This window comes from Pipistrellus kuhlii, unplaced genomic scaffold (genome assembly GCF_014108245.1).
Source record: "Pipistrellus kuhlii isolate mPipKuh1 unplaced genomic scaffold, mPipKuh1.p scaffold_m20_p_29, whole genome shotgun sequence".
Classification (NCBI taxonomy): Eukaryota; Metazoa; Chordata; class Mammalia; order Chiroptera; family Vespertilionidae; genus Pipistrellus; species Pipistrellus kuhlii.
Window position 1 is genome coordinate 3313832 of NW_023425528.1, and position 72089 is coordinate 3385920.

The 72089-nt window shown below is 39.4% G+C and overlaps 1 protein-coding gene and 2 long non-coding RNA genes across 3 annotated transcripts; 1 reads left to right on the forward strand and 2 right to left on the reverse strand.

Annotated features, from left to right (window-relative positions):
* The first annotated feature begins 18995 nt into the window (after window positions 1–18995).
* Window positions 18996–38937, forward strand: LOC118728148. Its single transcript, XR_004990811.2, has 3 exons — window positions 18996–19008; window positions 24854–24857; window positions 38823–38937. It is a non-coding gene; the product is annotated as an uncharacterized LOC118728148 (long non-coding RNA).
* A 2605-nt stretch (window positions 38938–41542) lies between these two features.
* On the reverse strand, window positions 41543–42968 carry LOC118728163 (G-protein coupled receptor 4-like). Its single transcript, XM_036454434.2, has one exon. The coding sequence runs from the start codon at window positions 42194–42196 to the stop codon at window positions 41543–41545; it is 654 nt and encodes a 217-aa protein (XP_036310327.1). The 5' UTR covers window positions 42197–42968.
* Window positions 42969–56042: 13074 nt separating this feature from the next.
* On the reverse strand, window positions 56043–68099 carry LOC118728207. Its single transcript, XR_004990824.1, has 3 exons — window positions 67990–68099; window positions 67250–67255; window positions 56043–56052 (listed from the first exon to the last, which is right to left on the reverse strand). It is a non-coding gene; the product is annotated as an uncharacterized LOC118728207 (long non-coding RNA).
* Between the last annotated feature and the right edge of the window lie 3990 nt (window positions 68100–72089).

Sequence of the window (72089 nt, forward strand, 5' to 3'; positions counted from 1 at the left end):
TAGTATTCCGTTGTGTAAATGATATGTGTGATAAGGGTTAATTTTCAAAATATATAATGAGCTCATACAACTCAATAAAAGAAAGACAAACAATCCAATTAAAATTGGTCAAAGGACTTGAATAAACACTTCACCAAAGAGGACATCAGATAACCAATAGACACTTGAAAAAAATGCTCAACATCACTAATCATCAGAGTTGCAAACTAAAACTACAATGAGGTATCAACTCATATCTGCCAGAATGGCTACCATCAATAAATCAATGAATAAAAAGTGTCGAGGCCATGGTGAAAAGAGAACCCTAGTGCACTGCTACTGAGAATGCATACTAGTGCAACCACTATAGAAAACAGGATTTGAGTCTCTAGAAAAAATTAAAAATGAATCTGCCATTTGACCTAGTGATCCCACTTCTGGAGATATATCCTAAGAAATCTGAAACACCAATCATAAAGAATGTATGCACCTCTATGTTCATAGCCATACAATTTACTATAGCTAAGATCTAGAAATAGCCCAAGTGCCCAATAGTAGATGAGTGGATAAAAACTGTGGTACATTTACACAATGGAATATTACGCAGCTGATAGCTATTATTTTCTTTTTGATTAATTAATTTCCCCCCATGGCATTTTTAAAATTCTGTTTCTCAATTACAGTTTATATTTGTATTATTCTGTATTAGTTTCATGTGTGCAGCATAGTGGTTAGATAATCAAATACTTTCCAAAGTATTCCCAACCTAGTTTTTTTCTCTAATATATATTTTTATTGCTGATAATATTACAGATGTCTGCCATTCTCCCTCTACCTTTTGTTCCCATCCACTTAACCCCTGCTCCCCCACCTCAGGCTTTCACCACACTATTATCTGTGTCCATGCATACATGTTAATAGTATGAGATCTAAGGATGTGGTGATTACGACTCCAGGCACTGGAGTCAGACCTGAGTTATAGCACTAGCTGATAGTATTAGCTCCACATATTAGCCATAAAAACTTGGACAAGTTTTTACCTTCATACACTTTAATTTCCTCACCTATAAAATAACAAATAATAATTATAACTATTTTATAATATCGAGAAGATCAAGTAAGAGTGAATGTGAAAGTTCCAGCTAGTCTTCTCTCCTCTGCGGGCTAATGACTCAGGACTGAAACTTATCTCTTTGGATAAAAAATAAAAGGCCTTTCAAAAAAAAAAGTGGGTCTTCAGCTGCTTGAAATCTGTCTAGAGAAAAAATAAAAGTAAATGGAAGAGTTATAGTTAGAGGAGCAGTAACTCCTATGACATTTGAAGTACAAATATGTCAGGGAAATACAGTAATGATAAGTGACAAGCAAATAGCTCTCTGCTTCATATCCATCACAGGTGGAAAAATGCTGTCACTTTATTTATGGCTATTGTTTACAGAAGACTCAAAATAACCCCTTGCAAAGCCCTTCTCTTTTGAACCCCAGATTTTATCAAGGCCATGTTTACTTCTCTCTTGCTAATAGATCATGTTTCCTATAAGGATTAGCTCTTTTAACCTATTTGTGTTTCTGTGTTCTTGACAACTTTTCTTTTCTGGATGCTGTTGCCATTGGCACTTGGGTAACCAAAGAATAATTGAGGATGCAAATAGACCAGCAGTAACATGATTCTGCAGAAAACTGGCCTTTACCTGGTTTCTAAAAAAATATTTACACTCAATAAAATTCATCAATTAAAAATGTACAGTTAATGAGATTTATTAAATTGAATTTGTTGGGGTGACATTGACTAAAAAGAAACATACAAGTTTTAAGTATACAACTTGATAAAGCATCATCTGCACACTGCATCCTACAACCATAACCCCACCCCAAACAAAGTCTCTTTCTATCCCCGCTTACGCCCACCCCCTTTGCACACCTCCACTTAGGCCCTATCCCTTTTCCCCTCTGGCTATCAACACTGTTGTCTATGTCTATGTGCAACATATATATTTTTGGCTAACCCCTTCACCTTCTTTCATCCAGTCCCCCCAATGCCCTCCCATATGACCTCTATCAGTTTGTTCCATGTATCCATGTATCTGGTTGTATTTTGTTTGTCAGTTTATTTTGTCCATTAAATTACACAGTGAGATCCTATAGTATTTGTCTTGCTCTGGCTGGCTTATTTGACTGATCATAATGCTCTCCAGGTGTGTGTACACTTTTTCAAAGTAGAAAATTTTCTTTGTTTTAACAACTGTGTAGTATTCTATTTTGTAAATGTGCCATAGCTTTTTAAATCCACTCATCTACTGATGGGCACTTGTACTGTTTCCAGATTGGCTATTGTATTAATAAATAACATTTAGATATTCCCAGAAGTGTAATCATTGGGTCAAATGGCAGTTCCATTTTTAATTTTTTTAAGGAAACTCCATACTTTTTTCCACAGTGGCTGCACCAGTCTGCATTCCCACCAGCAGTGTTCTAGGGTTTCCTTTCACCACATCCTCACCAACTGTTGTCATTGTTGATTTTTTTTATAGTATCCATTCTGGCATATATAAGGTGATATCTCATTATGGTTTTGATTTGCATCTCTCTGATTATTAGTGAAGCTGAGCAACTTTTTTATATGTCTATTGGCCTCTTTGAAGAAGTGCCTATTCAGGCCATTGGCCCATTTTCTAATTGGATTGTTAGTCTTCCTTTTGTTGAGTTGTATAAGTTGTTTATAACATTTGAAAATTAACCCCTTATTGGATGTATCATTGGTGATAATGTTCTCCCATTTAGTGGGTTCCCTTTTAATTCTGTTGATGGTTTCTTTTGCTCTGCAAAAGTTTTTAATTTTTCCCCTTTGTTTTCCATGTCTGAGGAGATGTATTAGCAAATATATTTCTATAAGATATGTCTAAGATTTTACTGCCTATGTTTTCTTCTAGGATTTTTATGGTTTTGTAACTTATATTTAAGTGTTTTATCCATTTTGAGTTTATTCTTCTGTATGGTGTAAGTAGGTAGCCTAGCTTCATGTTTTTGCATGTATCTGTCCAATTTTCCCAGGACCATTTATTAAAGAAGCTGTCTTTACTCCACTGTATGCTATTGCCTCCTTTGTCAAATATTAATTGACCATAAAGGTGGGCATATATTTCTGGGTTCTCTGTTCTGTTCCATTAATTTATATTCCTATTCTTATGCCAGTGCCAGGTTACTTGATTACAATGGCTTTGTAGCATAAATTTATATCAGATATTGTTATACCTTACAGTTGATGAGTTTTAACAAATATATATATATATATATATATATATAAGTAAATATAAATATATATATTTGTTAAATAAATATATATATTTATAAATATATATATATATATTTGTTAAATAAATATATATATTTATAAATATATATATATATATTTGAAAATTAACCCCTTATTATATATATATTTGTTAAAACTCATCAACTGTAAGGTATAAATATATATATATATATGTGTGTGTGTGTGTGTGTGTGTGTGTGTGTGTATATATATAAATATATATATATAAAACCAGCAGCATATTCAAGTTATAGAATATTTCCATCATCTCCAAAATTTTGTCATATTCCTTTGCAGTCAGTTGCCTAGGCAACAACTAATTTATTTTCTTAGCCCTAGGCAACAACTAATTTATTTTCTATTGATGTACATTTGCATTTTCTGGACATTTCATATAAATGTAATCATATAATACGATATATGGTATTTTGTGATTGGCTTATTTAACTTAACATAATATGTTGAGGTCCATCCATGTCTAGGTATGTATCAGTACTTCATTCCTTTTTATTGCCAAAAATATTCCATTATATGAATACATCATATCTTTTTTTTACCTTGTTGAAGCACATTTGGGTTGTTTAGCGTTTGTAGTCATTATTATTTTTTTAAAGTTGCTATGAATATTCATGTAAATACCTAGTATTAGGTCATGTGTCTAGACTAAAAACAGTTGCCCTAAGCAACTATACCATATTACATTCATACCAATAGTGTATAATTGTAGCAGTTATATACCCTTTGCCAACACTTGCCATTGTCACTTTTATATTTTATTTGTATCAATGTTTAGAGAAGCTCCTCAATGGGCATGAGTCATTTGCTTTTTCTCCTATTGGCTGCTCACTATCATCTATACTCCTGCAGCCTTCGAAGGATATTGTAAAAAAAAAAATGGGAGAGAGAAGCTTCATTGGTGGTAGAGTATTAGGAAAGCTTCCTTTACATTTCCAGAGAGCCTTCATAGGGACAAAGAGGTCATCTACTTCTGTGAAGAAACATCAATAGTATCTGAGCTTTAAGGATGCAGATTTGGGATTCCTACAGCATAGAACTTTCTAAAATTTAGAACTACCTAACAATAGAGTAAACTTAATGGTGGGAAAATAGCTCCCTATCAAGTAGTAATTGGATGAACACTTTGTGGAAATGTTCTAAAGCAGATTTATGTACCAGGTAAACATTGCACAAATGGGCTCAAATGTTTTTATGAGAATATAAACTAGACAATATTGAAATTTTGTGTCTCTGACCCTTTTTGTTTTCTGCCCTTTCACTTGACGTTTGGCTGACCTCTACCCTTAATGCCCTGGTACCACAAATGGCTATAAATCAATCTTCACTAGAGTATAACGGTTTATCTTTCCTAGAGTGTCTGAGTTGTAGTACATACCTTAAATAAAAAAAACTTTAATTGTAGAATCTCAGGCAAAGAAACAGCTGGGGAGTAAGATGTTTTGGCTAGGATTTCCTGCCTATCAACACTCTCATTAATATTCAGTCTACCTACTGACTAATAATGGAGGACTTGGGGGAAGTCCAAGGGAAAGAAAGCAAAGCTTCCATATATAATTTTCAAAGCAGGGCAATGCATCAGGACTAACAAACTCCTCATCTTGGATTTCACATCCACATAGGCCTATCAAACATTGTCCATCTGCCAACTCCTTTTTGTATCCAATACCCTTTACCACTGATATGGCACTGTATGTTTTTAAAATACTGCTTACACTGACTGACATGTTTTTAAATACACATTCATCAGGAATAATGTATATTTTATTCATCTTTACACCTTAAGTGCCTGTCAGACTGCCAAGTTCTCCTGTCTTCATTAAAGATGTGTCACTACAAAGGAAACTGTTTGTGACCTTCCACCAGGCCTCAGGGATTTATTCTACAGGGAGACACTGAAAACCTGTGCCAGGGTAAAATGTCCCTAAGCCACATTATCTTTTTCTTCATAAAAACTAAACTACAAAAGAAGTAGATAAAATTGCATCAATTAAATATTCATTTAGATTTGGAAATGAACTTGTGTACATGAGTTAGTAAAAAAATAAATCAATATACTCAGAAATGGCTATAGCACCAGCCATGAAATGACTTTGAGTTAACCTGCAGTGAAGGCTATGCACTGGGCTAAGTGGCCTCAAGTGTATTTGTCATAGATAGTGGCAGCTGTATCGAACATACTTGTTTGTGTTCCTCTTCCTTCCTTCCTTTATTCTGCCCAGATGGCTTTTAATCATTCTCATATGCAAATATCATTTATAAATGTACTGGTAGATTTTTCCCCCAAAATCATAAGAGAAGTATCTAGCATATGGGTAGTGTTATCTCAAAACATGAAGTACCCTGTCTAGGTCATTCCAAGAGGTTAATTGAGACCCAGAGAGGAAAAGTAATTGACTCTCAGTAATTCTAGGAGAAAGCATTGGCCCTCTTATCTCTTTATTGCGTCTCAGTTCAGAGAGAAAACTGAGAGCCCAAATATATATATATATAAAAATGGTGGAAACAATGGTTTTGATTAACCAGTTAAGTTTTGCCATCATTCTCTGGATAAAGGAATACTGAAAATTGGCCATTAATATCCCCATGAACATAGAGTGTTGGGAAACCAGACTGCATTCCATTCAAGCTCCCCATAGGCCCTACCTTTGATTTAGTGGTGTATATGAGAGATTAATCCACTGAAAGCCTTCACAATCCTACCTACCAATATTGGATCAAGAATTAGTGTGAGCAATACTATATGTAATACTTAAACAATAAATAAAAAAATAATAACTAGTATTAGCTGAGGCATACTAGTGGGGCCTATAAGGACATGAAGCTATGAAAAATTACAGAAAGCTGATAGTTTTATTTCCTTGGTTCTGCACTTTACATTAACATTGGCTTCTCCAGAGTTTATTATTTTAAAGTTTATTAGCTTCCATTATTTTCAAGAGACTGAACTTTGCTGGGTCCAGGACCCATAGTTTAACAATCTCTCTCATAAGACTTACCACTGAGCAAAGAGCAAAGGGCATGAAACACAATCTCTCAGTTCAGTGTAATTAAATGGCTCCACAGGTTCCATCAGTAGATTATTTAGAAAATAACCTTTGCTCAAAGCTTGAGGTAGTTAGTATGAGAACCAGATAATTATAACTTAAAAGAAATCTATTTATTGAACCCTTGGAAAATCTATAGGATTCAGGGTCATGACCCCAAATCAACTTGTGTTCATAAAGGTGTTCAGTCTGATCAAATAATTGAATCTATACCCTCTTCCCTGGGAACTGACCTTTAGATCACTTCACAGCCAATATTCCCTTTTACTTAGACAGCATTACACTTGCTAAGACCATTATCCTTCCCTTGGGGACCCTCCAAGGATCTGGACCTGCCCAAAGAATTCTCTACCCAGAGAAAGCCCACCTAGAGTTTTTTAAAACTTCTGACTCCCTGTTCTTAGGTGCTGGTGTCATTTTGGGGCTCAGCCCATCTGTTTTCCAGATGATTTAATAAATTCATAATCCCTTACCACTTTTGGACTCATGCTAATGACCTTAACAGTGAGTAGGAGCTTAAAAAAGACAAAAAAATTTATTTGAAAAATGATAAAAATAGGTACTCCACTGCCAAAATCCATGGCATTTTATACCAGCTTAACAATAGACATGATGTTAAAAGAAACAAAACATCTGATGGATGGATGTGGTTTCCAAAGAAAGGAAACAGATAAACCACCCCCCCACCACCACCATCACCATCATTTACAGAATACTTATTTGGGGCCAAACACTGCACTCCCTTTACATCAGTAAATTTTTTAATTGTGAAGGTAAGCCAATGAACGCATTTTTAATCTTATTTTAATGATGAAGAAATTGAACCTAAAAGATTGTGTGGCTTACCCAAGACCCCATAGTAAGTAGCAGAGTCAAGATTCAAACTCAAATCTATTTAACACAGAAGCCTTATATTATTAACTAATTATGATGAACTTCCTAGTAGAGATGATCTGGTAACAAATATGCTGGAGTTGAGGGAAGCATAAATTGTTTTATTGGTGGAAACCTTTGAGTTTCTAACTTATTCCCTCTGTATCCCTCTATCCATTTCCTGCCATTCCATTGTTTCCAGGCTATCACCCACAGGGATAGATATAGAAATCTGGGATGTATAAAATAGGAAAGTTAGTAGAAGCCAATGGAAAATATAAATTTGAAGGATTTTCTGTAGAATTGTTCATCATCTCTATGCATTATAAATAATGTGAAAGATACTGATTGTTCCCACTATAGATGGCAAATCAAAAGGATAGGAGTACCCATTAGGGGTATCAAATATCCTCAACACTAGTCCAATATTTCTTATTTAATCAGCTATCTGTGACTTCCACTGGGGCTCCTGGTTGACTGCTGCCTTTGTCTTAGTGGCGAGGAAATGACCCATGCAGCAGAAATAATGATTGGATCCTGTGTTGCTTCTAGCATTCCAAAAATACAGACTGAATGTTATGCTGAACAACAGAGCTTGAGTTACACTTCTCACATCTAGGGTACTATAGAAGCGAGTGGAAATTTATTCTGGAAGTCTCATAATGAAAAAACAAAAAAACTTCACTTCTTGCAATTAGTGGAAAAGTGGTTTATCAGGGTCTGCCAAGGAATTCTTTGGTTATTCCACATCTTCCGTTAATTTCTACAAATATACATTTAGAGCAGAACACCAAATCATATTTGCTTTCAGAAACACTACACTGTGTTCATGAGAAAACTGGTAGTTTTCTGAGACCTATTGATTTTTCCTAAAATAAAAATATTTAGTCTTGAACTCTTGTGCTCACAATTGAGGAGATGAGGGCCTGGCACTTTCAATTATCAAGAAGTTTTTTGTTTTTTTTTTTCCATTATTAGGTGGAGATTTCATTTTTCTTTTCAAATATGTATGGCTTTTCCCACTCTATCCTACCTCCACATTCCCTCATTAAACATCTTTAGCAAGTCAGCTCTGCTAAAGAGGAAATGAAACTAAGCTAATGTAGAAGAAATTTCTGCCATGGTATCTGTAATAAAATAACATGAAAAGTTTGAACATGACATCTGATAAATATCCTCCTTCAAGAGGTAAAAGAGTAAGGCATGTGTGTTTGAATTTAATAACTAAATAAATTATCATATCTTTAAGAAAAAAGGCTCAAATAATTTTTAAAAGTCTTCGTTTATGTTTTGTCTTTAGTTCTCAAGATAACATTGCTTGGCTCATTTTAGATTTTTGTCTAGCCCTATCTCACTGAGTTTTCCTTAAGCCTTCTCTCTGGCACATTTTGAACCTTCCTCTTCTCTTTCACTTCTATCTGTACTACTGAAAATGAACTTGAATCTAAGGGAAGCCAATTACTGGAGATATGTCATGAGGGCATGGAGGTTTGTCATCAATCACTTCCTTGAAAATTCTTTCTTTTACAAAATATGTTTTTCTAAAATGAAAAAATATTCTCTCAAAAGACAGTAATGTTATTTCATAGGACTTTCAAGGATATAAGAATAATAACTGCACAAAAGTTGTATCATAAATTATAAAGAATCATACTGAGGCTCTAAGCACCTGGAACTGTATCCTTGAGAAAAAACTGAATGGATATATAACTGATATTCAATCTAAGTATGATATGAGTAAGAATTCAAACATGTGCAAGAGATTGTGAGTATTGTAAGATTCTCAGTAATGTTGGTGGTGGGTAAGTATTGATATGCTTTACCTCGGGACTCACTAAGCTAGTGCAGGAGCTCCATGGTGATCTGGAAGGCCTCAAATACAATAATTTTGTACCTAAAATTTCCAACTTTGTTTTTGGTTTTCAGTCTGGCACATAAGGAGCTTATAAGTTGCCACTCCACCCTAACAAGAGATAAAAAAAAGCCGACAGCCACTTGGCATGGCACAGTGGTTGAGCTTCAGCCTATGAACCAGGAGGTCACAGTTTAATTCCAGGTCAGGGCATATGCAGGGGTTGCAGGCTTGATCCCCAGTGTGGGACATGCAGGAGGCAGCCAATCAATAATTTTCTTTCATCATTGATGTTTCTATCTCTCTATCAATCTCCTTTCCTTTCTGAAATCAATAATATATATATAAAAGCTGAACAAATTGAAAAAATCAGTGATTCTACTTAGGTCTAGCAAAGAAGTGTGGTCATAGGGAAAATCACTGTCTTCCCCCTCCCCCAAATTATAGAGATATATAAGGGTTGCATAGAGTCACATTTTACCAGAGGCTAAGTATGAACAGCAAAGAATTTACAACTCCAGTGGGGACCAGTCATAAGGGGCTCCACATATTTGAAATTTTACCTCCAGGAGCTTAAAATTGCTCCTCACAGTCAGTATTAAAGAAAAATCCCCTTCTGTTTCTAGCAGGAGGGGAAAAGAAACAATTATGAAATATGCCAGGCATTTTATCTTTTTTTTTCTTTGTACAATCAACCTAACTTTACACCTTAGAGAACTAGAAGAAAAAGAAGAAACTAAGGCCAACGTTAGAAGGATGATGAAATAATAAAGATTAGAACAAAAATAAATGAAGTGGAGTACAAAACAATAGAAACATTAATAAAACTAAAACTGATCCTTTGAAAGATGTTTAAAATGAAAACTTTTTAGTTAGATGAACCAGGAAAAAAAAGGGAAAACCTAAATAAATAACATTATAAATGAAAGATGAGGCATTACAATTTATGCCACAGAAATACAAAGGATCACAAGAGACTACTATGAACTACAACACATCAACAAAGTGTACAATCTAGAAAGATGTATGAAATCCTAGAAACATACCACCTACCAAAACTGAATCAGTAAAAAATGAGTATATATGTACAAACCAACAATGAGTAAAAAGATTCTATCAGTAATAAAAAATATCTCAAGTCCAGGACCAGATAACTAAACTGACGTATTTTACCAAACATTAAAGAAGAGTTCATGGAAATCTTACTCAAGCTATTTCATAAATTTTTAGAGGAGAAAACACTCTCCAACTTATTGCATGAGTCTAGCATTAATCTGATACCAAAGCCAGACTAGTATCGCTGATGAATCTAGAAGCAACATTTCTCAACAAAACACTCCCTAACTGAATTCAACAGCACATTACAAAGCTTAAACATCACAATTAAGTGGGATTCACCCTGGGATGCAAAGAGGAGACAATATATGCAAATCAATAAATGTAACACAACACATTAATAGAATAGAAGATAAAAATCATATGATCACGCTGAACAGGTGGCTCAATTTGTTGGAGCATTGTCTCATACACCAAAAAGGTGCAGGTTCTATTCAAACCTAGGTTGCTGGTTTTATTCCCTGTTGGAGTGTGGACCAATTGATGTTTCTCTCTCACATCGATGTTTCTCTCTTTCACTCTCTCTCTCTCCTTTCCCCTCTATCTAAAAATCAATAAAAACATATCCCCAGGCAAGGGTTAAAAAATAATATGACCATCTCAATAAATGTAGGAAAAAAATTGACAAAATTTAACATCTATTCATGATAAAACCACTCTATAAATTGGATATAGAAGATAAAATCTAAAAATAATAAAGGCCATATATAACAGCAAACATCATAATTAATGGTGAAAGGTTGAAAGATTTTCACCTATAATCAGGAATCAAACAAGGGGGCCACTCTCACAACACCTATACAACATAGTTATGGAGGTATTCTTACCCAGAACAATTAAACAAGAAAAATACATAAAATTTATCTGAATCACAAAGGAAGAAGTAAAGCTGTCTGTTTGAAGATTACATGATTTTATATGCAGAAAAACTTAAATACCCCACCTAAAATCTGTCAGATCTAATAAAATAATTCAGTAATGTTTCATGATACAAAAAGAATATAAGTCAGTTGCATTTTACCCTGGTCAGTGTGGTTCAGTCGGTTGAATATCATCCTGCACATTAAAAGGTTGTGGTTATATTCCTGGGTACATGTCCAGGTTGTGGGCTTTATCCCTAGTTGGGGCGTGCATAGGCGGTAACCAATTGATCTTTCTCTTTCACATTGATGTTTCTCTTTCTTTCCTCGCTCTCTAAAATAAATAAAAAACATAAAAAGTTAAAAACAAACCAGTTGCATTTCTATACACTATCATTTCATGACAAAAATGGTGGCCCCCATAGCCACAAAATGGTTGCCTCCAGGGGATAGAGAGCTAGAAACATCTATGAGAGAGAAATATCAATCAGCTGCCTTCTGCATACTCCCCACTGGGTATGTGCCCCCAACCAAGGTAGATGGCCTTGATCAGAATCGAACCTGGGACCTTTGAGTTTGCAGGCTGCCTCTCCATCTACTAAGCCAAACCAGTTAAGGCTGTCCAATATGTTAAAGAAAAAACCTTATCTAGCCAAGACCGGTTTAGCTCAATGGATAGAGCATCGGCTTGGGGACTGAAGGGACCCAGGTTCGATTCCGGTCAAGGGCATGTACCTTGGTTGTGGGCATATCCCCAGTAGGGGGTGTGCAAGAGGCAATTGATCGTTGACTCTCTCTCATCGATGTTTCTAACTCTCTATCTCTCTCCCTTCCTCTCTGTACAAAATCAATAAAATATATTTAAAAAAAAAGAAAAAAAAGAAAAATCCTTATCTAATAAAGAGGGAATATGCAGTGGAGGGCATTTGGGGGTGACCAGGCTGTCTGGGGAGGGCAGTTGGGGATGATCAGGCCGACAGGGAAGCAGTTAGGCATTGATTAGGCTGGCAGGGGAGTGGTTAGGGGGTGAACATGCTGGCAGGCAGAAGCAGTTAGGGGCAATCAGGCAGGCAGGCAAGCACTTGGGAACCAGCAGTCCCAGATTGTGAAAGGGATGTCTGACTGCCTGTTTAGGTCTGGCAGTTGGACATCCCCTAAGGGGTCTCAGATTGGAGAGGCTGCAGGTTGGGCTGAGGGCCACACACCCCTGTGCATGAATTTTGTGCACTGGGCCTCTAGTTTACTGTTAAAAGAAGTTAAAAACACAAAAATGGAAATGTAACTCATGTTCATTGATTGGAAAATTAATGTTTTCATATTGTTCATATTAAACAAAGCCATTTCTAAATTCATTGCAATCCCCCCAAAATATTCAATGGCACTTTTTTTAAAATAGAAATAGAAATATACAATAACCTTAGATTGGTTTGGAACCACAAAAGACACTAAAAGCTAAATCAATCAATCAAGAGCCCATAAATAAACCCAAACACATATGGTCAACTAATATTTGACAAGGGAGCAAAGACTACTTTATGAGGAAAGGATAATCTCTTCAATAAGTGATACTGAGATTTTATATCTTACGCAAAAATAAATAAATTGAACCCTTATCTTATACCACTCACAAAAATGAACTTGAAATGGATTAAAGGTTTAAATGTAAGACCTTAAACCATAAAACTCCAAGAAGAAAATAGAGGGAAAAACTTACTAACATTGGTCTTGACAGTGACATTTTAGATATGACACCAAATGCACAAACAATAAAAGCAAAAGTCAACAAGTGGGACTGTATCAAACTAAATAACTCCTGCATAGAAAATATGTTATCAACAAAAAATAAAAAGACAAACTATGGAATAGGAGAAAATATTTGCAAGCCACATATATAACAACTGGTTAATATAAAAAATATGTAAGGAACTCATACAACTCAATACCAAATAACAAGCAATCCAATTTGGGCAAAGAATCTGAATAGATAGCTTCTAAAGAAGATATTAAAATGTCCAAAGAGTACATAAAAAGGTGCTCCACATCACTAATAATCAGGGAATTTCAAATCAAAATCACAATGAGATATCACTTCACACCTGTTAGGATGGCTATCATCAATAAGATAAAAGATAAATGCTGGTGAGAACATGGCTAAAAGGGAATGGTGGAGCACTGTTGGTGAAAATGTAAATTGGTACAGAAACTATGGCAAAGGTTATAGGGGTTACTTGAAAGATTAAAATGAAAACTACCATAGGAACCAATAATCCTACTTCTGGGTATATTTCTAAAGAAAATGAAATCACTATCTTGAAAAAATATCTGCATTCCCAAGTTCCTTGTCACATTTATTCAAAATAATTCAGACATGGAAACAACCTAGATGTTCAAGGATTGATAAATAGATAAATATGTGAGATACATATGAATAATGTAATATCGTTAAGAACTAAAGTAGAAGAAAATCCCTGACATTTATAACAATACTAGAGGCCTGGTGCACAAAATTTGTGCACAGAGGTGGAGTGTCCCTGAGCCCAGCCTGCACTCTCTTCAATCAGGGATCAGGCCTAAACCAGCAGTCAGGCATCCCTCTCACAATCTGGGACCACAAGCTCCTAAACACTCACCTGCCTGCCTGCCAGCCTGATCACTCCCTAATGACTCCCCTGCTGGCTTGATTGATGCCTAACTGTTCCCCTGCTTGCCCAATCACCCTCAACTGCCCTCCCCTGCAGGCCTGGTCACCACCAACTGCTCTCCCCTGCAGGCCTGGTAGCCCCTAACTGCCCTTTCCTAATGGTGGGTTTGCCCCCAACTGCCCTCCCCTGCTGGCCTGATCACCCACAACTGCCCTCCACTGCTGGCCATCTTGTTGCAGCCATCTTGTGATGATATTGCATGAGGGTGTCTTGCCACCTAGGCCTTTATTATGTAGGATGGGTAGACCTTAAGGGAATTTGATAAGTTAAATGTTAGACATAGAAAGGTGAATTTCACTTATATGTAGCATCAAACTCATAGACACAGAGAGTAGAATGGTAGTTTTCAAGGGCTGAGGGGTGGAGGATTGGGAACATGTTGTTTCCAGGGTAAAAATATTCAGTTGTGTGGTGAATGAGTTACAGGGATCAAAGAAATAATATGTTTTGTATAGCTATTAATACTGTAATGTATACTTGAATGTTGCTATGAGAGTAGTTCTATAATATTCTCACTGTAAAAACAACAAAATTCTAATTATGTAATGTGAGGAAGGTATTAACTAACCTTATCGTGGCAAATATATATATTTATCAGAGGCCCCATGCACAAAATTTGTGCATGGGGGGCCATCCCTCAGCCCGACCTGCACCCTCTCCAAACTGGGAGCCCTATGGGATTGGGCCTAAACTGGCAGTTGAATATCCCTCTCGTAATGTGGGACTTCAGGCTCCTAACTGCTCACCTGCCTTTCTGCCCTAACCACTCTGCCTGCCTGCATGATTCCCCTAACTGCCCTCCCCTGCCTGCCTGGTTGCCCTTATTAACTTTTTAAAAAATCTTATCCCTTTCACACACAGCTGTATTTCACTTCCTTATTAGCTTCTCCATCTCACACAATTTCTCTCTCTCCTTTATGTATTTTTTTCCTACTGACTCATCATTCATAAACTTCTTTCTTCCTTATTTCCTACTTATGTTCCATCATCCTTCTTCTCATCTTTTTCCTACCATCCCTCCTTCCCCACATTCCTTCTTTCTTTTATCTTTACTCCTGTCCACTCTTCCCTTTTCCTTCCTTCCCACCCTAATTTTTTCTTCACTTCCTTCCTCAGACCTGCTTTGCTTCCTTCTCCATTTCTTCCTTCTTCCTATTCTCCTTTTAAGCTCTACTATCTCCCCTTGAAAACTTTTCTTCATTCCCTCTTTCTCTCTCATCCATATTCTTCTCTACTTACTTACTATTTTAATATTTATCTACCTGCCTAATTATTCACTATCATTTATCTTTCTTTTTCTTTTCTGACTTCTACTTTTAAAATCTGTCCCCAGTACAGAACTATACTAGGTTTTCTTTATAGCTACTACAGTTCACTCACACATCCTCTTTCCTTCTTTAACTCTTCTCTCTACTGACGCCTTTATAAAGTTCTTCCCTCCCTCTTTCCCTTCTTAAAGCTTCCATTGAGGGGGGGCCATTAACCCCCAACCCAGGGCTCAGCCCCAGCCAGGTGTTTGCTGCCCCCCCTTCCCCGGCCTCCCCACTGCTGTCCTGCTCCTATTCCCTGCCCAGGATTCCCAGCCCAGCAAGGGTGGCCCCCATGGACTGTGCAATGCTGATGCAAAGCAGGAGCTCCTCCACCCAGAAGGCCTCAGACCATCCTCCACTCTGTGCTGGACCAGTGGGCTTCTCCCGACAAATGGCCACCACCAACCTCCTCCCACATCTGGTCAGGGCTCCCTGCTCCAGGTGCTCTTGCTCTACCCCCAACAAGGTTGCCATTCCCTTCTGCATGCAGTTTCCTTCCCTTTTCATTCCTTCGTCTTTTCCTTGTTCCCTTTCTGTATTTCTGTTTCTCCTCTAGGCTTATCTGCCTGCAGGCCTGCCTTTCTTTCCCTCTCCTTTCTTATCCCCTTCTATCGTATCCAATCCTACCTCAGGTCTTGCCTGAGCGGAGGGTGGAGATGCAGCCTGCTGATCTGGTAGTGACATGACACTGTAACAGACAAAGTTGAATATTCCTCTATTATTAGATTAGATGTATTCAATCATCACACTGTACACATTAAACTTACAAAATGTTATGTCAATTATGTCTGAATTAAGTTAGAAGAAAAAAACACATCATTTAACATTAGCACCAAAAATAAAATAGGTATAAATTTTACAAAATGGTACACAAGTTATATGTGAAGAAAACCATAATCTGATAAAAAAAAAAAAAAAGTATCAAAGAAGAAATAAATAAATGGAAAAGATATTCTGTGTCCATGGATTGGAAGACTAAATATTTTCAAGTTGTCAGTTCTTTCCTACTTGATATATAGAACCAATGTAATCCAAATCAAAATCCTAACACATTATTTTGTGGATATTAACAAATTGATTCTAAAGTTTAAATTACTAGGCAAAAGACCCAGCATATCCAACTCATTATTGAAGAACAAAATTGGAGGGCTGACACTACCCTACTACAACATCTGCACTAATAAAAGAGAATTGACAATTGACAGTACCTTCGCTATGCCCACAGCCAATCAGGAGTGATATACAAATTAAGCCAACAAGGATGGAGGGTAATTTGCATATTCAGGAGGGGCAGGCTGTGTCTGACTCTGCTGCAGGGACCAGTCTACCATAGGGAACTGGGCAGGCCAGGCAGGCAGTGCCTGACGCCACTAGCTGGGTTAAGGCCTCCATCGGTAACCAGGCAGGCGAGGTGGGGTTGGGCAGCAGCGCCTGAGCCACCGTTGGGATCCAGGCAACCATTGGTAACCGGGCAGGCCTGGTGGGCAGTGCCTGAAGCCACTGGGGTCCAGGTAGCCATCGGGATCAGGCAGGAATGGCGGCAGCGCCTGATGCCACCTGCGGGGTCCAGGTCATCATCAGAGTGCGGGCAGACCAGGCAGATAGTGCCTGACTCCATCGGAAACCGTAAAGGCATGGCTGGCAACACCTGACGCTACCTGTGGGGTCCAGATCACCGTCCGGGACAGGGATGCAGCATGGACGTTACCTGACACTGTCCGCAGGGTCCAGGCTTCCATCAGGACCTGGCAAATGATATGTACAGCGCCTGACATCACCTGTGGAGTCTAGGCTTCCATAAGGACCTGGCAGTTCCAGTAAGCAGCGCCTCTGCCCAGAAGGCCTGAACTCCGCCTAGCGGGGTCCAGGCAGCGATTGGGACCAGGGAGGCGGCATGGACAGCACCTGATGCTGCCCTCAGGGTCCAGGCAGGTGGTATGGACAGTGCCTGACGTCGCCTGCGAGTCTGTAAGCAGGGGTAGCCAGGGTCTCAGGGATCACTGTCTGAACTTGGGCCGCCTGAGGGCACTGGTGGAGCAGGCCTGGGTTGAACATTTTAATGAAAATGCGATGCCTGTGCCCTACCCCACAGCACCTTGTCCCTGGAAAGGAGAGAGAAATAGGCAGTTAGGAGGCACTAGGGCTTTGAGATGGCTGGGTACAACCTGCAGGGAGCTACCAGGAAGAGGTGCTGAATCATGAGGATGCAGAGGGCTGGCTGATGGAGGTGAGCAAAGGTTCAGATGAGGTGGCTCTTACTAGCGCTGAGCTGGAAAAGTGCATTGAAAGCCTGATGGACAAAATCGCCTTTCTGAAGAAGGTGCATGTCAGTATGCTCAGATCTCCGAGGAGATGGACGTGTTCTCCAAGTCCAACCTCTCCACTATGCTCAAGGACATCGCGCCCAATATGAGAAGCTGGCTGCTAAGAACATGCAGAATGCCAAAGAATGATACAAGAACCACTTCACCATGCTGACCAAGAGCACTGCCAAGAGCACCTACGAGACGTGGGCCAGTGACTGCTCAAGGCCAAGACCCTGGAGACTGAAGCAAGCTGGGGCATGAATGAAATGCTGGGAAAGCAGCTGCAAGAGCTGGAGAATAAGCAGAACTCTGACATTAGTGCTATGCAGGACACAATCAACAAATTAGAAAATGAGTTGAGAACCACAAAGAGTGAAATGGCAAGATATTTAAAAGAATACCAGGAACTCTTCAATGTGAAGATAGTTTTGGACATTGACATTGCAGCTTACAGGAAACTCTTGTGAGGAGATATGGTTCAGTTTCACCAGTGTGGGAAGCATAGCCAGCACCTAATACAGAGTTCCCAGGTCTTTGATAATCTACCTATGGTGGTTTACAGACTAGGTCTGTCTTGATGTCTGCTTGCTCCTTCCTTTCTTAATACACCAGCCACATCCAGGAGGAGCAGATCAAGGTGGAGAAGACCATTGAGGCTGCAAAAGCTGAGAAAGCTAAGGATGAACCCCCTTCTGAAGGAGAAGCTGAAGAGGAGGAGAAGGTAGAGGCTGAGGAAAAGGAAGGAGAGGAAGAGGAAGAAGGTGTCAAGGAAGAATATGAGGACACAAAGGAGGAAAAAGGAGGTGAAGGTGAAGGAGAAGATGCCCAAGAAGCTGAGGATGAGAAGAAAGATGGAAGGTGCTGGGGAGGAGCAAACAACCAAGAAGAAAGATTGAGCTCCCCTTTCCTTAATTACTTCAGAAATAATCCTCCCCAAACCAGGTCAACCCCATCACCAACCAAGCAGTTGAGTTTCTAATACTATATGAATTAAGAAGTCAATATATATAACATTCTGAGGTGACTCTGGTGGGACATTACATTTTATGCTATGACTTTTCTCCTTATGCAGAGTATCTGTTTGCTTGCAGAGTGGCTTCCTGGCTTGTTGCCAGCCTGTGCATGGTCCACGCTTATGAGTTTAGGATCTATGACAATATGAATAATTCAGATCTTTATAATAAAAATACATGAGTACATGAATTCACTAATGTCATTGTTAAACTTCATGGAAAAATAGTCCTTTAAATCTTTGGTGGTTAGAAATTAAAGACCTCAAATCATGTGCAATAAAAAGTAAATAAAGTTACACTGAATGACAAAAAGAAAATACATTAGGGGCCAGGAAACATTCAAAGAACTGGGGAACCATTCCCAGATCAGGAAGGGAAATCACAGGGTGTATATTATTGCTACAAATACAGTATTTCTTACTACTTACAATATATACAATGTAATGTATTAGATGCCTTCCTATCGCAAGAAGTATGTATTCTCATAGAGCAATACTGGTAGATATGTTATAGTTATGGCAGTATGTCGTATCCTATCTATTGTATATTAATAAAAGGGTAATATGCTAATTAGACCATGAGACCTTCCAGATGTCCTTCCGGACAAAGCCATGGTGGCTGGGTTGAGGCAGAAGTGGTTATGGGTGATCAGGCCAGGAGGGGAGGGCAGTTGGGGGTGATCAGGCTGCCGGGGGTTGAAGTTGGGGGCAAGCAGGTCAGCAGTCAGTGTGGTTAGGGGAGATCAAGCAGGCAGGCAGGTGAGTGGTTAGGAGCCTTTAGTCCCACATTGCGAGGGGTTTGTCCAACTGCAGGTTTAGGCCCGGTCCCACAGAGGTCCCAGATTAGAGAGGATGCAGGCTACGCTGAGGAACACACTAGTTTATTATAAAACTACAGTAAATCAAGATAGTGTGGTATCAGTGGAAAAAACAACAACACACAGACAGATCAATAAAACAGAGAGCCAGAAATAGACCCACATACATGCAGTCAGATGATCTTTGAGAATAAGCAAAGACAATTGGGCAAAGTTAATTTTTTCAACAAATGGTGCTGGAACAATTCAACATACATATGTAAAAAAATAATATAGACTTATACTCCTCACAAAAATGAAGTGAAAATTGATCATAGACCTAAATGTAAAACACAAAACTGGAAAATCCCTAGTAAATAACAGGAAAAAACTTAGATTACCTTGGGCATCATGATTTATTTTTAGATATATCAGCAAAGCATTGCCTATTAAAGGAAGAACTGATAAATTGAACCTCATTAAAACTAAAATCTTCTGCTCTTAGAAAGACAATGACAAGAAAAAACTCAAACTGGGAGAAAATATTTGCAATGGCAGGTTTGACAAATTATTATCCAAAATAAAATAAGAACACTTAAATTCAATAATGAGAACACAAATAACCTGATTAAAAAATAACCTGAACACCTGAACATCTAGATATCTTACCAAAGAAGACATACAAATGGTAAGTAAGCATGCATCATTAGGGAATTGCAAATTAAAATAACAATTTGATACCACTAAAAACCTGTTAGAATAGCCCAAAATTTTAACACTGACAACACCAAAACTGGTAAGGATATGGAGCAACAGGAACTTTTATTCATGGATGATGAGAAAGTAAAATGGTACAGACACTTTGGAAAAGAGTATGGTGAGTTCTTATACAACTAACATACTCTTAATATACAATTCAGAAAAGATGTTTCTTGTTAATTATCCAAGTAAATTGAAAACTTATGTCCATAAAAAAACTGTACATGGAAGTTTATAGCAGTTTTATTCATAATTACCAAAATTTGGAAACAACCAAGATGTTCTTTGGTAGAAGAATAGATAAGTAAACTGTGATACACATACAAAATAGATTATCATTCAATGCTAAAAGAAATTTAGCTACAAGCTGTGACAAGATATGGAAAGAACTTAAGTACATATTGATAAGTGAAAAAAGCCAATCTGAAATGCTACACACTATATGATTTCAGCCATATAAAAAAGACAAAATGGAGACAGTAAAAAAATTAGTGGTTTCCAGGGGTTAGGGAGAGGGAGAGATGAATAGACAGAACACATGGATTATCCACTCTAATTGTGGATACATGTCATTATACATTTGTGAAATCATAGAATGTATAATACCATGAATAATCACTGATGATAGTTATGGATTTTAGGTGATAATAATGTGTTAATGTGGGTTCATCAATTGTAGCAAATATATTAATCTGATATGGAATGTTGATAGTGAGGATGGAATGTTGATAGTGAGGATGTTATATGGGGTGAAAGCAGGGAGTACTAGTATATGGGAAATCTCTGTACATTCTGTTCAATTTTGCTGTGAACCTAAAGCTGCTCTTAAAAATAAAGTTTAAGTTAAAAAGACAGTAAAAATTAAAAAAATCAAGCTTTATATTTTGCCTATCTGCCCTTTCCATGGCAGACATGATGACATTAATGCTTTTAATCTGCTTCTTACATGAGGTCATTTTATTAAATTGCTAGCCTACCCTCTTCAGTTTGGTTGCAACCTTTTCAGAGTTGTGCACATCGAAGATCCATGTCCTGGGCACTGATCCAAAAAGGTCATTAATGCTACCCTAGAGGTAGCAGTTGCCAAAAGATTTATTTTCAACCTATTCACACAATGATAATCAATGTTTGTGTTTTCTAAGAGTGTTTTGCAATGCCTATGAAATTTTATATAACTCAAAGTCCAGAAGATAAAGCAATTTGAGTGTAGCTAGACCAAAGAGAATTTCTAAATAGAAATAAGTCTGTCAAAGCCAAGTTTCCCAAGGATATTAATGAAGTCTATATATCTGCTGCCTTGTAAATAGTATATTAAAGATTTCTCATAAACACCCTTCATGGTATGCCCTGAGGTTGTTACAGCTGTACATTAACTAATTTAAATATTTTCATTTATATTAACTCAAGAATTATTAAGTTCTAACTGGAAAGAACTCTCCTTTTGAATTTACATGACTGATTCTGATTAATCCAAGAAGTAACCTAACAAAATAATCCTGGAAATTGCATGCATGAATTACAGACAAGTTACAGAAATGCATACTGAGCATCCCGATTTGGGGAAAAAAAAAAAAAAGAAAAAAAAAAAAGAAAAAAAAAAACTGGGCAGAGAGAGAAAATGGAAAAACCCAAGTAAGTCAAGGTCCAGCTCTGAGTTTCAAGATCTTAATTAATAATAGGCAAACATGTAAATTGATCGTACCTCTGCTATGCCCACAGCCAATTAGAGTGAGTACGCAAATTAGAAGGCCAAAGATGGTGGCCTCCCAGCTGCTCCAGGTGTGGAGTGTCCAGGCAGAGCAGGACGCCTGCTATGAGGTGGGGGGGGGGGCGCGAAGGATCTACAGGAGCAGCACTCCTGCCTCAGGGAAGACAAGACAGCAGACTCTGGAGTGTGCCACAATGACAAAGAAGGCAAAGAAGGGAGACTCTGGTTGGAGCTAAGGCCTGGGTCTCAGATGTCAGAGGAAAACCGGTGCTGGAAGCTAAGGGAATGAAGGCCTATTGCATGAATCTCTTCATGCAATGGGCCTATAGTATTATATAAGAGGGATATTTGATAAGTACAACCTCAAAGCAATGGCAGGATATAAATTAATGCATGTGTTAGTTTGAGTCAAATAGGGATCTGAAGCCAGAGAAGGTAAGTCATGTACTGTATTTTTTTCAAACTTTGTATTCATCCATTCATAGCAAGATTATTTTTTAAATATATATTTTATTGATTTTTTTACAGAGAGGAAGGGAGAGGTACAGAGAGTTAGAAACATCGATGAGAGGGAAACATTGATCAGCTGCTTTCTGCACACCCCCTATTGGGGATGTGCTCACAACCAAGGTACATACCCTTGACTGGAATCAAACCTGGGACCTTTCAATCCACAGGCCGATGCTCTATCCACTGAGCCAAACAGGTTTCAGCAGCAAGATTATTTTAAAAATCATATAAAGAATCCCCTGAGGTTCCCTTGTGGGGCCCTAAGAAACTGAAATTTGTAGTTTTAAAAGTACTGGGCTAGGTGTCCAAGACACTTTGAAGCAGTGGTGTCAACCAGTGGATTCTAAGAACTTCTGCTTCCTTTCTTGTTAAAGATTGACCAGTAGTTTGAGCTAACGGCTTGAGCTAGTCAGTAAGCAAAGCAACTTTGTTTTCATAAGTCTGTCATCCATATCCATTACCAAGTTCTACCCAAATCAGACCCATGGCTGAGAAGCAGGTCAGTTCATTTTCCTCTCATTGATAAAAATGGCAGTTTTTATGACAAAAATCAGAACCTCCCCCAAAAATAAAACAAGGCAAGACAAAAATATGTTTTTAAAGTTACCATCCAGCCTAAATACCCTTTTTAGTCAAACCCAAACTTGCTCAACAATGTGAGGCAAAATATTTGAGGAATAGCAACACAGAATGAAAGAATAAAAAAAGATGAATGCTCTTTTAACTACATCTCCACTCACCCTATACATGAAAGAACTGAAACCAAATGAACATTTTATAAGCAGAATTTAAAATTTTAGGAGTTTGTATTCAATATCATATTCCTAAGGCTTTTGTGGGCTTGGATGGGCAACAAATGGGCAAGATCTTGATCATTAAAGTCCTCCTAAAGGTATCTCATGCCTAGCAAATTATTTCTGTTATCAATAAAACGTGTGTTGCTTGTATGTGAGGGATGACTAGAACAGCAGTGTAAGATGGGAAGAAAGCCTCCACTGCTTAGTAGGATTCAGTTACTATAGGCACCCTCATTATTGGTGTTTGCTGCTATGATGCCAGCTATTTCTCAGTTTGCAAATAATCTGTATATTATGGGACATAGATGGCAGATAGTTTTCATTTTACATGCCAAATACAATTAATCAGTAATGGCCATCTGTAGTGCTCTATCAAGAATGATTCTGAAGTTTATTCCAGACAATAAGAATGCTGTGATTTATTTGCAATGTCTGCCATGGGCACAGGAATGGGGAGGGGCAGCACTTATTCAAGCATCTTCAAGTTTTGAATGAGCATAAGCAGTGCAAAAAGGTCACAGTTTTATAGAAGAGTCAATCCCCTCAGTCCCATTGGACTGGAGTGAAAACAGGGATTCCTTGAGAAAAAAGTTCTAAACTATCATCTTAAAATGGCTCTTTTTCCTGTAGGTAAAGCTCACATTGAAACAAACCACAAGTTTGTGCTGTATAAATCCCATATTGAACATCTCTAGTTACGTTAAATATCATTTTCTTGACTTCTTGTTTGGGCCTTTTTAAAAAAAAAAAAAATCTTGTTTCAGGGGATGAAGGTGTTTCCTACAAATATCTTTTTCAGTTCCACACAAAGACCCATATCTTCTCTGCCTGTCATGCTCAAATGGAAAAAATTATTTAGAGTATAAGCGTATTGCTTTGGATCCCATATGTCATTTAAACTTTGGATTAGTTTTTATTAACCAATATTTCATTCACTATTCTGACTATGCTATTTTGAGTTGGTAATGTATTTTTCTTCTCAAATTGTTTTCAAGATATTAAGCTATAAAGATTATTCTTTTTAAAATATATTTTTATTGTTGACTAGAGGCTCAGTGCATGAAATTCGTGCATGGGGAGGGGATCCCCTCAGCCCAGCCTGGAATATCTCTAATCTGGGACCCCTCAGGGGATGTTTGACTGCTGGTGTCAGCCCAATAGCTTGGTCATCCCTCACTAACACCCCTGCTGGCCTGGTCACACCTAGCACTGGCAGTTGGAGCTCTCACAATCCTGGACCACTGGCTCCTAACTGCTCATCTTCCTGCCTGACTGATTGCCACCAATTGCCCCCCACCCTAGCCAGCCTGGTCACCCCCAACTGCCCCCATCTGCAAGCCTGGTATCCCCTAATTGGCCACCCTGCCTGTCTGGTCACCCTGCAGTGCCCCTCCTGCTGGCCTGGTCGCCCTCAACAGCCTCCCTGCTGGCCTGGTTGCCCCACACTGACCCTCTCTACTGGCCTGGTCTCCCCTTACTTCCCCCCTCTGCTGGCCTGGTTGCCCCTCACTGCTGCCTCTGCTAGCCTGGTTGCCCCATACAGCCTTCTGATCAGTCATTTGGTCGGCCCTCGCTAGCCCCCCTGCCAGTCTGGTTGCCCCATGCAGCCTGCTGTTTGGTCATTACTGTGAGGGCGTTGTAACCAATTTGCTTATTACTCTTTTATTAGTATAGTTAATATTATGGTAAATCTCCCATACCCCCCCCCCCATTTACTCTCTCCTCTCAGTGCTTACCCATTCACCCCCAGGTCTTCATTACCCTATGGCCCGTGTCCATGGACTATGAATAAAGAGTATTCTTAAACATCTCTGTCTAGTTCCTCTTATGATAGAACTTCCCTGAAGGTTTGTTGACTTAGTCTTTTGGTGAAGAGTTATCTTCCATAAATTATTAGCTGTGTGACTTTAGACAAATGAATTCACCTAAGCCTCAGCTTTTTTTACCTATAAAATGAGAAAAAAAATAGCATATAACAGGGTTGTTGAGAGCAAAGCACTTAGGATTATGCCTGTCTTATAGTAGTTTGTCTATAAGTGTTTATTTTTGCTATTCTATTTCCTAGGAATAATATCATTTAGCCTAAATATTTATTTGATAAACACCTGAGTATCTATTTCTATTCAGATTTGCTATTTTGAGACAAAAGGGTATATGAGAGTACTTTCTACATGACAAGTCATTATAAAAATGTCTCCAGTAATAAAATGTTTATATTTTTATCATATTTGATAAACTTGATTCTGAGGTTGATTCATCGATTCTATGTACTTAAGGACGTGGAGAGTATTCTGCTAAGTGAAATAAGCCAGTTAGAGAAAGACAAATACCATGTTATCTCACTAATATGTGGAATCTAATGAACAAAATAAACTGATGAACAAAATGGACCCAGAAGCATAGATACATGGAACAGACTGGTGGGTGCGTGAGGGGAGGAAGGGAGGTGGTGACTGGCTAAAGAACATATATACATATCCAAGAGACACAGACAATAGTGTGTTGAAGGCCAAAAAGGGGAGATATGAGGGTAGATTAAGTTGGGCAAAGTGGGGGTGTCTTCAATAATGTCAACATAAAGAAATTTTAATGAAAAATAAAAATATATAAAATGAAAAATAAAGTAAAATGTATTTTAACTTAAAGACTGCATAAGATCAGTATTATTTTCATTCCACATTGTATTTAGCTCAAAATATAAGTGGCAGAGCAAGGATATAAATCATATTTGCTTGATGCTACAGCCCATGCTCTTAACCACTTTACAACACTGCTTAACATACGTATTTCCTTGCCGGCAGGACAGCCCTCCATTCTTGTCAAGTCTCATGGACACTTCTACCTTTCCCTCCTCTCTCAACTCCCTCCTTTAACTATTTCATATTAAAAAGTATTTATACTAATAAAAGGGTAATATGCTAATTACACCAGACATCTTCCAGACAAAGCCATGGTGGTAGGAACCTAGGCAGAGGCAGTTAGGGGCAATCAGGCTGGCAGGGGAGCAGTTAGGGGCATTAGGCTGGCAGGCAGAGGTGGTTAGGAGAAATCAGGCAGGCAGGCAGGCGAGCGGTTAGGAGCCAGGGGTCCTGGATTGTGAGGGGGCTGTCTGACTGTCATTTCAGGGCCAGTCCCCTGTAGGGTCGGGCCGAAACTGGCAGCTGGAAATCCCCCGAGAGATCCTGAATTGGAGAGTGTGCAGGCCAGGCAGAGGGAAACTCTCCTTCAACCCCGTGCATGAATTTCAAGCACTGGGCCTCTAGTCTTGAAATAAGAAAATGAGTTAGAAGGAGTTGGTGGTGACTATTTTCTTAGTCCATCAGTCCAACTGGAAGAATGTGTGATAGCCTTAGTATTCTCAGACCCTACCTGAACTGAATGTGTCTGCCCTCGGTTCATCAAGGTGACCCACCAATTGTTTCACTGCCATCACTAGCAATGTGCCCCTACTTATACCATATCTACTGGATGAATTATCTGAAGTTATCTGGAGAGCTGTGTGAGTGGTGGAAAGATATAACAGGGTTAATCAATTTCTAAGCATTTCTTATATTTTATGGAGATTCGTATAGAAATTCAGAAGAAAAAATGTCACAGACACCTACCCACTCTCCTAATGACAGTTTAGCTCTTCCCAGAAAAGAAATTTCCCATTTCTGGGTGTGAATGTAATTTTTTCTGTGTTGGAGCCCTACCCTCTAATCTAGGGAAGCTGACATTTCCCTTTCTCTAAGAGGATGAAGACATTGGTTTGACAAATTTTCTTTGCCAGAAGCTCTTTTTCTTCATGGCATATGGTAGCCTGGACTGCATCTGTTCTGATTGCCAAGAGCTTCACAATCCTTTGGAGAATCTTTATAGACAATGGGTCTAAACTGTGAAACTATCCTCAAGGTCTTTTCTTACTACAACAAGAATATTAGGCCCCCACGCCTTCCTACAAGAGTACATTTGTCACCTATTGCAGTCACTGATGTAAATACCCAAAGAGACATAGATGACCCTATATGTAATTTTATACCATTTCAAGTAGCTTCATACTTTATTATTAGGCCACTAAGACAAGAAGGGTAAATATCATTGTGCTTCAATATACAAGGAAATTTGAGTATATAAAAACTATTATTCTTTGAAGAAAGTAGCAATTTCTAGTGGATGCAAAATTAGAATTTAGGTTTCCCTACTCTCAGCATTTTGGAAACTTTACTACATCAATTCCTTGAATAAAGTACAAACAGGCTGTCTTTCCCTATTTCCCTAGACATACCAATACTTATATGCTATGATTTCCTTCATTGCTTAAAAGTCCTGAAGGTTCCTAGAGTTCTGGTTGAGAAACTGTAGCCACCTAGAACCAACTACACATTTGGAGAGGTTCTGGAAAGAGCTGATCCAGGGTTCAGGGTAATGGCTGGGTGCACAACTCAGTGCTGTTTGGTTAAGTGTTGTTAAGTCTCTTCTGTGCCCTAGTGGCCAATTATACCTACCATCTACCCATTGCTTACCATGGACCAGACAGAATGCTATGCACGTCACAGAGATTACCTCATTTGTACTTCCTAACAACCCTATGAAGTAGGTACTACCTTTAATCCTTATTCCATTAATCCTTATTCCATTAAATCCTTTAATCCTTTAATCCAGCTCTCAACACTGCTGCCACCCCAATATTGCAATAATAAATATATTTTAAGTGTTCAATGACAAAAACTAGTAGTTGAGAAGTTGATTTATCATTTGTGTCTTCTCCCTCACTTGCCTGATTTCTTTTTTTCTTTTTTTTATTGAAAATTTATTATTTTTATTTTTATTTATTTTAAAAATATATATATTTTATTGATTTTTTAAATTGATTATGGTCTCACATAATTGTCCTTATTCCCCCATTCCCATCCCAAACCCCTCCCTAGATATGCCCCCCCAAACCCCCATTGTCCATGGCCACTGGCTAGGCCCATATGTATGCACACAACTCCTTTGGTTGATCTCTTCCCCTTCTAGGGGTGTCGAACTCAATCAGAGAAGGGGCCAAAATCTAAAATCCAGCCTAAATCGCGGGCCGAATGGTTTACTGAACAGTCATAAACTGTCATTGTGATGGAAACGCAGCGGAGTGCAGTGATGACAGCGTGGTGCGGGCCACATTGCAAGGCCTGGCGGGACGGATTTGGCCCGCGGGCCTTGTGTTTGACACATGTGCTTTAAAAAGTATGATCACAAATTTTTGCAACCATCACCACAATCAATTTTAGAATATTCCCACCACCTCAGAAAGAACATATCTGTAAATTTTGGTGATGGTTGGTTTTATTTTTATTTAGTGGAGAGTTGAGTAATGCCTGATTCCAAATCTATCCTGGCCAAAGATCTGGTGCAGGAGATGACAAACTCAAAGGCTACAGAGACCAAGCAGATAACATTAAAGTGTGACCCAGCCACAACACTGGGAGGGACCATGGGAAATTAGAAGGAGCATGCCTTCTAAAGGAAACAACTGCAAGTACAGTAAGCCATGTTGGAATGCGGAACCAGTTGTTTTATCCAAAAATAAGCCAGAAATATGGAATTTTAAAATTCCACATTTTTTTTACACGATAGCAACTAAAACACATTTTTAAAAGCCACATATACGGGCAAAACACATACTATCTTTGGGCTGGATTCTAGTCTTGGGTTACTGGTGTGTGATCTCTGTATTTAGGAAACAAGGACACCTTTCAAGTTTCCTTTTTCTTCACACTTTCCTTTTCTTCTACCAAACTGAAATTAGAGTTCTCTGGCTTAAGGACATTGATTTCACCCTAATATTTTTGCCCTAATATAAAGATATATAATAGATAGCTTCTTGGGTAATGTGTTACAATAATCCTTCTTTCATAATGGTCCATCTCAAATCTGTGCCCATCTCTCTGAAAAGATAACTGAATAGTATATCCCTTGTGGTTTTTAAGAGAGACCTTAACAGATTTATCTTATTGGAGATCCAAACCTAATGCCCAGACTCAAAATTTCCTTAGCAGTCATTCTGAAACAAAGTGCTTCTAGCTCTCTCAGCCTCTCATTGTATCCCTAATATCATGGAGTATCCAACATTGACATGTCTCCTCCGCCTCTGAATTACATTGTCCACCAGGTGCTTTCACCAGCCTTTCACCATCACGGCTAATTCTAAGGTATACACTTGTATGAATCCCTACCTTAAAGGTTGTGTTAAGCATTAAAAATAATGTGCACCAAATTCCTAGGATAGATAGTGCGTGGCACTTAGCAGGTGCTCATTAAAAATAAAGTACTTATTATGATTCTGTTAGTGCTTCAGAGAAAACAGATTTCTGGTGAGAGAAAAAAATAGCAGCTTTAGGCCAGCTCACCTTGCCATCAATAGGAATGCAAGGTTTCTGAGATGCTGAGGTCCATCTGCAGAATGAAGTAAGTAGGCATAGCCCTTCCCCAGTCTGCACTCACATGGCCCTTATATCCATTTTTCTTAGTACACATGAGAACACATGGCTTTAATTAGAATACTAGCCAGTGTTATAGATATTTGTGATGCTAAGCTTTCCAGGTGGAATAAATATTAGCCTGGAATAAATATTTATTCCAGGTGGAATAAATAACAGCTCAGCACAGTATTTATCCTCCTGGCAAGTCCTTTGCAAGTGCTGTTCCTATAGGTCCTTATCTCATAGGCATCAGCTCAGCAGGAAAAATAAGCTGCAGTTTTAAAGAACAACATGGTATTTTTATACTCACTACTAGAGGTCTGGTGCATGAAATTCGTGCCTGGGGGGCATAGCCCTTCAGCCCTGCTAACACCCTCTAAAAATCCGGGACTACTGGCTCCTAACTGCTTGCCTGCTTGATTGCCCCTAACCACTCTGCTTGCCTGCCTCATTGCCCCTAACTGCCTCTGCCTGCCCACCTGATCTCCCCTAACCACTCACCTACCTGCATGATCACCCCTAACCCCTCTGCCTGCCTGCCTGATTGCCCCTCATATTACACTTTTATTATTATAGATAGTTTCCTTGCTCTAAGTTATAAGGACCTGCTTGTCATAGAGAAAGAAAAGTTTTAATTTATATTCTTGATTATAGCAATTAACTAACACAGATGGCCACCAAAAAGGTGATTTACCAAAGGGTGTATAGCAAATGGTGCTTTTAAGTCCTCTTCCATGAAAACATGCATGACGTGCATTGTATCTGCTCAGGTATATGAAAGAGTGAAATTTCTGCCTGTCTTTGCAATCATATGAGTGAATTGTGTGAGACCCCAGTCCAGTCTGGTTTGGTGCTCACAAAATAAAAGAACACTTTTTTTTCCCCCTTTGCTCCATTGGTGGAGATTTCCTAGAAGTTTCAAGCTATCTTCCTTTTAATTTTTTCTCAACACTCTGACTTATGTCTCTCACCTTTTTTTCTTCCACCCCCCACCTGCAACAGTAACTTGCTCCAGGCTCACTTTGCTGTAGTATCTAGGAGATTGCCCAATGTGTCCCCCACCAGAAATAGGATTCCCAGCATTCCTGGTGCTCCCCATGCTCTCGGATTATATTTCTAGTCCAGGGGCCACAGAAACTAAAAGGAGGCAAGTGGAAGGGCTCAATGGCTGGGTGACTCGAGCAGGGCTGACAGATTCGAACACTCCAGCTTGAGGCTGAGGGGACTGGGAGCCACCATCTTGTGGCTATGGGCCCTACCATCTTCGTTACAGAGTTATGGTTAATTTGCATATCTCCCTTGTATTAGATAGGATACTCAGTACTAAATGCCTTGAAATAGATGAGTAGGAAGTGTTATGGGATAATTTGTGTCTCCTCAAAAGATATGATGAAGTCCTAACTCCTGTTACCTATGAATGCAACCTTATTTGGAAATGGGGTCTTTGAATCCATAATACAGTTAAAATGAGGTCAGACTGGAGAAGGATGGGCCCTTAATGCAATATGACACACACAGAGGGAAGGCTGCCATGTGACCATGGAGGCAGACATTGTAGTTATGCAACTGTAAAACAACAAACACCAAGGACTGCCAGTAATAACCAAACCAATACCTTGATTTTAGACTTCTAGATTTGAGGATTGTAAGAGAATAAATTTCTGTTTTTTTTTTAAGCCACACAATTTGTGGCACCTTGTTACAACAGCCTTAAGAAACTAATATAGGAGGTATAGTAGGAGGTGCATGCCCCTGGAATTCAAACAAATCTGAGTTCAAATCATGGCTCTGCCATTTTCTAACTGTGTTTTTCAGCAGATTATTTAACATCAATGAAGAAGTACTGATTGAATAAGGCATAAAGGAAGCTTCATGAATACATCCATATAACCAAATATTGTATCTAATTCACTTTGGAAAAATCTGTCAAGCTGTACACTTATATGTGCGTTTTTCTGTCTATATATTATACTTCAATAATAAAAAAAAAACTTTTTAAAAGCCATGCCATTTGACCTAGCAATTCCACATTTAAAAAATATTTACCAAGGGAAAACCAAATATATGTCTGAGAAAAATCAGCATAGTAATATATGTAATAGCACAGAAAAAATATGCATATACCCAACAGGAGATATATGGTCTAATCATGTACACTATGCCCGTAGAGTGAATATTAAGTGACAAAAGGTTTTATATCCAGTTCTTCTACAGAAAATTTTAATTTTTAACAACTCTAATAGGCTATTAATTAAAGGGATCTTAAAAATAGATGGAACAATGAAGGGGGGGGCAAGGGAGGAGTGGGAGGGAGGGAGGATAGGAGGAAGGACAGGAAGGGCGAGTGAGGGGGAGGGTGGAGTGAGGAGGGGAGGGAGGGAGGAGGATGAGGCGGTCTAGGATGAGGAGAGAGGGAGCGGAGAGAGAGGAGTGACGAGGAGATGACGAGAGAGACGAGAGAGACCGAAGCGAAACGCTAAGAAAGAAGACAGAATTGAGAGAAGAAAGACAGAGCAGAGAGCGAGAGAGTGAGATGAGGTGAGGGAGGGCGGGCGGGCGGGCGGGAGGGCGGTCAGGGTGTAGGGAGGGAGGGAGGGCGTGAGAGAGAAGATGAAGGCGAGAGAGCGCGCGAGATCGCGAGAGAGCTATCGCTACCCGCACGACCTCCCGCCACCTCCACGAAAGCGAGAGCGATCTCTCTCGTATCTCTCCTCTCTCTCTCTCTCTCTCTCTCTCTTTCTTTCTTTCTTTCTTTCCTTTCTTTCTTTCTTTCTTTCTTTCTTTCTTTCTTTCTTTCTTTCTTTCTTTCTTTCTTTCTTTCATTTATGAGGGAAATTAACTTGCCTAAGAAAGGTGTCTGCCCAAGTCAAGTTATATTTGTATTAAAACTAGAAGAAAAATGAATTGGCGTGAATTAGGTTTGGGCCACATGCTATTTGCACTTGAAGAACAATAAAACATCAGATTGTCTGGAAAATAGCAAGGATTTTAACTTACTTATAATAGTCAGTGAATGAATCTTGGGAGAACACCTGGCTGGCACTTTGAAAAGAAACAAAAGTAGATCACTATATTACTTCTCACACCAGAATAAGTCCAGGTGAATCAAAGATGAAAACAATAAAAGCAGTAGAAGAGAACATGGGAAACATTTTAAATAAATCATTTTGGAATGTGTTCTACACAAGGACTCAAACTCCTGAAACCCTTTAAAGGCAAAAGACTGATAAAATTTACTATAAAGCATTTAAAATTTCTTTATGGAAAAATTAATACTGAGGACAAGATAAAAGTTGAGAAAAAATGTTTTCAAAACATGGCAAAGGAAAAATTTCCTTAATAAAGAGCTCTTACAAAGCCAAAGAAAAATACCACAACCTAATTAAAAATTGGGACAGAAAATAACTAAGAAATTGACATAAATATACAAATGGCACAGGAAAATAGCTAAATCTATATAGTACTTATCAGAGGCCAAGTACTGATCTAAGTAATTTATTTACACATTTGAGCCTCACAACAACCTTATAGGAAAGTACTGACATAATTTTCATAATTAAGAAAACAAACAGAGAAGTTAAGCGTCATGCCCAATTCCTAATAGTGAGTAAATAATAGGATAGGGTTTTGTGGTGGGGTGCTTCTCCTTTTTCTGTGTCCTGCATGGAAAGGGAGAAGGGCAGGTTCCAGAGTGGAGGAGCTGGGGATTAAGAAATAAAAGAAAGAAAGGGACAAGAGGCAGAAATAGATCCAAAATCTGGGTGCCACCCCAGACATCACAGCGCATTTATTGATTTCCAGAGGGGGTGTTTAAGGTCAAAGAAGTTTTGAGTGTGCCCAGGTCCTATTCATTCCCTCATTCCTGAGATTTAGCATATCAAGACCTGGGTAAGTCAAGGTCCTATTTGTTCCTCATTCCAAGCACATGGATAAAGATAAGAAATCAGTACTGATAATAGTCTCTAACATTTTGGGAGGCTGTTTCCAGGGGACAGCCATGCCAGTCACCTCGGACTCAGCTGACATTAATTTAAAGGTCATCCATGTGCATTCCCAAGGGGCCCTCTACAGGGTTTGAACTTTTATATACAATATATATATTCTTTTACTGTTTGAATTTTTTACCATATGCATGGGTATATTATTTTTTTCTGTTAAAGTAAAGCTAAGAAAAAATATGTTGAATGTTGAATTATTTTTTAGGATATAATATGAACTAGGTTTTATTCTAAGCACTATAACAAACAGCTTGATTATGAACCAACCGGCTAAATTGGAAAGGCAGAGACTCAACTCAGTAAGAATATTTTTCTGTCTTTTGCTCAAATACTATAGAAGAATGGCCACACTTAACTTTCTTATTTGCTACTAGGTTACAGAGAGTAGGTGATACTGTCCTTAGTTGTTGACACTACTCCCAATTTATTTGTTTTCTCAATAATTAGAATTCCTACTGTGTGTCAAGTGCTGAAATTTGTGACTCCTATTTAATATCCCCAACTCTATGAGGTGGACCCTATTCTAACCTTCACTTGTAGAAGAGGGATTTAAGCCTCAGAGAATTTAAGGAACTTCTTCATGGTCACATGCCCAATATTTTCATAACCCCTGATCATAACTTCTATATATTTATCATCCTAATTTTAGAAAAAAGAAATAACATTTACCATTTCAATGGAGCTTACTGTGTTCTTAGAATTATACTAAATGCTTTATAGAAATTATTGCATTTGATGCTCAGAATAACTTCATGATGTGACATAACAACACTTGTTATTTCTTTTGAGAGATGAATGAACTGAAGAGAGTGGTAAGTGATACTAGTATGTCAAAGATTATTCAGTTAATAAATGAAAAAGACAGGGTTTGAACAGGGTCATGTGATTGGTTTCAGAGCCCATATTCTTTATTGTAAACTAGGTCCCTTGGCCTGGCCTGTGCCCTCTTGCAATCTGGGACATCTTGGGAGATGTTGGAGAGCCTCTTTTGGCTGGATCCCCACAGGCTGGTTGCTTAGACTTTCATATATATATATATATATATATATATATATATATATATATATATATATATATTAATGGTGGAGCAGAGGGAGGATCCTTCCCACCCAGCCTGGGCTCCACCATTTATCCCCACCTACAGGGAGGCCCTGCCCACCTGTCCTGGGCTCCTCCATTCATTCCTGCCCACAGGGAGGCCCTCCTACCCAGCTTGGACTCTGCTATTAATCCTCTTTTGGGGCTCTGGGATCAATGGCAGAGCAGAGAGAGGCCCTGCTCACCTGGCCAGAGTTCTGGGTGGGCCGCCCCATTGCCACCCACAGGGTGGCCCTATCTGCCATGCCCACCCTGCCAGGGCTTTGTGATCAATGCTACACGGAGGGAGGCACTACCATCCTGGTAGGGGCTCTACAATGGGCCCTCCCAGCATTGGTGGCCTGCCTCTGCTCTCGCAGCCATGGCTTTGTCTGGAAGGATGTCCGGAAGGTCATCTGGACCACATCTGGTCTAATTAGCATATTATTCTTTTATTAGTATAGATATTATATATATATATATATATATATATATATATATATATATATATATATATAGCCTAATAGTGTGGCTAAGTAAATTAAGAAAAATACACTAAACTGCATGCTGCTTACAAAAGACTCACCTCAAATTCAAGGATACATCTAAGTTCAAAAGTGAAGACATGAAAAATACATTCTACACAGATGAAAACCAAAAAAGAATAAGAGTGCAGTAAAACCTCAATATAATTGACTAATTCAGATGAAGGGGTGTCCATTAATGCCAAAAATCCATTGTATAATAAAGTAAGTTTTCTGAATGCATATGTCAAAAATTTGATACATTATTAGTTTATCCACATTTACACATCTATGTAATTAAAATTAAATATGTATGAAAAGTTTAGTTTCACAGAAAATTTTTCTATATGTATAACTGTTTCTATATGTATAATTTTAAATTTATACATTAGGTCTAATAAATGCATGTGTTCCATAGTCACTTCAGGTAACAAATGTATGTGGCTACATGTGGCTTAGCACAAGTCGGAATACTAGTCAGCATACCTTAAAACTACCTCAGAAAGTCACATCAGGTAACAACAGAACCAATTACCACTCACAATGCAGTGTGATCATCTGCTAATCATTCGCAGAACATTGTTTACAAGCGCTTACTCTTACCTTTTATATATGTAGATTACTAGGGGTCCAGTGCACAGATTCATGCACCTTGAAAGGAACTGTGGGCCACAAGACTGTGGTGGGCACAGGGGAGGGTCTCAGCCCATCCTCCACACTTCCACCTGGTCCCTCCCACCATAGCCTCTGGTCTTCTCTCTGCCACTGCTGCTCCCATACACTGACAGCGTTGGTCCCACTTGCACCCACTGATGGTGCAGAGTGATTGGGGTCAGAAGCAACAGTGGGTGTGAGCAGTGTCTGCTGCTCCAATCACCCCTCAGGAGCAGGAGGGTGAAGAAGCCCTGAAAGATGATTGGGACAGCAGCCACCACTTGCAATCACTGATGGAGTCAAGACATCAGGATTGGTGCTGAGTGCAAACAATGGGTGTGAACTACAACTCCAGTGCCAGCTGCAGATATAAGCTGGAGCAGCACCAGCAATGGGTGCGAGCAGTGACTCTATTGCTGGCAGTGGGGCTGGTGCTAGTAGCAAGTACAAGCACTGGGGAGGACCATGGCATGCAGGAGTAAAGAATTTTCAGTAACCACCAGAGGCTTACCCAGATGACAAAGATCGGTGCTCAGCTTTGGTCTGGCACCCCTGTTCACCTATTCCACCATCCTGACTTGCCTGATGCTGGCCATGTTCTGCACTCTGCTGCCTGCTGCTGACACCTACCACGTTCTGCACACACCCCATGGTGGTCAGCACATGTCATAGTGACAGGTTATTCAGTTGTTTGGTTGTTCTGTCATTTGGTCTATTTGCATGTTAGGGTTTTATATATATAGATAGTTGTAGATATGTAATATTTATGTCACCAAAATTATTACAATTTTCCCCCACATATAGATAATTCACTAAAATTTGTTTAAAAATAACTGAATTAAAAACAAAAAATAACCTGTTAATGTAATTATAAGTAAGTCCTGCATAAAAGCATTTAAAAATTGATAGATGTTAATTTTTCACATATGACATATGGACTGGAAATTTTGTCTGTTAAATCTGAAGTCTGTTAAACTGAGGTCCTTAAAATTGAAGGCTTACTGTAATTATATTTATAGCAGACAAAATAAAATTGAAGTAAAAAACTGTAACAAGAGACAAAGAAGGCCATTATCTATATATATAAAAGCCTAAATGACCATTTGACCATTCAACCATTCTACGGGTAGCTATGATGCACCCTGACCACCAGGGGACAGACTTGGTGCTGAGGTCTGGCCAATCAGGACTGAGCGAGATGGCCTGGACATGCCCTGGGACCCTTATGAGGTCCCTCCCTGGCTGGCCAACCTCCTGTGGTCTCTACCTGGCCAGCCAACCCCAATTGGCCCCAATTGGGACTGGGCAAGTGGGCTGGACATGCCCTGAATGAATTCATGCATCAGGCTGGTTTCCACCCGATCCCACCAGACCAGGCTGAGGAACCCCACCAGTGCATGAGTATGTGCATCAGGCCTCTAGTATAATAATAAAGGGGTCTATTAATCAAGAGGATATAACAATTATAAATATATATAAAGCCAACAATGGAGAATTTTAATATGTTAAGAAAATAAAAGATCTGCAGGGAGTAATAAACAATAATACAATTATAGTAGGGGATTTCAATATACCATTTTCAACAATGGATAAATTATCTAGTCATAAAGTCAATAAGAAAATATTGAGCCTGAAGTATATTTAGACCACGTAGTCCTAACAGAGATATAGAAAACATACCATCTAGAGAAGCAAAATATAAATTCTTCTCAAGCATATAAACATTATTCAGGATAGTAATTCATATGTTAAGTTATAAAACAAATCTCAGCCAAATTAAAAGGATGGAAATTACACCAAATGTCTTTTCCAACCAATATGTTATAGAAGTCAATAACAGGAATAAAACTAGAAAATTCACAATTATGTGGTAATGAACTCACTCTTGAAAAAACAACTGGTTAAAAAAGAAATTAAAAGAGAAATAAAATGTATTGTAACAAGCAAAAATGGAAATACAACATATTAAAACTTACCTGGTATAGCAAAAGTACTACTAAAAGAAGTTTATAATGATAAATACCTACAGTCTTTAGAAACAGAAATATCTCAAATAAAGAACCACACTTTACACCTCAAGGAACCAGCAAAACAAGAACAAACTGAGTCCAAATTTAGTAGAAGGGAGAAGATAAACATTAGAGCAGAAATAAATCAAATAGAGAATAGAAGAACAAACAAAAAAAATCAACAAAAATTAGAGTTGGTTTTCTGAATAGATAAAAGTTGACAAACCTTTAGGTAGAGTTAGCAATAAAAAGGGAGAGGACTTAAATAAATGACATAATAGATCAAAAGGAGGCATTACAACTGATACCACAGAAATACAAAGGATCATAAGAGACTACTATAAACAATTATATGCCAATAAATTGCACAAGAAAGAAATGGGTAAAATCCTAGAAACATACAACCTACTAAGTGTGAGTCAAGAATAAAGAACTGATGATGAACTGATGAAAATACCTAAGGACATTTAATCAGTAATCAAAAACCTCCCAACAATAACAAAGGTGAGGATCAGATGACTTCATGGGAGAATTCCACCAAACATTTGAAGAATTAATGTCAAATCTTCCACAACTATTTTAAAAATTGAAGAGGAGGGACTACTCCTAAAACAATGTTATGGAAATAATTGATAGAGTCAGACAAGAGTATGGTGATTATCAGAGGGAAAAGGTGGATAAATGGTCATGAAAGGATACTTGACTGAGTATAAAATAAGTCAGACTGTGGAAGGCAAATACTGTATGATCTCATTTAAATGTAGAATCTAAAACATCAAAGTCTTAGAAACGTAGAAGAGAATAGTCACTGTCAGGGGTTGAGGGTTGGGGGAAATGAATGATGGTGGTCAGATGGTATGGACTGCCAGTTATCCTATATAATAAAAGGCTAGGTGTCATGACCAGAATGACAGATTGACCAGTTGCTATGAGGTGCATTGACCACCTCTCAGTCCCTCCCCCCATCCCTCAAGCTCCAATTGCTGGATAATGGGGAGCCAAAGGGAACTGGGCTGGGTGGCAGTGATGTGGGCCTGGGGACTGGTGAGCAGGTGAAAGGCAGACCGCTTGATCCCTCCCCTGGCCCGCAGGCTCTGATCAATCCTCAGTTTCTCCCTAAAGGAACCTGGCACCTCCATTGCATAGCCTCCGGAGACGCAGACTCATGGCTGTGAGAGGCTCTGGAGTTGAAACTTTAACAAGGACTTCAGCACCTGCAGTGACCCTCAGCCTTCACTGCTGGGAGGTGGATGGAGAACATTAGCTTTACAGCACACAAAAACACCTCCCTAATCCATAGCCGCTTCTGGGTCTTCAAGAAACTGGACAGGCTCCTCAATGATGGATCATTGGGGCCAGAGCCTGAGCTGAGCAGTTCCACAATGGGGGAGGGGCCGAGCCAGGTGCTGGGCCAGTGCAGGGACAGAGGGAGGGAAGGAGGGGAGGGCAGCAGCAAGGGGGCAGCCCTGGTTCCTTGCACCTCCTCACACAAGCATAGCCCTTCCAGGTTGAGTTTCCCACATCATTGTTAGGGTTTTGGCTGGTGACACTGGCTGTAAAAGGATTCACAAGGGAGAGAAAAAACAGGTGCAGAGAGAGGGTGTTTATTTTACTCCTTTAAAAGGAGCAAAGGGCCAGGTGCCCTTTGATGGCACAAGGCACCTAAGGCAGAGTGGGCTGTTCTTTGCATTGCTGGGTGGTGAAATAGGCTGGGTGGCGGTGGTGGGGTTGGACTGGGGACTAGTGAGTGGGGAGAAGATGGCCCTGATCACAGGCTAAGCCTAGGACCTTATCCACACACAATTTCGTGCACTGAGCCTCTAGTGAGATTAATAAGTTTTGAAGTATAATATACAGACAGCATGGTGACTATAGTTACCAATACTGTATTGTATTCCTAAAAGTTGCTATGAGAGTACAGCTTTAATGTTCTCATAATAACAACAACAATAATAACATGATCATTAGAGAGATAAAGGATGTGTTAAGTAATTTTAGTGTGGTAAGCATTTCACAATATATACATGTATTAAATCATTACACAAACTTACACAATGTTATATGTCAATTACATCTTGATAAAACTGTGAGGGGGGGCATGAAACTAAACAATAAGTATTTTTCAACATCAAAATATTTCCCAAATCTATTATTGGACCTATAGGAACACACAGAAAGGATAAAATACAGAGCCAGTAAGGTGGCAGAATGAGCTTTCCAAAACAAGGTAATGCTAAAACAGTGTAACCTGCATGATTGATAGGACTGCAAGGAAGACAAATAAATGATACCTGGAGTGGCCATCAGAAGCTATATGGAGGAGGTCACTTTCTAAGAGAAATAGGATTTGATAGTGAAGAGAGGGAATGTTGCAAAAAGCATGACTAAAACCCGAAAGGCAGGATTAAAAGAGTTAAGAGTTTATGGCTCATGTACTTCTTAGACTGTAGAACATTATTTTGACCAATCCACAAAGATTCTAGAGGCAAGCAAACTCATCTCAGCACTTTGCCTTTAGCAAAAACATAAGGTGATTTATTAGTATTCTAGAGAGGCGGGGAAGGGAAGAATTATTTGAAAAAAATTCTTTGAAGAAAATGAGAATGTTAGATCACTTTCTAGCTCTAATTCAGAAATTGTCTTGTGGTAAATTCCTAGTACATATGGCAAACCTGCCTCCTCCAAGCTAATTACCATAACCCAATACAAAGCCCACTATGTATAGAGTTCTGGATTATTCACCTTTACAAACCTCTACAAATATATAACCTATCACATTTACTATTATTAACATTAATACATGAGTTGATGAGAGAGTCATTGTTCAGGTCAGGTAATGTAATATAAATTATAGTGTTTTTTTAAACCAATCATGTCAAACTCCAAGGCTAAACAAGCCAAATAAACAAGGTTTAAGTTTATGTGGGCCGCAAAAAACAAAAGCTTTAATTTTCACAGAAACGTAGGTTTATTTCGATAATGAGATGCTGAATACAAAGGGCTAAAATAAATGAGTAATCATTAACATAAAATAATAGAACATTTTAATACAAATTAGTATTTTTTGAACATTAACTTACCAGACTCTGAATAATTGCACAAATTAATAGGTGTAACTCAAATAAACCTATTTTTCTTATTCTCTGAAAGAGAAATATTTTCTTTTGCATACACCAAACAAGTCAGTCCAAGACTAATGATGTGGCAATCGGCTGCTAAAATATTCTCTGTTAGTATTAGTGGAGAGAAATGGTGTGCCTGCGGGTAAGGTGCATAAGGAAAATGAATGTGACACGGTTATAGTAATCAGTCATTAGCGAACGTTGTAGTTCATTATTAATAATGATGTATAACAGGATATTGTAAAAATTAAGTTTAGGAATTTTTATTAAAACATTTCTTACATACCATTATATTCGCTGGGCCACAAAAATATTTGTTGTAGACCACATGAAGGTCGCGATTTTGACATGCTTGTTTTAAACCATAAAGTCAAATGTAAAACATACTGTTATAATAATTGACAAAGCTGTGAATGTTTGCACATAAAACCTCATGTTCACAGAGCTTCTAGAGGGAAAAAAATCATATTGGATGTCTCTTAAAATATAACAAAACTAAAGTGATTTTATTTATTTATTTTCCCCAGAATTTATTTGTTTGTTTGTTTGTTTGTTTTTCCTTTTTATTGATTGCTATTTTCCTCTTTTCTTATATTCACATGATTAATAGTAACATGGCCTTATTTGCATACAATTTGCATACACCAGAGCAAGCGGGTCCAGCGTGTGGGATGAATTTACTGGGGAGGGGGTTGTCTCTGTGCCATCTGAGGTTCATTGTGCCACTGATGGCAGCATCTTCAGCTGCACCTGGTCCTCCTAGGAGGATGGAGCTGCCACCCAGACGGCTTCCATGACCTTGGCCACCTTGTTCCTCTTGGAAGTGAGTGGGGTCTCCAGGGTGAGGGAGGCATTGGCCAACTCCTGGGGCTTGTCGCTGGCCAGTAAGTGCAGCAGGTTATGCAGGGCCTTGGCCACGTCACTGGGGGTGCTTTTGTTGACCAGGTAGTAGAGGATGGGGTCCGTCAAGCACAGCGGGTGGGCCACGGCCAGGTAGCAGTCCATCGAGATGCAGCACAGGAAGGCAGTGCTTATGTAGATGTTGGTGTAGAAGATGAAGCTGAAGAGCTTGCAAGAGCCATGGCCATGGATCCAGTTGTCATGTTGTAGAAAGTAGTCGACCCAGAGTGGCAGCATGCAGATGTATAGCAGGTCGATGATGCTCAGGTTCATGAGGTATACACCCAGCTCATTGCCCTGGAGCACCGGGCAGTAGGCAGCCAACAGTGCCAGGCATTTGGTGGGCAGCCCCATGTCGATGACGAAGATGTAGAGGGAAGGTGGGAAGAGGTGGTCCATGCGGGAGTCCACGTGGCAGCCCTCCCAGCTGTGGTTGCCCATCCTCAGCGCTGGGCCTTTCAGGAGCTTCCCATAGCCCCCGGGGTCTGTGGGGACACGGGGGGGGGAGACCATGGGGCTCCCTGAGCCCCCTCCTTGGAGGCTCAGGGGGACATAGTGGGAAGTGGTCCCCCAGGGAAGAGAGGAGGTTGGCTGTGAATGGGAAAGTGTGGAGTTTGAGAGGGAAAAATTAGGGGAAGGACTGAATCAACACAAGAGGGAGTTGTGTGTGTGTGTGGGGGGGGGGGATGGACCAAGGGCTTTGTTAAGGAGGTGTTTCTAGAGGCAGTCAGAGGGTAAGTGGGGGAAGAATGGGGTGACACAGAAACTGGCAGAGGGGAGTGCTTATGGAAGAGATGAAGGTGTCATGGGCCCTGGCCAGAGTTCTGTGCAGGACAAAGGGAGCAGTGGGGCTAAGCTGAAGTGATCGTGGGTGGAATGTACTAGAAGCCAAGGGAAACACATAGGAAGGTGTTGAGACAGGTAGGGCTACAATCGGGGAGTACTGAATAGACCAGGCAGTGTGGGTGTGGGTGCTGGCATTTCCCAGGACCCCAATAAGAAGTGAGGAAATAAGAAAAGATAACGGAAAAGGAGGTGTTGGGGGTAGAGGGACAGGGTGGAGGAAGGGATCAGCCTAAGGAATGTAGGAAAGGGAACAGAAAGGAAGTGAGTAAGGGCTAGATCACAGGAGGATTGTGGATGGAAGGAGCAGTGGGAAGGGGGCAGGGGAGGACTTCACCTGTCTTGTGAAGGCTGAGCAGTGAGATGAGGCAGCCCCACCTGCAGCTCTGCGCTGGCTTTGCAGTACCTTACTTTGTATCTTGTTTTTGTCTGTCTGTCTGTCTGTCTGTCTAGAGCACATGTGTCAAACACAAGGCCCGCGGGCCAAATCCGTCCCGCCAGGCCTTGCAATGTGGCCCGCACCGCGCTGTCATCACTGCACTCCGCTGCGTTTCCATCACAATGACAGTTTATGACTGTTCAGTAAACCATTCGGCCCGCGATTTAGGCTGGATTTTAGATTTTGGCCCCTTCTCTGATTGAGTTCGACACCCCTAGTCTAGAGTGTATGTTCCAGGAGGGAAGGGACCTTGTGTTGACTGCTGAATCTCCAACGTACAGTAGGTGCTCAATAAATGACTGTTGACTGGTGCCCTGGTGGCAGGCAGAAGCCAGGGGACAGTCAGGCCACACTGACTGCCTTGCTGGGCCTTGGTTTCCCCTTTTCTACCAAAGGGGTCCTCATGTCCCCCAAGGTGCATGCTGCCAGGAAGGGACAGCAGGGTCACTAGCCTCTATCCCTCTGATGTTCTGAGTTCCAGCGTTCTCACCACCGCAGGTGCCGTTAGTCCACTCATGGTTGGCTGTTCTATTATTGTAACATCCTAGGCCTTACCTTCCCTCCGTCCTCTTATTATTATCCTCACAGCTCTCCATGCCCTCACCCAATATTCCAGGAAGCTCGCATTCCAATATTCGAAAGTTCTATTGTTAGAACATTCTACGACTTTCATAATCTATTATTAAACTCTCTGTAATTATTATCCTTGCCAAGCAAAACCATTCATGTGTATTTCCCTTTTTTTACAGAAATGGGAACATACTCCATGTACGGTGAACCCCACTTCCTTTTCTCCCTTATCTAATCCATTTCTTTAACATTCCAGCAGCCTGAAGTTCTAAGGTTACACAGAGTTCTCAGATACTAAGGAATCCTGGGAGGGGGTGAGTTTGTCACCATCTCCACCTAGTCTTTAACATCTCACCATGGAGGGGCGGGGAGAGACAGGAACTAGGAGCCCAGACTGCCTCCCTGCCCCTCACCCAGAGGGCCTGGCATCACCCCTCCTGGCTGGCTCACACCAGATGAGTTTTTATTTGTCCAGACACAAACCAAATTATAGGCCCTGTCTAAGGTAAGCAGTGGGCTTCATAGGGAGGGTCAGGAGACAGAACCATGAGGGAGCTGATCCTGCCACCCCTCTTGGCCTCCTCGCTCCCCTCCTTCTCTGCTTCTCTGAAACACCTCACCTTCCACCCAAATCAACCCTTGTCCCCTCTCCTTTGCCACCACCCCGGCTTTAGAAATATTGTCTCTGCTCCTAAAAACACTCCTCAGTCTTCCAGCCATTCCTTACCATTTATTTTTTATTAAGGTATTATTTGTATACATATCTTACCATTGCCCCCTCACCCCACTCCCATACATGCCCTCACACATCCCCTCCCCCAGTGTTTTGCATCCATCGGTTATGCTTATTTGCATGCATACAAGTCCTTTGGTTGATCTCTTATCTTCCTCACCTCTCCCTAAATTTCCCTCTGTAATTTGACAGTCTGCTTGATGCTTTACTGACTCTGTATCTATCTTTTTGTTCATCAGTTTATAATGTTCTTTATTATCCACAAATGAATGAGATCATGTTGTATTTTTCTTTCATTGACTGGATTATTTCATTTTTTAGCATAATGCTCTCTAGTTCTATCCAGGTTGCTGCAAATGGTAAGAATCCCTTCTTTTTATGGCAGCATAGTATTCCATTGTGTAGATGTACCATGGTTTTCTGATCCATTCATCTGATGATGAGCACCTAGGCTATTTTCAAAACTTAGCTATTGTAAATTGTGCTGCTATGAACATAGGGGTGCATATATCCTTTCTGATTGGTGTTTATAGTTTCTTAGGATATATTATTAGGGGTGGGATTACTGGGTTAAATGGGAGTTCCATTTACCATCGCACCAAAAAAATTAAGATATCTAGGAATAAACTTAACTAAGGAGGTAAAAGACCTATATGCAGAAAACTACAGGACATTGAAAAAAAGAGAGAGAGAAAGATGTAAACAGATGGAAGAACATACTATGTTCATGGATTGATAGAATCAACATCATTAAAATGTCCATACTACCCAAAGCAATATATAGATTCAATGTACTCTCTATTATAATACCAATGGCATATTTCACAGACCTAGAAAGAACTCTCCAAAAATTCATCTGGAATGAAAAAGACCCCTAATAGTCACAGAAATAATGAGAAAGAAGAATAAAGTAGGTGGGATAACAATACCAGATTTCAAGCTGTATTACAAAGCCATTGTTCTCAAAACAGCCTGGTACTGGCACAAGAACAGACATATAGACCAATGCAATAGAATAGAGAATCCAGATATCAACCCAAACCACTATGCTCAATTAATATTTGACAAAGGAGGTATGAACATACAGTGGAGTCAAGACAGTTTCTTCAACAAATGGTATTAAAATAATTAGATACATGCAAAAAAAATGAAACTAGATCAGCAACTTACACCATACACAAAAATAAATTCAAAATGGATACAGGACTTAAACATAAGGTGGGAAACCATAACAATTCTAGAGGAATCCACAGGCAGAAAAATCTCAGACATATGCCCAAAGAACTTATTCACTGATACTGCTCCTAGGGCAATGGAAGCTAAAGAGAAAATAAACAAATGGGACTACATCAAAATAAAAAGCTTTTTCACAGCAAAAGAAACAACCAACAAAACAATAAGAAAGCCCACTGTATAGGAGAACATATTTGAAAATTTTATCACTGATAAAAGTTTAATCTCCCACATCTTCAGGCAACTGATACAACTTAATAAAAGGAAGAAAAATGATCCAATAAAAAACTGAGCAACAGACCTAAATAGACTCTTTTCAAAAGAAGACAGAAGGAAGGCCAAGAGACACATGAAAACATTCTCAAAGTCACTAATTATCCGAGAGATGCAAATTAAAACAACAATGCGGTACCATCTCACACCTGTCAGAATGCCAATCATCAATAATTCAACAAATGACAAGTGTTGGAGAAGGTGCGGAGAAAAAGGAACCCTCTTGCACTGCTGGTGGGAATGCAGACAGGTGCAGCCACTGTGGATAACAGTATCAAGTTTCCTCAAAAAACTAAAAATAAAGTGATTTTAAATGAAATGCAGGTGCCCTGACAAAAAGGCACACAGTTATAGCTCATAAATGCATGATGCTTTTACTTTTTTTCAAAGCATCATCTCGTCCATTTATCTCACATAAACAAAAAGAGAACTTTATAAACTAAGAAGTTATTAACCTTTTGTAGTATTACTTTCTTTTCTTTAAAACTGGGGATTAGTGACTGCCTGAGGAAATACATTTTATTGATAGCAGCCATAGATCTAAAATTCAGGAATTTAGGCACCAAAATCCAGACATACTAAATTAGAATCTCTAGAAGTTTTGTACTCATATTTTACTACTGCTGTAAGAAATTACCACAAAGTCTATCAGTCAAAACAACACATATTCATTATCTTATTGTTCTGGAGGTCAGAATATATAAAATGGACTTCAGAGGGCTATAACCAAGGTGTAAGCAGGACTATGTTTCTTCTAGGAATCTAGAAGAGAATCCGTTTCCTTGCCTTTTCCAGTTTAGAGAGGCTGTCTGCATTCCTTTTCTCTCTTCCTCTATCTTCAAAGCCAACAATTGCATCACTCTGATCTCTGTTTCCACCATCACATCCCTTTTTCTGATTCTGAAGTTTTTGCCTCATTCTTTTACTTAAAAAGAAACCAGTTATTACATTGGGTCCATCAGAGTAATCCCCATCTCAAATCTTAGCCTAATCATATATGCAAAGCCTCTTTTGCCACATAATGTAGAATATATATAGGTTCTGAGGATTAAGTTGTAGAAATTTTGGGGGAGCATGTATTATAATGCCTTCCATAGGTAGGCCCTAGGAATATACATTTTAACATCCTCCATCTGATTCTGATGTTGTAAGACCACAAGTATAGACTAGTGGTCTCTGAATTTCATAGGTTAAGCACCCTGATTTATAAAACAATTTAGTACTAGTAGTACTAATATAAACATTACAAAAAATATACAAAATGAAGTAAAAAAGATGAAATTTTAAAAGTTAACAATAGAAGTTCTTAAACTTTTCATAGCCCAACTCATTGCCATGTGTACTCCTTAGGTAATACCCTACTTTGGAGAACAGTGTTGTAAACAAGCATCAGCAAACTTCTTCAGCACAGAGCCATGTAGTAAATATTTTGGGTTTTGTGAGCTACATAGTCTCTACTGAAAATACTCAAGTTTGTCTTTGTAATACAAAAGCAGCCATAGACAATATGTAAATAAATGGGAATGGCTACAATAAAATCAAGCAGCTGGCTGGTTTTGGGCTGCAGTCCATAATTTTCCACAGGTTATTAACTGTTCTATTCTTTTTTCTTTTTTGCCCAAAAAATTGATTTTTGCTGTGACATTTCACTGGGAAGTCATATTTTCCTAAGATCATATTCACAAACATGACTATGAGTCTTAGGAAGTGGCAGTTGAGACTTGGAATAATAGTACACTACTTACTCCTAGCCCACTGTCCATCCACCTTCTATCTCCTCCTTGACATACCTCCTTCTGCTGCATCCTTTCCTAGATGTTTGGATGTAAAGCCAGATACACCTAAAGGCTGGTATAGTTCCAGGAGTTATTTCTTGATTTTGAGCTGAGAAGAAGTAGCCATTATTTTATCCCACTGAAAATAGTGTTATTCTTCCCTCTATAGCTGTTTTGGTACAGGCGTAATTATCTATATCTTATCTAATAAAAGAACAATATGCAAATTGACCATACTTCTGCTGTACCCATAAGCATGCCCACCAGCCAATCAGGAGCAAGTATGCAAATTAACCCAACCAAGATGGCTGTTGACACTGAGAGAACAGGAGGCTTGGGTTGCCCTGGCCAAGCTTTCCACACACCCTGGCTGGTCCAGGCCTCTGCTTACAGCTACAAAGTTTCAGTTATAGAAGATAAATAAATCCCAACAAAAATGGTTGTGGCCATAGAGTGAGCAGGAGGCTTGGCTCTGCTCAAAGCTACAAAGTTTCAATTATAGAAAAGAAATAATTCCCAGATACCAGGACCTCTGCTTGGGTCCCCAGGGGTCATGGCCAGCCTGCAAACCACCACATGCCCCTTGCTCAAGCTGTGCCATGCCCCAAGGGAACCCCTACCCTGATCCAGGACACCATTCAGGACAAACCAGCTGGCCCCCACCCGTGTACCACACCTCTATACTATTTAATAAAAGAGTAATATGCAAATTGACCACCACTACAACATACAAGATGGCTGTCCCAATGTGGTCAAGGATGGTTGCCCCCATGTGGACACAAGATAGCCACCACAAGATGGGAGGGCAGTTGGGAGGGACCAGATCTGCAAGGGAGGGTAGTTGTGGGTTATCAGGCCAACAGGGGAGGACAGTTGGGAGGGACAGTTGGGGGCGATCAAGCCTGCAGAGAAGGGCAGTTAGGGGTGATCAGGCTGGCAGAGGAGGCAGTTGGGGATGACCGGGCCTGCAGGGAAGGGCAGTTAGGGGGGACCCAGGCCTCCAGGGGAGAGCATGTGGGGGGACCAGGTCAGCAGGGGAGGTCAGTTAGGAGTGACGAGGCCTGCAGGAAAGGGAAGTTAGGGGCAAACAGGTTGGCAGGGGAGTGGTTAGGGGGTGATCAGACTGGCAGGCAGAAGCAGTTAGGGGCAATCAGGAAAGCAGGCAGGTGAGCAGTTTGGAGCCAGCAGTCCTGGATTGTGAGAGGCATGTCCAACTGCCTGTTTAGGCCTGATCCTACCTGGATCGCACCTAAACAGGCAGTCAGACATTCCTTGAGGGGTCCCAGATTGGAGAGGGTGCAGGCTGAGCTGAGAGACATACCCCCCACCCCTGTGCACAAATTTTGTGCACCAGGCATCTAATACTATATAAAAGCCTAAGCAATTGTCTAACCATTCAACTGTTCACCTGGTAGCTATCACACACAATTACCACCAAGGGGCAGAGTCTCCAACCACTAGAAGAGGGAGCCTGATTCCTTGAGTAACCAGCCATGGGTTAGGTTACTGCTGTTGCACTGTCACCCCTGAATCTGGTTCACCCACACTGAGGACCCAGATAAGGGAAAAGGGAGACAGATTTTTCACAGAATTGGCAGGCCAGTCCAAAAGGCCCCAGCGGTACTTGAATCTGTGCACAGGGCCAGTTTTGATGCTATCCTTGCAGGTCTGACTGAGGGACTCCACCCATCCATGAGTCTGTGCACCAGGCTTCTAGACAGAGAATAAGAATCAACAAATAAAAAAGATGAAAAGACTGAGGTAATTTGAAACCATCATATTTAGAGCTTAAAATGCATATTGTATGGAGTATTAGTGAGATGATGTTCTCTCATTTTCAACTGAAGGTTTGGTCTTGAATGGCTTCACTGAAGTGACAGATATATAGAATAAATACTGATACTGAGAGGGTACAACAGTAGGCTTTTTTGGGGGGGGGGGGAGATGAAATCTTTTATGTTACTTTGGATTGTCAGGATCCAGAGACTCTTGCCTCAAAAGTGGAATATCACCAATTCTGTCAAAGAGATTTTAGAATTTGTCAAACCAGCTTCTTCCCTGTTGGATAAATCACTTTATCATCAGCCTTGATAGAATTCTTTCATTATCTCCTATGACAAGGGACTCAGCACTTCATTTGATATTCCATACCACCCCTGGCAATATATTTCTTGCTTACCCTGAGATAAAATATGCCTCCTTTTGCCTCCCTGTGTTCTGCCCATTGTCCCTTAGTTTCTCATGGAGCCACACAGATAAGACATAATTCCTCTTCTTCAAAGAAAAAGTGTCTTCAAAAATTGTACTATACACTATACCTGTATTTCTTGTTTTATCTCTTCCAGTCTAGAGATTCTATTTCTTCAACTATTTCTCATATGAATGGTTTCCAGTCTCTTTCCAATCATGGCTATGTTCACATTTGTTAATGCTCCCCTTATGATTTGGTATATAGAATTGGCTGTCATATTCTAAATGGAATAACATTACCAATAACTGATATTTTTTCATGTTACTATGTGTCAGATATAGTGCTAAATCCCCCCCCTTAAATTGATTTAATCCTCCAGCGTTTCCATTAAATAAATGCTATTAGTATCTAACTTTACACCTGAAGAAACTGAGGCATAGAAGAAAAGTGAATTACCTGAGGTCACACACCTAGTAAATACCAGAGCTGGGTTGTGAACACCAGTCTCACTTCACATCACTAATCTGCACATAATTGCTGTAGGCAAAGAAGGATTTTACCCAGCCACATACCATAGCTCATATTAAGCTTGTAGGCAACTAAAAAACAAGTAAACAACTATCAATAAATAAACCTAGAACTTTCTTCAATTGAATTGCTGGCAACCTAGTTCTACCCCATTCTTTTCTTGAATAAATTATTATTATTATTATTATTTTAAATATATTTTATTGATTTTTCACAGAGAGGAAGAGAGAGAGATAGAGAGTTAGAAACATCGATGAGAGAGAATCATCGATCAGCTGCCTCTTGCACACCCTCCACCGGGGATGTGCCCACAACCAAGGTACATGCCCTTGCCCAGAATTGAACCCGTGACTTTTCAGTCCGCAGGCTGACGCTCTATCCACTGAGCCAAACCGGTCCCGGCTTGAATAAATTATTTTTAACATAAATGTTCAACTTCACATTTATCCTTAAGTTTAATTTTGTTTTGAGCAATCATTTTTACCTGTTATATTAATGCATTAGCTATTCTCTTTGTCATCTCCAGATTTTCCAGAAGTTCTCTTTCCAGAAGTCAAAGAACTTTCATAAAAACATTGGCAATGACAGGATTCAGTACACTTATGATGAAAATAGCATGAAGCAGACATCAGGATAATTTGGTTTTAGGACAGCACTTAACAGTTAGTGTCTATGTTTTAGCAACATGCTTTTACTCTCTGAGTCCAGTTTTTACTTTTCAAAAAGTAATATTAATCTTTGTGCTCCTTACTTAATAGAATTATTGAGAGTATTAGATAACAATGGATGCAAAGCTGTACTACAAAGGATAAACTGCTATAAAATTAAAAATAAAAGTGGCTGATGGAGGAGACTATGATACCACTGTACTTCTGTGAACAGTTGTTAATAAAACAGTCCATAGCAATGGATCAGGAAGGACTCCAGAAAATGCAACCTGTATCCATTATAGTACAAATGCCTCTGCCACTTATTAGCTCTGAGAGCATAAACAAGTCTCTTAATTCTTCAGAACCTCAGTATTTTTATCTGTAAAATGGGGATAACAATATCTGGAAATCATTATCTGTAACTATTTAAAGTGTCCTAAGATCCTTCTATCGTCAGTTAAAAGACAAAAGAGCTAATTAATATTAGAGTTTAACAAGTCAAGGAAATATGTACTAATCTCTAGGTGAACCATTAAAGAATATATAACAAAGTTAGTGAGAAAAATTAGAAAAATAAAAAAATACAAGAAGGGAGAACAATGATAACAGCAACAAAACTTGAAACAGATTAAACATTAGAAAAAGTTGCAAAAATAGACATATAGCCAAATAAATAAGAAATAATGCTAAATATAAATGTAATAAGTGATCAAATATAAGAATTACCAAACTAGATTTAAAGAAAATAAAACAAGTACAAGTTTCTTATAAGAAACTTATCTAAATTATGCCGAGACCGGTTTGGCTCAATGGATAGAGCGTCGGCTTGGGGACTGAAGGGACCCGGGTTCGATTCCGGTCAAGGGCATGTACCTTGGTTGCGGGCATATCTCCAGTAGGGGGTGTGCAAGAGGCAGCTGATCGATGACTCTCTCTCATTGATGTTTCTAGCTCTCTATCTCTCTCCCTTCCTCTCTGTACAAAATCAATAAAATATATTAAAAAAAAAGAAACTTATCTAAATTATAATGATACAGAAAGCTTAAAAAATTAAAAGACAGAATAAGCTATAGCATGCAAACCCTAACCAAGTAAAAGCTAATTAACTATATTAAGGTCACAAAAGTTAAAATTAAGAATTATTAGAGGTAAAGCTGCATTTTGAAATTATAAAAAGTTAATAAAAACAATTCCACAATTAGAGTGAATTTTAACATACTATTATAATAATAGAACAAGCAAAAACCTAGTAAAGGTATAGAATTTTAAAATTCAGCAAGGATGATGTGTAATAACACTATTAACCAAATTCATATAATTGATATTCATAGATAATTATACAACAACTACAGAATACTACACATGTTTTCGAAATCTAAATGCACCTAAATTTGACCATCTGTTGGACCAAAAAGCAAGTCTCAAATATTTCAAAGATTTGAGATCATCCATGATAGGTTCTGACCATAGCAGAAATAAGTAGTGAGTAACAAAAAGATCACTAAAATGTCCCCATATGATTGAAAATTTAAAAACATGCTCTAAGTTAACCATGGGTCAAAGACAACATAGCAATAACAATTAGAAAATATTTTGAATTGGATGATACTGAAAATTTTATATATTGTAACTTTTGGAATGTAGGTAAATCCATCATTATAAGAAAAACATATAGTCTTAGAAGCCATATATTAGAAAATAGAAACAGTTATTAATCAGTGATCTGAGTATCTATATCAAGAAAATATAAACAGAATAGTTAATTAGGCCTAAGGAAGAGGAAAAACATAATAAAAAAATCAGAGCAAAATTAAACAAAAATATATCACTAGAAAGATAAACAAAATCAAAAGTTAGTTTCTGCCAAAACCGGTTTGGCTCAGTGGTAGAGCATTGGCCTGCGGACTAAAAGGTCCCAGGTTTGATTCCGGTCAAGGGCATGTACATTGGTTGTGGGCACATCCCCGGTAGGGCGTTTCTCTCTCATCAATGTTTCTAGCTCTCTATCCCTCTCTCCTCCTCTCTGTAAAAAAAATCAATAAAATATATATTTTTAAAAAAGTTTCTTTCAAAAGATGAGTAAAAAGGATATACATTGGTAATAGTGATTCCCCCAACCCCACCCAAAAGAAAAGGAAACCAGAAATTTCGAGGGTGAGCATACATCCTGATTTAGCATCTCCTTTCAGTTTCAAAATGTTTGGGTCTATATTCTAAATTATAGTTATTTTGCAGATACTCAAAACCATAAATCAAAAGGGTACATCACTGTATATCATCTTCTATAGTGCTTTCTCCTTCTGTCTCTACCTTTCGCCAATACCTGTTTATTTAGATTATTACTTTTTCCTTTTATCCACTGCAACAACATTAGCCCAAGTTACCAATGACTTGTTAACTGGATTAGTGCAAACCAGCTTTCCAAAATGTGTCCCTGCTTCCAGTCTTACACCTACACATCTGTCCTCTACTTGCCACACCTATGGCTATCAGGGAAACTAGTTTTGTAATAGTGTTTCCAACAATCAGTACCAGCCTAAAGAAAACAGACCCTTTTAAGCTTCTCAACAATGCTTATCCCTCTTCTCACAAGCCCATTTCTCATTGGTTTGGTAAATTAAATGCTTTTGTCCCTTCACAAAAATATAATGAACTGGTAAATATTCCAGCCAATGTAGTATTCTTACTCTAACATGGCCACTACTGTGAACCTTTTGATCTCTTCTTTTACTGGTTTCTATGACAGTTCTACTTTCACTAAATCTTTGCAGTAATCCAGAACTATAACTTTCTCAAGTTTCTAAGAGCTATTCTAGCAGTTTCCAAGCATTGCTTTCCAAAGTCTTTTCCTGGGTATTAAAATCTGCATCAATGAAGAATGTCCCTATATCACTATATTCTTTTTTTAATACAATATTATATTACCCTTGCCCCTCCACCTTGTTCCAACATCTCATGACTCAGTCCCACACATATTCTCTTGGATCCCATTTGCCAGGTTCTATATCTGTTTTGGGGTATAGTCCCTTTTCTGCCTTAGCAGATTCAATTTATGTTGTGACCTGGCCCTAGTTTCTGGTCTTGTGACCAGGAAGGGAGATAGGAATAGACTGAGAAGTATTATAAATACAGCATTCTTTGTAAGGCAGAGTCCTCAACATCAACTTCAAGAAAAGGAGCAATGCTATCAATTTCTAACAGGGAGGAATAGACTACTTCAACAGGCTAGAGAGTTCAAGAGGCACTGGGAATCCGAGGATTTTTAGTTACTGACCCTATGGTCCCCAGTGCAAATCCCAGGACTCTTATACAATTAAGGCTCCCAATTTGTCATAGAAGACTTTCTGTTTCTGAGAAATAAACTTCCTCTGGAGCACTGCTATTCAAATGATGAGTCCTGAGCCTGATCCTACATTTTGTCTCTCTTCTGTAGGAGATAAGAATGTTTAGTATATGATGCCAAATAGGCCCTTGGTCTTTCACACTTTATCTTCAATTGGTACTTAATCAGTCATTCATTTACAGTAAACACAATGCATTGATAACATTCAGTTATCACCATCTGATTCCAGTTTCTTCATAATTAATACTAGAGACCCAGTGCATGAATTTGTGCACCAGTAGGATCCTTTGATCTGCCCTGTGGGATCAGGCCAAAACCAGCTGTCTAACATTCCTGAAGAGATCCCAGATTTCAAGAGGGCACAGGGCAGGCCAAGGGACCCCACTGGTTGCATGATTAGGATCAGGGAGAGATGTAGAAGGTTGCCCAGCCAGGGAGGGACCACAGGAGAGCTCCAGAGCATGTCCGGACCTTCTTGCTCAGTCCTGATAGGCCAGACCCCAGCAATAAGCTAACCTACCAATGGAGCATCTGCCCCCTGGTGGTTATCACAGCGAGCAGTTAAGCAGCCTTAGCATATCATTAGCATATTACTCCTTGACTGGTTGAACGGGTAACCAGATGACTGGACACTTAGCATATTAGGCTTTTATTATATAGGACTAGAGGCCCGGTCCATGAAATTCATGCACAGGTGTAGTCCCTAGTCCTGGCCAGTGATCAACGCACAAGCATCTGATGAGAAAGGGCAGGTCCCAGCTGACCTCCAGGCCCTGGGCAGCACCTGGGCACCTTAGCCCTCATGAGTCCTCCTGTGCCTGAGCCATGACACCAGTCTCCACATGGAGAGGTGGTGAACGTGGCCAGACATCATGGGCTGGGGTGTAGCGTGAGCCTCTGGGCCACCCAGAGGCACTGCACAAAAGCTAAGCATGCAGCATGCTCTCTCCTGGCTGGCCTCACAGAATGGCTCCTGTGTGAACCCATGGGGAATCTGACAGGCCCCTCTGGTCCTGGTGGCTGTGGCCTGGCTCACCCTGCTCACCTGAGAGCACATGTCATAGCAAGTGGTCGAACTTCCAGTTAAACAATTTGCATTTTAGGCTTTTATTATATAGGCTTCCTCTCAAAACTCTCAAAATCTTGATATTATATCAACCAGTGACCAATGAATTATTTTAAACTAGTATCTCATCCTAGTTCACCAGGTGAATGTTTTAATATCGATAATTGCACCACTACAGTATGCCAGAAGCTGTACCTACTACTAATGGTGGGGTCCTAATTATCAGATACCCAATGAGTAACTCAGGTCCAAATTTTCATTTTTAGTCTGCAACCTCCAAATGGCTTAGTTGACAGACCCTGAAATAAAAATTTGCATGATGTAAGATTACTGGAGAATATCTTCATGATCAACACTTATGGGAGAATGTATGATGTAGAATTGTACAAAGTAGGAAGTTGAAGTGCAATGCAATAGCAATAGTCTCATCCAAAACTATGAAGATTGGATGGCACTTTATAGTTGTCCACCCTTGAGTAGCATTGACAGATTTAGTGAAAATAGGCTGCTCAGTCAAATTTGAAATTTGGATAAAAATTTATACTTTTTTTAGTGTAAATATGTTTAATACAAGAATTCTTGATAACCTGAAATAAAAATTAACTGGATGTCTGGTATTTTATCTGACAACTCTGCTCTTGTGGCAAGGGGATGAGGCTTTATACCTATTCTCCTGAATCAATCAGTCAGTGGTAGAAGTGTGAGAATTATGTTTGGGCACTTCTCTGTAGCAGAGGAAACTTTCTGGAAAAAGACAACAAATACCCCCCAGTCTTCAAGACTACCAGCAGCTGGAGGACTAAGATCCTTAGTCCTAATGGAGGAGCTTACCTAGGAATAACTCTAGCAGAATATATGCAAGATGTCTACACAGATAACTTAGAGAAAAAAATTAGAGATAAAATTCAAAAGATTTAGAAAAACTTGAGACATTCCACGTGCATGGATTGCATACTATAAAAATGTCAGTCATTTCCAAATCAATCTATAAGTCAACGAAAGTTTCAGCAGATATTTTCATTTAAAATGGGATAAGCTATCAACCATAGGACTTGTATGCATGCATATAAGCAAAACCAATGGATGAAAAACTCTTGGGGGGGGGGGGCATGTATGGGAGTGGGGGGGCAATGGAAAGATATGTACACATATAATAGCTTAATAAAGAAAAACAAAAATAAAAAAACAAAAATAAAATAAAATAAAATGGGACAAGCTAGTTATGAAATATATATATCAAGTGCAAAGGATCTTGAAGAAGAACAAAGTTGGATGACTTAAATTAACCTGACTATAAAATTTACTATACAGCTATAGTAATCAAGGCAGTATTGTAATCGGACAACCAAGGGGTCCAGGCTGCCTGTAATTAATTCAACCAATTCAGCAGAGACAGGGTTGAATTATTTATGAGCATTTATTCCAATAATGCTGCCAGTATGGGAGAGCAGCAGGTCATCCACAAAAATCTGCTTTGCACCCCACCATAAGCCAGCCGTTTATATTGGGTAGATGGACAAAGATTATGTGAGGAAGTAGGAATTACAGGCATGAGATAGTAGGTATGGGATAATAATTACAGGTTACAAATCATGTGGGCTGGGAAATGGGGCAGGGGCTGCAGAGGGCTGGTGCCTCTGGGTGCCCTGAGACCAGATTATAAGCAATAGGGGCTGTGGGTTATAAATAGTGGGTGCCTCAGGGAGTAGATTGTTTCAGCCAAGAGATTTTAAATCTTTCCACAATGATAGGCAGTTTTGGGGACAGGAGGATGGACTGCATTCCAATGTTAGCTCCCATGTCCCAGGGTATATACCTCTCAGCCAGGTTACAATGTACTTTCTCTAATCAAAACATAACCATCATGGTTAACATACCATGGTTAATATATATTATTATTGTAGCTTGTCTCCCATATTCTATTTCAGCTCCTAATATTTCCCAATGCTTTTTCTGTCATCTCATATCTATGAGATTAGTTTTAGATGAAAAATCTCATGCTGCGGGATTGCATTTGTTTCTGCCTTGAAAGCAGTTCTCAGGGATGAAATACAGTAACTGCAAGATCTTGGGAGATGGTTTCCCTAATTTGTTGAATGTTGTTTTCTATCAATTGATAATTTTCAGACAGATTAAAACAGCACATTCCTTTAAATTCATCACAACCATGGTAATGCCACAACAACAAATAATCTGCTTCTGGGTTCTCTAGAACTTCCTCCCTGACTTGGATCAGCTCCTGATTTACCTTCTGTATAGCTCTGGCAGTGGAATTCAGGGCTTTTACCATACCGGGTCACTTCTACATTAAGGGAGTCTACCATTACTGGCATAACAAAAATGGTCAAAGCAATATATGCATCAGGGCTCTACAGGTGATTATTGTTGCAGTTGACATGAGAAGATCTCTTTTGGTTCAGACTCTGTGAAGTTTGTGATGCATAAAGACAGTCAGTCATCCTAAGGAACAGGACCTCCCGGTGCTATTAGCAGAGATATATGAATAGACAGTTATCCCATATATCAGAAACCAACCATCCAGCAGCTTAGTCTGTTCATTATAAGAGAGAGTGAAATTATCAGAATAATTCATATTGTAGTTATTAGTTACTGAAAGACAATAGCACATCCAATAAAAGTCAGACATTTACCACATGTAACTATTGCAGAAACCTTTAGAGAAAGCATCCTTGCATCCTTTTCCCAAACAGTGGGTCCCAACATATAAAGGTCCTTGTATATGACTTCCAAAAATGAATGGAATAGCCAAAACCGGTTTGGCTCAATGGATAGAGCGTCGGCTTGGGGACTGAAAGGTCCCGGGTTCGATTCCGGTCAAGGGCATGTACCTTGGTTGCGGGCATATCCCCAGTAGGGGGTGTGCAAGAGGCAGCTGATCGATGACTCTCTCTCATCGATGTTTCTAACTCTCTATCTCCCTTCCTCTCTGTACAAAATCAATAAAATATAAAAAAAAAAATGAATGGAATAATTCTACATATTAGCAATAGTTGTCCCAACTCCTACTTGGCAAGATGTAAAGGTCCATTCTCTATAGGTTCCTCCATTGCCAGCTTCAGAACCCTTGGAGTAGTGAGAAGCATGTCTCAGGGTCCTATTCATTTCTCTTCCGGTTGGTGCATCATCCTTGCTCTGCTCATGTCTGTCTAACTGCCTTCCACACCCCCCCTCAAGGATCTTGGATCTAAATTCTTTCAGAGAAAAGGGGTGCAGGTTTTCTCCTCTTCTGTAATTGCTTCATGCTGATAAGGGACAAATATATATATATATATATATATATATATATATATATATATATATTTTTTTTTTTTTTTTTTTTTTTTTCCAGAGTGAAGAGATCCTTGCTCTCTGTCAGAGGGACGATGAGGCCTGGGCACTGAAGGAGGTGGCAATGGTGTCTAGATGTGGTATTCCCTGATAAGAAGTAGGGCTTGTAACCTGGTGGAGATAAACTGTGTTATAAGTGTTAGTATGATTGAGGTAAAAGCTAGAGATAAATTCAGAATCCAGTTCAATTCATAGGTGAAAAAAATAAAACTTTGATTCTAATATTCACAACTGTTTGTCATAGAGTCTACTGAAACACAATTTCCCCCTAAAATCACCCTCATTTTTTATTAAGAAGCCAAATTAAGACCAATTTATTTATGGTAATGATAGATCCTCCCTTCGCCCAACTGGTGGGTGGAATATGACATAACCTGCACCTGCGGCCTGAACATATGTGAGTACCTAACCAGGCACCTTATATGGACTATACATTGAACCACCAATAAACACCTGCCAAATACCCTAACCTGCCAAATATCACAACCATAAGCCCTTGTACCTTCTATGGACCACCAATCAGCATGTGCCAAGTACCTTAACCCCCCATTCTTTCCCATTCCTCCCCTCAAAAGACATGTTCACCTCTGCACATGTTACTGTTCTCCCCTTGTGAGACAGCCCAGCAGGTCTTTCTGCTCTACTAAAACTGTAGTCCTGGTTTTTGCACTCTGTTTGATCTTTCATTTGGTGCCAAAGTCTGGGAGAGGTGCATGGGAGCGTGGACTATCCTCAAACCTAGCCCCAAGCTTCTGACTCCTGCTCTGGCTCTGCTTGGTGGTATGGTTCTGAGTTGATTGGCCCACTCTGGACACCTCTCAAACCCTGCTGTACCAGGGAATGTGGGGATCTTGTCGCTTCCTTCTCACTGGTAGGCTTCAGGGACTCCCGCCAACCCCCTCATGGTTCCCTTGACCTGGAAGGGCCTCAAGAATTTCTCATCTACTTGGCTACACATTCTACGTTCTACATTCTACGTAAGCCCAGGTAACTGGCCGGGAAACTCTGCTTTACTCTATGGGAAAGGTCTCCAGGTGACGACCTTGGAACCTTTACTTGTCTCTTTCTCTCTCTACAGGTTGGCTGAGGGAAAAGAAGGGCACTCCTTGTTCTCTCCCCAAATTACCAGTGGCCCTTCCCTCCGGTCATAAAAACCTCTCAGTCCAAATCCCCTTGAAACACACCCTTAGTGTGTCTCCTCTCCAGTCTCTCGACCCTTGGTCTTTTTGGCTACATTAAACCAAAAAAGCTCATTTTATTTTTTCTGTAACACTACCTGGCCATAATATGAACTCGATGATGTCTCTCTGTGGCCCCAAAATGGCATTTTTACTTCCAATATCCTCCAAAAAGTAGATAAGTTTTGCCACCAGACAGGGAAAGCTTTCAAAATATCTACTAACAGGCATTCTCCCCCCCCCCCGCCCCACTTCTGCCCCTCGCTTTGCTCCTCATGTTACATCCATCAGATCTTCCTCAAAAAGTACTCTTTGCCCCCACAATCTGGTCCTCAACCCCTTTTTCTGTCTTCTGACTCTTTCAACCCAGCCGATCATTCATCTCCACCTCTCTGGCATCCACCAATCCCTTACTACCCTGCTGCAGAATCCACACCCCATGGTCTACCCTCTGAGAATTCTATTGTAACTGCCTGCCTTCCCCTGTGCTCTCCACCGAATCTCTGCCCCCATGGTCACCAGCAACCAAATTCACAGGTGGCTGGACATTCCCTTCTCACTTTCTGTTCTTTCTCAACTGGAAAAATGCCTCGGCTCTTTTTCTTTAGACCCTCTTAACCAGCAGCTGCCTTCTCCCCAGTCACTAAGAGCCCAAATCCTGAGAAACATAAGCTCCAAAACAGCCTTTCCCATCTATCAATAACACTCATTTTCAGGCCACCCAAAGACTGCCTTCATCAACAGCCTCTTCTATTCCTGCATCCATTCTACCTATGAGGGAGGCAGCAGGAACTAAGGGTATAGTATGAGTCCATGTCCCATTCTCTATGTCCAGCCTTACAGTTTAAGAGGCATCTCAGGTTTCTTTTTCCACTGACCTGACCACCTTTACTCCCCCAACATACACTGCAAACTTCAAAAAACATATACACATCCACAAACCCCTCAAAAAGACCTCATTAACCTGACCTTTAAGATCTTTAACAATAGAGACATGGAAACCCAAATTCAGAATCAAAGGAGAGATCAGGCCAAGTCTGAGGCCCAGAAGGAGGCCTTCCAGCTCTTAGCCATCTCTCCCCTGAACCCCAAACAAAGTGCCAGTCCTCCAACTGCAGGTAAGTCAGGGGATAAGCCTCCTCTGGGCCCATGCTTCACATGAAGCAAGGAAAGACACTGGGCCAATTCCTGCTCAAACCTGAGACCTCAGCCTGGGCCCTGCCCAAGGTGTGGAAAGGAAGACCACTGGAAATCAGACTGTAGCCTGCCCCTCCAGTTTAGACCTCAGCCAGTCCAGCACAGCCACCCTCTGGATCCACTTTGAAGCTCCCAGACCTCCTGGGACTGGCCATTGAAGAAGCTTCCCAAGCCCTGACAGGGCCCCACAGACTTACATCACCAGGACAGAGCCTCGGGTAACAACTGTGTTGGTAGGTAATCCTATATCTTTTTTAATTGACACTCGAACACTTATTCTGCCCTCTTCAAATTCCCTGAGACTTGTCCACTCCTCAGTATCTTTATGGGGGTTGATGGATTAGTCTCACAGCCATTAGCCACCTCACTTCTACAATGCATCTTACTAAATTCCCCCATTTACTCTTTTCCCATTCTACTTTGGTGCCCGGCCAGGGCTACCATGTATTCCCTCATAAAGCCCAGTTGTCCCAAACCACAGTCACCTACCTCAGTTTCACTCTCTCACTCCACAAGGCCAAGCCATTCCTTGGACTGTAAATGCCCTATCTCCTTATCTCCTCCATGACTGTCCCTTCTTCTGAACAAGGAATTTTCTCCTTTCTCAGGCTCACTGGGTACTCTTGCCTCCAGGTTCACAACTTTAGTCTTTTTGAAAAGCTCCTTTATGACAAGACATGGTAAAGGGACCCCCCTCACTGAGCCTTTGGATCCCAAGGCCAACATTCTCACTCATGTAATGCTCTAAAAACTGCTCTGACCTCAGCACCTTCTCACCTTGCCCCCTCCCCCAATCCACCCTTCCCAAAGAACAACTTTCTTGACTACACAGTAAGGCTATTATCAGAAACTAAGATCATTATCTCTAGAAAAAATGCTGCAGTTTAAATATAAGCAGCTAGAGGTCTGGGAACAGCCTGTGGGGCCTACTCCCTCCTCCCCCTGCCTTTTCTAAATATTTTTAAATAGCATACAATACTGAAACATTTATTGCTAGACATGTTTAGAAATACTTAATGGAAGGTCTGAGGCATGGTTATGCATTTTTGAAGGAAGGCTAATTTGAAAGTGTGAAATTTGTGAACGTTGTGTAGGTGATGAGAAGGAAAAGAGAAATGTTGAAAGAAAGAAAGAAAGAAAGAAAGAAAGAAAGAAAGAAAGAAAGAAAGAAAGAAAGAAAGAAAGAAAGAAAGAAAGAAAGTCCTAAAGTTAAATGCTGACAAGAATTGCAAAGGGGCCATTTTACTCTGAGCAAGAAAGTGAGGTTTTAGTCTCCAAGCCTGGGAGGACAAAGTTGCTGGATACTTCTTAAACTAAACCAGAATATTCACAGTGTCTAACTTCTTACTGAAACATCCAATCAGCTTGTCTCTGTCATCAGGGATTTTTCTTCCTCTGTGGGGAAAACACATACATCTGTCTCCCCATCAGCAGGACAGGAACCTGTACTCTCATCTATCTCTCACCCAATGTAGATTCAGCCCCCAATAATCAGTCTTTACCTGTCCCCCTATCCATCATATCTGACATAAAAGAGGAGTCCAGATAATTCTTCTCCTCATAACCCTCAGCATCACAGCAGGGGTTGGAACTGCCATAGGGAGCTTAACCGCTGCTCTACCTATTTTGAAACCCTGTCTTAGGACCTACAAGAAACATGTGGATGACAAGCAAGGGGCAAAATTGGGAAAACAAGAACCTCACTCCCAGGGTAACCTACTCTCCCCTTTCATATCACTAGTAAGGCAACTGAGATCCCTACTCATTTCCCCCCTAAAAATAATATCTAAGTCTCAGTTGTATTTCAGCTTCAGGCCCAGAAAAACCAGACAAGTGATGCTGTGGCAGCTTCAGGACCAGTTTTTAATCTCCCAAGTGACTCAACAGGATCACTTTTGAGACTTCACCAACCAATCTCTTGGGGAAATCATGCTGCTGCACCCCTTGTCCAGCATGGAAAACACTACCTGTTTAACAAATATCTCTCAAACCACTACCTCAACTACTCCTACTCCTTACAACTGTGCACAATCTATAAATTTACCCCCTCCCTTAGCCTGCCTACCACCGTGTATTTTTCTCCTCTGTGGGACTATTGCCTACACCTGTGTCCCCCAGCACCTGTCACACTCACTCTATGTATTCCTAACCCCCAATCTTTCGATCAGAACAGAGGGAGAACTCGAATTCTCTCTTGATCTTCTCAGACCTCGCCACAAAATGGCAGCCCTTGTTCCCCTCTTAGTGGGTATAGGAGTTCTCACTGAAGTAGGGACTGGAGTAGGAGGCATTTACTTCTCTGTTCATTTCTACCACAAATTTCTGCTGAATTTTCCGAAGATACTCCATCATTAGCAATTCCTTTGAATCCCTTCAAAGACAAGTAGACTCCTTAGCAATGGTCACCTTACAGAACTGGTGTGCTTTAGATCTCTTGACATCAGAAAAAGGGGGTACCTGTGTCTTTCTTGGGGAAGAATGCTGCTTCTTTGTAAGTTATTTCGAAATTGTCAAAGATCACATTAAATCCCTCCAGGACAGAATTGACTAAAGATGACATAACCAGCTAGAAGTGGGGTATGCCATCTTTGGCTCACTTACCCAATGGCTCCTCCCACTATTAGGCCCACTGTTATTTATTCTTTTAATCTTGCTCTTTGCCCCTGTCTCATGCACTGTTTCACTAGTTTTTTGCAGAACAGAATGCAGGTGTTCACCAACCAGAAGGTGGGAAAGACCTATTTGGCCTTGAATCCAGAACCTAGAGGCACCTATGTCACCAGAATCCTTGAGACCACTGGTAGACTCCCCAACAACATCCCCTCTCAGCAGGAAGTAGCTACAGAAGACAGACCTTCGCCCCCTGACCTTTCCCAGACTCTCCATTTTTATTTTTATTTATTTATTTATTTATTTTTTTTACTATTATCAAAAGCCTGGAATGATAGATCCTCCCTTTCCCCAACTGGTGGACGGAATATGACATAACCTGAACCTGTGGCCTGGACATATTGAAGTACCTAACCAGCCACCTTATATGGACTATACATTGAATCACCAATCAACAACTGCCAAATACCCTAAGCCCTTATACCTTATATGGACCATACATTAAGCCACCAATCAGCGTGTGCTGAATACCCTAAGCCCCCATTCCTTCCCATTCCTCCCCTCAAAAGGCATGTTCACCTCTGCACGTGTTGCTGTTCTCCCCTTGCGAGAAAGCCCAGTAGGGTCCTTCTCCTCTAATAAAGCCTGTAGTCCTGGTTTTCATACTCTGTCTGATCTTTCAGGTATTAAGTCTAGTTTCAGTTTGGCCTGGTTTTTTTGCATGAAGACAATAAGAATAGCAATTGGATCATATAGGATTGAAAATAAATCTGCTGTGCTGGAATTTTATGATTAAGCTTTAATTAGCCCAAAGAAACTGAGCCACTTAGTTACCATCATGTTTTCCTGCAATACCTATAGACTTGGGTGAATTTCTCACACTCTTGAGGTTGTCTAAATGTCTTGGAGTTCTTTCCTTGCCATCTCTCAGGAAATCAACCTTCCTTCCTTAATTGGAAAGACTGCCATGAACCACGTGACCAAGCAAGGTACCAGACTATTTCTCCAAGGCACTTTCATTGGCCTCAAAGTCAGTTTTCATTTTTTAAAACTTTCTGGTGGCATCCAGAATCTGGGCATGTCTTTCTCAGACATGACACATGACATTCCAGTAAAAGTCCTGGTTAACATAACAACAATTGGGAACTAGTCTTATTAAATTCATGCAAAGAAAAATATTGCCATGACTCACTTATTAAGAATTGCCAAATTCTGGAGAGATCAGGTAGAGAGAAAAATAGATAATTTACCAAATTGCTTTAAAAAAAAAAAAGAAACAAATTTGCCTTATGTCTGAAAAACAAAACAAAACAAAAATGATTAAGAATCAGCAATGCCTTCAACAAAAGTTATAAAAACTATATAATTATTTTCAATTTATTCAGTCCCATAGTCAATTTTTTGTCTGTCCTGATTTTTCCTGCCAGTACTTCTATAGATCCAGATACTCTATAGATTTCTAATAATTTTCATCCAGTTCAAAAGGGGTCATCTAAAATTGTCAGAGTCCTTATCATGGGTCCCTCAGAAGATGTAATGTTCTTCCAAATGCATTATAACAAAACAGTGACTGTCTCTAAATGACAAGGAAAAATTTAAAATTACACAATTACAGATTTGATTATAATGAAAATGACATGGAACCTTGTCCTTTCTGAAAAATGCAATATTACAGAATAACAGAGTTATAAATGAAAGCATATCAGAATATATTTTAATACTATGCGTATATAAATAGAATATAGCTATTATTTCTTTATATGATAAAGCTTCTCATCTACCTTAACAGAAAATTTTCCTTCATAAAATGAGAAAACAAATCCTTGAGGCATTCCAGGGCCTATTGGAATGACGTAAAGCCAATTCTAGATCAGAAAACAGTTTCTTAAAATTCAAAACCTGGGAAGGTTGTCAAACTTATTTTACCAAAAGATTATATATCATCCTTATTATTATGAAACAGTAGTAGATTATTCATTCAAAGTGACAAAAATGGCATTAAACACAAACATAGGCTAGCAAAACTTCTTATCCCATGATTAAGAAGATGGCCCTTTTAAGTAATAAAGTACCTTTTTCATATAACATAATGTATAACTATTTCAATAAATTATAGAACTTTTGCTTCCTGGGCAAAAAGAGGAAAGTCTTTTTTTACATTTTAACAGACTAGCAAAGACTAAACAAATTCTGCATTAGCTTACTTTAGATTCATTTATCTAATTAAATTTATTATTCAGATTACCTGTAGCTTCCTTTTAAGATTTCTCTTCACAACCCTTACAACTTTCACAAATTTTTAAAACTTTCACCAACCTTTTTACCCATTCAGAAATTACCCGGCTTTAGAACTCACTTTTTTTCCTTCAAAAATGCATCTCCATGCCTCATGTCTCCTACTATCAAAACTATATAATTTCTTTCCAATTGGTTAGAATTCTTAATTTTTAAAAACCGTAGTTTTAGGTGACCACTAAAAAGTATGCAGTTAGCTTTCTTTAGATTGGCAAATAGCTTTATACTTTTGAGAATCGTATTTCTATTAAAAAACATTCACTAACAGTTTCAAGTGTATTTTCTATTTTTTTCTGTAATAAAAGGTCAAAAGTAGGCAAAATCAGATTAATTAATATTTCAGTATCCATCTATTTCAAAATACCTTGATATTTAATAATTTCTACTATGTAACCAGCACAATTCCAAAGTTTGATATTACCAAAGACTTCACTTTTTTTTTTTCTTTACAACATGGGAATGGCCCTTGCTCTAGGGCACCTCAGATCAGGCCCTTCTAGGATAAAAATGTGGGGTGTTTAGAAGGTTTATTTCCCATAATTTTCTTTCTTAGTAGACTGTAACAACATGAAATCTTACATATAAGAAGAGATCTTATCCTATTTCAAAATGGAATAAAAAACAACCCCAAAGTAAATAAATGAGTACTCCCAAAAGAAGTAACTGGAATATTAGCCTTAGAATCTTATTTTACATTAATCCAGAATAGCAAATAACCTTTGGTTATGAGTGATGCAAAGCCTGAACAGCAGAGATAGAGGATTTCCTATGTTCATAAAATGGCAAAGAGCAAATGAAATCCCCAAAAGTTAAGAAAGCAAGCAAAGAACATCATTAACCAAAGTTACATTACAGACACACAAAACTCTTACTAGACATTTCAGGAGGCTTGACACCTTGAGGAGAGCAGGGAAGGTCCTTGAAATTAGGAACTCTCTGCAGCTGCTGGGAAGTCCCTGCAATCCCTTCCATGGGTTCAGCCTGACACAATCAGTTGGGATGTGCCCCATCTTTAAACAATTAAACCAAACAACAGAGAGACACAAAACAACAATCAATAGAGACTCTCTACATATTATATTCATAAGCACACACAACCTACAGACAAGAATTTCAAACAATACTCCTTGTATGCCCAGCCACAGAAACCTCAGGATACCCTGCATTAAAAAACAAACAAATAAACAACAACAACAAAACAACACCACCAAAGCAGGGCAATAGCTCTCATTCCAGAGTGGATCAGATTAAAGGTTCAGAGACCAAGCAAGGACCGCTGGAGGTCTCTTGCCACCAGGACCTGATCAGGTTCACTCAGGAAATGCATGCCTTAAGCTCACAGGAGAGACAGCAATTGCTTCTTGTGCTATACAAACATGCTTGATTCCTTCTCCTGTCGTACAGAAATGCTTGATTCAATTTACATCTTAGGTGAGATGACAGGGATTGATGATGTTGTGGCTAGGACTAAAAACAGGAAAATTCCTGGCAGCACTGCGAATAAGAGTCCAGGTCTCAGACCCAGGAACCCCCAGTCCAGACAGCAAAGGGATCCCCAATACTTACCAAAGAGAACTCCCTGCTTGAGTCCCACCAGAGTCGCCAGATTATGTAACCAGCCAACCAAGGAGTCCGGGCTGCCCATCACTACTTCAGCCAATTAAGCAGAGACAGGGTTTAATCATATATGTGCATTTATTCCAATACTGCCAGCAGTATCGGAGAGCAGCTGGTCATCCACAAAAATCTGCTCTGCACCCCACCATAAGCCAGCTGCTTATATTGGGTAGAAGGACAAAGATTATGTGGAGAAGTAGAAATTATAGGCATGGGAAAGTAGGTATGAGATAATCATTAGATTACAGTCATGCTGGTTGGTGGGAGGGGACCATAGAGGGCAGGTGCCTCCAGGCGCCCTAGGACCAGATTATCAGCAATAGGGGCTGGTGGGTATAAAGAGTAGGTGCCTCAGGGAGTAGATTGTTTTAGCCAAGAGGTTGTAAATCTTTCCACAATAATAAGCAGTTTTTGAACAGGAGGATGGACTGCATTCCAATGTTAGCTCCCATGTCCCAAGGCTTACAACTCGGAGCCAGGTTAGAATGTGCTTTCTCTAATCAGAACATAACCATCATGGTTAACAGAATATTATTAACATTTCTTATAACTGTACCTGGTCCCCAATATTCTATTTCAGCCCTCAACAGTATGGTACTGACATACAGATAGATAGATCAATAGAACAGAATAGAGAGTACAGATATAAACCCACATATGGATCACTGAATTATGACAAAGGTGATATTGAGTAAATAGCAGTTTTTTTTTAATAAATGATGTTAGGTAATATGGATATTTACATTGAATATGAAACTCGGCCCTTACCTTGATACAGACACAAAAATTAATGCCAGATATATATATTTTTTCTACATGTGAAAGGTAAAACTAAAGCATCCATCTTATATAAAAACTGCTGTTGAAATTTTAACCCTGCTATTTTGGCTTCTGTAAATATTTGCTTTCTTAAATAAAGAAAATATGACTACTCCTATTACAGAGAGGCCATAAACCTTCCCCAGATGAAGTTATCAGTGCAGGCACCAGACCAGGCCTTTGGTTGATGTCTCAAAGCCCCGCACATGGGGCTCTTTAAGAACTTGCAAAGGGGACCAGAAAACCCCATATCTGGGAGACAAAGAATGTAAAAAGATACAAATAGGGAAACTTCTTCCATGTTGGGGCCCAGAATTTGAAAGACATAATTACTGTATGCAAATTACACCTCAACATGACTTTTTAAAAAAACACCAATGAGATTATAGAAGCAAGCTAAATAATAAGAGACTATATCTGAAACACATATGACTTTAAGAGCTTATTTCCATGATATGTAAAGAATTTCTACAAACCAATATTAAAAACATTAGCAACACAATAGAAAATGGGCAAAATAAATAGAATAGTGCAAATAAAAATGTACCCAACAGAGAATTTCAAGTTAATTCACAGAGTTGCAATGATATGCCAATAAGAATGGTCAAAACAATGACAACAAATGATAAATGCATCTGTTGCCTAGAATTCTCTTACAGTGTTGGTAGAACTGTAAATTGGTAAAATACTTTGGAACACTGGCAGTGTATTAAAGCTGAACATTTACATACATTACTCAACAATTCTACTTCTAGGTATATAAACAATTGAAAGGTGTATATGAGAACATCAATGATATCTATAAGAATACCCACAGTAACATTACTTGATAATTCCACTTATAATTATAATGTAGAAAGCCATGAGAGAATATTGTCCCCAACCTGATAATGCAAAGAAGATGGAAAATCTACGCAGTGTTTCCCAAAGTGTGGTACGCGTACCCCCAGGGGTATGGGAAGAATTTGGTGGGGGTACGCGTTGCACTGGAGTTTGGTGGGGATATGCACTGCACCGTGCTTAGCTGTGCATAATTCTACATTCTCATGAGTATGAGGGGTACTCAGCATTACAAAAATTATAGAAGGGGTACACATATGTCAAAAGTTTGGGAAACACTGATCTACAGAATAACTTTCTTGAGCCTGTCAGAGAGTTGAGTTATCAAAGCAACCAAATAAACATTCTGATGTATGAAAAGTGCCTTCAAGGAGATATGCAACACTGAAGTTTTTCACATTTGACAGAGAACAAGAGAAAAAATGGCCAACATACAAACAGGTAAGATGAAATCAGTTGAGAATTTTATCAAACTGTTAAGGCAAGTATGGGCAATAGTCAGTTTGGGATAGGTAGATGTCCTTGACATAAGGGGAGCTCACCTTTGCTCACAAGTTTACCAGTACTTCCATGGAAGTCTCCAGGTGTTTTGAAGAAGATCCAAAGCAAGTGGGATATTAAGAGCTCCCCTTGGTGATCCAGTATGTGAGCACTGCTTCTTGGCAGATAGGCAAGATGCTCAGCTGCTTCCCAGCATCCTTGTTTCCTACAAATTGAAGATTAAACTGTTGCTTGTGGGGCAACTAAGTCTTTCCCCTTTTAAGGTCCAGGTAAAAATACATTATTTGGGGGACAGGAACAGAAGAAACTCACATCTGTCTCTGGCAAAGGGGTAGAAAATCCTTTTATTCCCAGGACACAAACATAGTAGCATTTTTTGTAATAAGCCTAAACTGGAAACAACCCTAATGCCATTAATAGTGAATGTACAACAAATTGTTATGTTCAGCCCTGGCTGGTTTGGCTGTGGATAAAGCATCAACCTGTGGACTGAAAGGTCCTGGATTGGATTCCAGTCAAGGACATGTACTTCAGTTGCAGGCTCAGTCTCATGAGGAAGGCAAACAATCAATGTATTTCCTCTCTCTCTCTCTCTCTCTCTCTCTCTCTCTCTCTCTCTCTCTCTCTCTCTCTCTCTCTCTTTCTCTCTCTCTCTCTCCCCATCCCTTCCACTCTGTCTAAAAATCAATGCAAAATAATATCATTGGGTGAGGATTAACAAAAAAAAATTGTTATGTTCACATAATAGAATACTATATAGCAATGAAAATAAATGGATACCTTCACATTAAACAATATGGAAAATCTTTAAAATATGTTGATTAAAAGAAACTTGACACACTATAATACACGCTGTATAATTTAATTTAAATAAAAAGTTTTTTATTTTTTTTAAATATATATTTTATTGATTTTTTTAGAGAGGAAGGGAGAGAGATAGAGAGATAGAAATGTCGATGAGAGAGGAACATCGACCAGCTGCCTCTTGCACACCCCCTACCGGGGATGTGCCCGCAACCAATGTACATGCCCTTGACCGGAATCGAACCCGGGACCCTTCAGTCCACAGACAGACGCTCTACCTCTGAGCCAAACCGGTTTTGGCTAAATAAAAAGTTTTTTAAAAGATATAATCTATACTGTTAGAAGCCAGGAGAGTGGTGGTTAACTATTGGTAGGAAGAATGACATAATGATTGGAAAACTCAGGAGCCTTCTCTAATACTAGGAACATTTTTAATTTTTGACTGGTCACATGGATTTATTCACTGTGTGGTAATTTGTAAAGATATACATTTATTGTTTCAATACTTTTATGTATGTATATTATGTATCAACAAAAATAATGTATTTGTAAAATAAAAGCATATTAGTTATACTAGAAAATGTAATTCTTTTACTTAAAGGCACCTTTTATGAAGAGCTAAACATAAATTGAAATGGAGTATAAAAAACTCATAGAACTTGAAAGTGTGCATATTACGTTTTTTCTTAAAGACTGTGATTAGGATCTAATTATTTAATGCTAAATTTTAATTTCTAACATAAATGGTTTTAAAGTGCCTTTGAATAGTGTGACAGATGAATAGAGAAATGGACATTTGAGAATTATTATACCTAGATAAGTCGATAATTTCATTTCATGGTTGAAAACAATTTGACAGAAATAGAACATACCAGAGAGGAAGAAATTAACCCTAATGAAATGAAGCTGATATTCTAAAGTTCAAGTCGTTACATAGTAGATTGCACATTTCAGGGATTGTTTGTCCTACTTCTCTATATAAGTAGGTATTCTGCACTTAAGATTTCAGTTTAATGTACTTTGTGGAAATAGCTAGAACAGGGTAGCTATTTGGCTAATTGTAAATGCAAAACCTATAAAAGGCATTATTTACCAATGTTCTCTCTTTATATTGCTCTCATAGGCCCTTTGTTTAGAATATTGCATCTTTAATACTAGTCAGAAGATGAACTACATCACAATCATTCAGTGGGTGTGAGGGTATGTTTTTCTTTTGTTGAGCAGAATAAATCAAAATTAGAATGAGCATGACACTCCAACAACTTATATATTTTAGAAAAAAAGTATTTATGAAAACTGAGAATCTGGCAAATGATTTTCTTAAAACTGGTATATGCATTCCAATATGTAAACTGGTACCTTTAGACATATTGTGTACCTCTATACCAAGAACCTTATTGTGTGAGTTATCATTGCCACCAGAGCCATAGAAGGTAGAAGTCAATATTGATTTACTCTGATTACACTGTGAAATATGCATAAACAGTTTCAAAGAAATTGGAACCAATTTTGGATGCAATCCTATATAAGAGGCAGAGCAGGGAACATGGTAA

What these genes read in the sequence shown, in the direction of transcription:
- LOC118728163 (XM_036454434.2), bottom strand. Translation starts at nt 42,196, where the DNA reads ATGGTCTCCCCCCCCCGTGTCCCCACAGACCCCGGGGGCTATGGGAAG.